General features: G+C 47.3%; 2 protein-coding genes across 2 annotated transcripts; both read right to left on the bottom strand.

The window, feature by feature from the left end:
* Positions 1 to 7,201: 7,201 nt before the first annotated feature.
* Positions 7,202 to 9,262, bottom strand: LOC125759008 (uncharacterized). The gene is made up of 3 exons (XM_049416889.1): positions 9,143 to 9,262; positions 8,116 to 8,452; positions 7,202 to 7,650 (listed from the first exon to the last, which is right to left on the bottom strand). Exons 1-3 carry the CDS (start codon positions 9,255 to 9,257, stop codon positions 7,377 to 7,379), a joined length of 726 nt encoding a protein of 241 aa, XP_049272846.1. The 5' UTR covers positions 9,258 to 9,262; the 3' UTR covers positions 7,202 to 7,376.
* An 18,239-nt stretch (positions 9,263 to 27,501) lies between these two features.
* Positions 27,502 to 53,692, bottom strand: LOC119397440 (transcription factor SOX-8). The gene is made up of 7 exons (XM_049416562.1): positions 53,661 to 53,692; positions 42,007 to 42,077; positions 36,975 to 37,207; positions 34,482 to 34,628; positions 33,746 to 33,869; positions 31,833 to 32,167; positions 27,502 to 27,516 (listed from the first exon to the last, which is right to left on the bottom strand). Exons 1-7 carry the CDS (start codon positions 53,690 to 53,692, stop codon positions 27,502 to 27,504), a joined length of 957 nt encoding a protein of 318 aa, XP_049272519.1.
* Positions 53,693 to 71,898: the final 18,206 nt, after the last annotated feature.

Below are 71,898 nucleotides of genomic sequence, written 5' to 3'. Positions count from 1 at the left end.
CCCGAAACTGCTCAAAAGGGAGACCAGTATCTGCGTGCATAAGTAACCACCCGAGTAATGTAGATCTCTTGAAGCCGTACATGACTGATTTAATGGTAAATGGCAAAGAGTGTAAGGTACTCAGGGACTCCGCGGCCACCATGGACGTAGTCCATCCGAACTACGTAAAATCTGGAGACTACTTATCCGAATGCGCATGGATAAGGCAGGCCATCAGCGAAGATTCCGTGTGCTTACCTATGGCAAAGGTGCAGATTCAGGGACCTTTCGGAGCTATTGAGACAGTGGCAGCAGTCTCTAAGGGGCTACCCGAAGGCTACCCGTATCTTTTCTCGAACAGCTCAGAGTCATTACTGAACGAGAGGGGGTGCACATTTGCTGAAGCCCAGGTCATGGCTTTGACGAGGTCGAAAGCACGCGCATTAGCTCAGCAGCTGCGTTACGACGATGAAGAAAGTGCCAAAGCAAAAGATGAAACAACTGGATCCGGAGTAGTTAAACCGGAGGAGGAAATATTTCCTATTTCTCCTACCAAAAATCCGGGAGTAGGTCAGGCTAAGGAGCCGCCCGTCGGGAAAAAGAAAAACCCTTCGAAAGGAAAAGATCAGAGTTTGCAGGGATCTGTGTTGGCACCGATCTCGCACAGCTACGAGCGCATGCTAGGTGTTGACAGGGAAGAGTTACGGATGTCTCAGAAGAATGACCCTAGTATAGCGGTTCTGAACCATGAAAACAGTGAAGGAGTGTCGTCACGAAACATTTCTTTCGAAGTGAGGAACGGTATCCTGTATCGTAAATACCGAGATAGGCGAGGGCAATCTTATGATCAATTGGTGGTGCCGTCACCGTATCGCAAGGACCTACTCAGTCTTTGTCACGATCACTCGTGGGCAGGACACCTGGGCATAAATAAAACCAAGAAAAGGCTGCTGCAGGAATTCTATTGGCCAGGGTGTTTCAGAGAGGTGCAGAGTTTTGTGAAAACTTGTGACACTTGCCAGAGAGCCGGTAAGTCTAACGACAAATGGAAGGCGCCGATGGTGAAAGTGCCCATTATTTCTGAGCCCTTCCGTAGAGTTGTTGTGGATTTGGTGGGGCCGTTGCCGAAAACAAGTGCGGGAAACAGATACATTCTTACACTATTGTGTCCGGCAACGAAGTTCCCCGAGGCGGTACCCTTAAAAGAGGCAACTTCGGTCGAGGTAGTGGATGCTTTACTTTCTATATTTTCACGCCTCGGTTTCCCGGCCGAAATGCAATCAGATCAGGGAACAGTGTTCACGAGCGCACTCACGACCACGTTTTTCGAGAAGTGTGGCGTTAAGATTCTGCATAGCTCAGTTTACCATCCGCAAAGCAACAGTGTGGAGAGATGGCATGCTACCCTCAAAAAGGTTTTGAGAGCGGTCTGCCACGAAAGGAAGTGTGACTGGGATTGTTGCTTACCTGGCACGCTATTTGCGTTGCGCACAGTGCCACATGAAGGAACCGGGTTCGCACCGGCAGAGCTAGTATATGGCCGAAATCTTCGAGGTCCACTGAGGTTAGTCCGTGAGCTGTGGGAGGATGATCGGGTGCCTAAAAGTGTGATCGAGTATGTGTTGAACCTAATGCAAAGGTTACATAAGTGTCGTGAGATCGTGAAAGGCAACCTAGAGGCAGCGCAAGACGCTTCGAAGCGTTACTATGATAGAAATGCCCGGAAGCGATCATTCAACACTGGAGACAAAGTGATGATCTTGAGGCCGAATCGCCAAAATAAATTGGAAGTCCACTGGGATGGACCTGCCGAGGTTATCAGTCGCCTTTCAGAGGTGAACTACACCGTGAGATTACCGGGACGAAAACGTGAGGACAGGGTCTACCACGTAAATCTAATGAAACCGTTTCTAGAGCGAACAGCAATTGTTAGCATCGCTATGAATGTTTCAGAGGATGTTTCTCTAGAGGTGCCTTGTTTTCGCGGGAAAACAGGCCCTAGTGTGGAAGAGGTGATAGCGTGTGCGGTTAACAAGGAGGAGTTGGGTACAGCTAAAGTGGAGGATTTGAAGAGCCTTATTCAGGAATATCTGGATTGTTTTGGGGAAAGGCTCGGAAGGACTCATTTAATACAGCATGACATCGAGCTGACTACAGAGGTCCCTTTTAGCTCCAAGGCGTACCGCATGTCTCCGCGACAGCTAGACCTAATGAAGGCGGAAGTTAAAAGGATGCTTCGCCTTGGCGTGATCAAGGAAGCGTATAGTGACTATTGCTCCCCTTTAATGTTAGTGGAGGTGCCGGGGAAGGATCCACGACCATGCGTCGATTATCGTAAGTTAAATGCGATTACAAAAGACCAGGTCTACCCCTTGCCTAACATCGAGGAAAGGGTGGAGCTTGTAAGCAGGGCTAGATTCATTTCAACCCTAGATTTAGTAAGGGGATATTGGCAGGTGCCCCTAACAGAACGAGCAAGTCGCTATGCGGCCTTTGTAACTCCTTTCGGGGTTTATCAGCCCGTTACCATGAGCTTTGGCTTGAAAAACGCGCCGTTCTGTTTTTCAAGGTTGATGGATCGGGTACTTGAAGGACTGGAAGAGTTTGCGGTGCCCTATCTCGATGACGTGGCCGTATTTTCTAATGATTGGGAGTCTCATTTGCAGCATACTCGAACGGTTCTTGAAAGGATCAAAGGGGCGGGCCTGACTATCAAAGCCGAGAAGTGTCAGTTCGGTCAAGCCCGGGTCACATATTTAGGACATGAGATAGGACACGGAAGACGGGAACCAATGAAAGCCAAAGTGGCGGCAATAGTTAACTTCCCAAGACCGGTAAACAAAAGGGATGTGCGAGCCTTTCTAGGAATGGCCGGGTATTACCAGCACTATATCCCAAATTACTCGGAGCTCGCCAGCACGTTAACTGACAGTCTCCGAAAACACGAATCGGAAGTGGTCACATGGAGCGCCGAGAGAGAGGAAGCTTTCCAAAAATTGAAAACAGCTTTGTCTTCACGGCCGGTGCTTGTCGCGCCAGACTTCGGCAGAGAATTCATCCTCCAATGTGACGCTAGCAACCGAGGCCTAGGTGTCGTCCTAGCCCAACTTAACGAAGGAGGTGAGGAGCACCCTGTGCTCTATCTCAGTAGGAAGCTGACTCCACGGGAAGAAGCTTTCAGCACCTCCGAGAAAGAATGTTTGTGCATTGTGTGGGCCATTCAAAAGCTAGGATGCTATATTCAAGGCACAAAATTCACGGTCGAGACTGACCATTGTCCTCTTTCATGGCTGAAGCAAATGTCGAGTAAAAACGGGAGGCTGCTCAGATGGAGCCTCATATTGCAGGAATACAACTTCGAGGTCAAGTACAGAAAAGGGAACCAGAATAAGAATGCCGATGGACTGAGTCGCGGATTTTAGAAGTTAAACACAGGTTTTTTTGTTGTTTTTTTTTAATGTGTTCGTATCGCTGACTCAGCGGGGCATTGAGATAACGGTCTTTAATTTGTCTTTTCGAGAGCTGACCACAACTGGAGAGAAAAATAGAGAGCAAGAGAGAGGTAGTATGTGTAAAGTCTTGGGGGAGTTATAGCGTCCGGTGGGCGTGTGTCGCTCGGGCACGCCGACCAGAGTTCGTGTGCTTGTGTTGTGTATCCTAGGGACAAGGCCACAAGCGGCCAAGTATCTTCAGTTAACAGTCCGAGGAGCAACCCCGACTCTTCGGGCGACCTGACAGCTGGCCACCCTTCGGTCGGATCTTCCGGCGGCGGAGGAGTCTGTTGCGTTCCGCTCCCAGGAACTCGGTCGGGACGGGCGCACTCGCGCCCCAGTGGCGGTGTTACGTGACACCAGCTTCGCGGGCTCCGTCCGAGATTTATCGGCGTTTCGGCCCGGGATGCCTGCACGACATTTCCTTGCACCCCGCGAGACTGAGACCGCCGCGTCGGTCGTGAAACTGACGGTGCAGACCACGGCTCTTTCTCCGAATGGTTACGGAGAAGTGTTTGCCTGTCCTCGCGCCTCTTCCTTTCGACCGAGTGCCGCTGTGTTCGGGCCCTTTGATCTCAGGGGCTGGCGCCTGGAAGCCGCGGCCTGGTCACGTGGTCGTCATCGTCTTCGAGGGGGAGAGCGTCGACGAGACGAGGAGAGTCGACCTCCGGCAGCCAAGGAGACAAGCTGCTCGGAAAATCGCTTGTGTACTCAATCGGGCCTGGGGCCCTCTGTTTCAAGTCGCGTAGTTGAATAAAGAACCTTATATAACCTTTAGCGGAGTCCGGAGTCTGATAAATCCCCAACAGCACGTAGCACGTCGGCAGGATAACCAGTGGTCATTAAGGGTAACTGACTGGATTCCAAGAGAGGGCAAACGCGTGAGGGGAAGACAGAAAATTAGGTGGGTAGATGAGATTAAGAAGTTTGTAGGTATAACGTGTCAACAGAAAGCACAGGACCGGGTTGATTGGCGGAACATGGGAGAGGCCTTTGCCCTGCAGTGGGCGTGACAGGATGATGATGATGATGATGATGATGATGACTAGGGACTTCTGTTTCGAAATCTCAAATCTGCAATGGGTTCTTCGCATGAAGGACTTCAATTCTCCCATTTGACATAACCGCCTAACTCCCCTCATTAAAAAGTTAATTGATTTAACTTTCTTAATTATTGTCCCAAATGATGTCTAGCTATCTTAAGATGCCTGCGGCTACAGAAGAAGTAATTGTGAAGGCATCATATATCGAATTTGCCTGATTTTTGAGGATTTTTCGGACACACTTTTAAAACACCCTGCAAGTGAAGCAATCTTGGCGTTGGTTGGTAATGGTACATTTTCTTGTTAGCAGCCTTCAAGCAGGACCCAAGAAGACGACGCGTGCACCTGGTGGTCTTCCCTGTGAAGTTTAGGCCATTTCAACAGAGAAAGGGAGCACCTCTTTTGTGGACTGCTGCACAGGAGTACAAAAACTTACGCACGAGGCATCACACCACGAGAACGGCGTAACGAGTGGGTGGTTGAAAGCTGCCAACCCATTCACAGGGATGCAGTTAAAACCCGATATCACGAAACCCGATTTTACGAAGTTCCCGATCTAACGAAGAAATTCCCATTCCACGGCAAATACCCATATTGGGTTCAGTGTTTTCATTAACCCGAATGAGCTAATTTGCCCACCAAATACAATTTAACGAAGTTTTTCTTGGAATAACCGAGTAAAACGGTGCTAATTTCTTTTTAATTTTGACAGAGGCGAGTTTTCCTTCGAGAGCGCGTCCGAACTCTATCGCGGTAAAACGTCCAGGTGACGTAGTTACAGCCACTTTGACCAGGCTGCACCATGCTCCCACGCACAGGACAGCGGGCTAGACGGTCGGTGGCGCTCTCACGTACCGGGTATTGCTAGAGGCGGCGGTGGTTGCTTTTAACGCGATAGCGTTAAAGAGCTCGTATCGCAGAAATTCCGCCGTCGGCGTCGGCACCCTTGGTTGTGAGCGAAAAATCATCATCTTGTCCGTGACCGAAAAATCGAAAAAGCTGCAAATAAAATAAATAACGAAAATGTTGGGTCCGAGTGAGAATCGAACCTAGGCCGTCTGCGTGGCAAGCTGGTGTTCTACCACACAGCCACGCCTCTGCTTGGAGCTTCACTGAAAGTAACTTTCATGCTTACCAAAAATACGCGTCCTGTATACAGGTGTCAGAGTACGACATGTAATATCGCAGTAATATTGCGTGGTACAAGCGTACATTGCCATCGGGGTCACACCATGTCAATATCCTAACGACTTGGTGGTTTAAAGACAGCCACCCTTTACAAAAGGCACACACATTACTGCGCGTATTCCCTTAAGGCCACGTAGTGGGTGCGTCGCAACTTCGAAAAAATTTCTGGTTTAAAGCATGCTACCCATTACATAAGGCACACACCTTAGTGCGCGCATTCTGTTAAACACTCGTAGCCTTCGAAGTGCGCACTAGGGGCAGGATATCGCTATCGCGTTCAACTCTTAAAGGCGAAGCTTAAGCTGCCCCCAATTTTTGTTATATCATAGCATATGCGACAGATAGCACTGATCATCTCCTCGCAACTTTCTCGTCCGGCCTGCTCGCACCATTCGTTCTCCGCGTCATCGCATATCGGCACCTGTCATAGCTTCACGTGACCGTCTACTTGGCCTGCATCGCCCGGACATGGTGTCCCCCCATGTCTAAGCTAAAGTCAGTCTAGGCCGTCCTCGGGCTGCCCTCGCGGACTTTTCAGGCACGCAGTCGTGGGTTGCCGGCAAAAACAATGCCATGGTAGCTTCCGGATTTCGCCAAGTTACACTTTTACGATTTCGAAGGACCGAGAAATTCCTTTCTCTATTTTACGAAATTCTCGATTGAACGAAATAACTTGAGGGTGGTAATTACTTCGTCTTTTAACCGTGTGTATAACTCATCGTCATCATAACAAAGTGCGCATCTACACATGGTTAAGATGTGGATGCTGATGATAAAATAGTCGCACCGAATAGCTTTCGCCTTCGAGCTTTCTTAAGCGACTGTATATGGGACCATGCGAGTTTTCTCGTATGGTGCAGACTTTCATAATGCTCGGTATGTGTATGTGTATTGTGTGTGCGCTGCAAGACCTGTGTTGTGTATGAACTGAAGCAGCGTTTTGTGGAATCTTTCTCCGGCTTACTGTAGAAGACGGGAGCGTTCCGATTGCACGCGTAGTCATGTGCATATTAGCATTTATCACTGGAGCGGTGCAGCATGGACACGTACTACCTGCAGTGGTAAATGCGACCAGTTCTACGCCGAGGTCTCGGCCGGTGCAAGGGCCAGCCCGGCCTGAAGCCTCGGCACACTGTGCAGTCCGAGATTTCTTGTTCCACCGTCGCTTATCACTAAAAACATGAACAAGGCAGGGGAGTATGAAGGCCTGAAGAGATCAAAAGTCGTCGAGCAAGGAATATCGCTTTCGCCAACGTTTAGCCCAAGGAGACGTTTCAGGGCAGCAAATTATTTCCTTAACGTTTTTATGCACTCTATCTCATGCTCAAAGTGCGTGTGTGTGCGTGTGATAACTAAGCGTACATAAAAACGCTACTGAGGAAAGCAGTTGGTACCCAGACTAAGACGTCTTGTAGAAACGCGGGCTCCAGCGACAGACCTTGTTCGACGACTGCCAAATTGAGAAGACAACTTGAAGGTCACGCCATACTGGAACCACTGGCCTTTTCTGGGCTTTATTTCCAGCACATCGCCGCCCGCATTAACAATCGGCAGATGGAACAGTAAACACTGCGTTGGAACTGTGGGACATCCCTAGAACACATCGCTTACAACCTCCGCAGCTGTGCCATAGATGCCTGGAATGTACTGCGGCGGCCCCTTTTCGGATATGCTGCTACGTCGGACGTCGAAAGTGCTGTGCGTTTCCGGTTGCAGCCGAGTATGTTGGCGTCGATGCGTGCTGCTGCTGTGGTTGAGCTGCCGAACGGCCAATCATCATCTGCATGGCGAGGTCGACGTCCGGACCGAAGGGGCCGCCCCACGATGACTGCTGCCAGCCGGTCAGGTTCAGCTGAGAAAGCTGCGGCTGCTGTCCAACTGTGTGTTGCTGTTGCTGTACGGCTTGCTGCTGCTGCTGCTGCTGCTGCACCATGGGCCGAGGTTGGTACCTGAGAGTTTACAAGGAGGTAGAAGTCAACTAGTACTTCTGTTTCGACAATCGTTGCGGAACGAGGTGCCGGTAAGAAGTGTTACACAAGTGGTTTGTTTAGCTTCGAGAAGTATGAAGGTTTAGGTTTCATCTAGCATACTTTGCGATGATTTAGCAAACAACATGTGCATCGAATGCGAAAACGATGAGATTGCGCGCGTGCTTCGCAGGAATTATAATATAGGTTGTATTTTCTTCTCTTGTATGACGAAGTCAACGAATGTCGTGAGTGCGAAGGGAATTATGTTTCAAACCATTCAAAGGTATAGTTTCATACGCCTAACATTACGCGGTCCTTAACTTCCGAAGCCCCTTTGCTTCCAATGTATTCATTCGTGCTCAATTTGGTGGGAAAGAAAGCAGTGCACGCTTAGAAGCCGCAATCAGGGCGATTTGAATTCAGTATAATGTTAAGAAAACTGACCGCTCAACAGGAGGTCCGCTACGTGGTTGGTTCGAGCCGATGGTTCCGCTCTCAGGGAAGAGTGTTGGCGTGCCCAGCAAGATGGTGCCGCCTCCGTGGCCCGCGGAGGCGCCGAGCAACGCGCTGTAGGGTTGCGCACCCGCGCCCGTGCAGCAAACCTGCGTCGTGTAGGGACAGGGAACGGCGGTGCCTGTCATCTCGTGGGAGGCCGCGAAGGCGCACGGTTGGAAGGGGCCGCCCATGTCCTGGCGCTGCATGGCCTGGCCCGTTGCCGGTGCCCACAGTGTTGCTGCCGCAGCGCTGGAGGCCGCAGCGTGAGCGGGGTTCCGATGTAGCGCTGAAAAGAGGTCAGCATGCGTTACTTGCTATTTGACGCATATGAATCATTTAGCACAAGACGTGGTCTTTAGTGCTGCCCGCTGGGGAAGAACGCGTTTCTTCAGAAACGGTCCTATGGGCGACAAGGCGGTCGCTTAACATGTCAGCAATAGTTGGACCGTTTCAAACGAGCATAACCTGAGCTATAGGGGGTGTGCGTTGACGCCATCGACGCCGCCATTTTGTTATACAGCCGGATTGTTATAAATCTCTTTCTCGATCAGCTTATCCCCAGAAGCACAGTGGAAGTTGCGAGTTGTACAACAAAATGGCCTGCATTGGCGTCACGTGCAGAAACCTTATCGAAGTCACACGTCTGTCTTTTGGAGCGTGAAAGATGCCCCGACCTGCGAAGGAAGATGCGCGGTAAACGACCACTGTTCCACTGTACGACACACCGTGGGTGTACGGCAGAGGCAGGAGGTGCGTTCCTCCTGCCTGTACCGCTATACTGCTATAGGCAGCAGGTGTGTCATCGAGAGATTTGTCAGGATCAGACGTCCTGGCGAAGACAGGTCTTATAGAAGCGGGGGCTCCGGTCACGTTCCTCCTTCGACGACTCCATAGGAAGAAGCGGTGGCCCGTAGAAGCCAAATGAATGATAAAACAAAGAAAAGCCGCGCAACAGCTTATCTCGCTGTTGTCCTACCTGCTGTCTGCTGCTGGCGACTGGCCGTGATCGGCATCGCGGTTCCGGTCGGTGCGCTCCTGGTGGCGTTGGCGGCATTCCTCTGCTGCTCGTGCTGCATAGGAAATGACGACATACGGAAACCTGCGGCACTTGGGGACCGTATAACTCGCCCTTGTAGGACGTCAAGGAAGTCGTTATGCTTTATTACGGCGCAACAAGATGTAACCAGCGATACGGTCGTCAGGAACACGACCTGCATAGCTCACATTATCGCCATAATCATTATCACCATCGTCATTTTATGTCCATTTATGGACGGAGGCCGCAATCGGTGATGTCCGATCACCTGTCTTGCGTCAGTCGATTTCACTCTGTGCTGGCAAATTTCTAAACTTAATCAACTCGTCTATAGTTTTGTCAGAGTCCTGCCGTCGCCTATACTGCAACTTTTTTACCTTGAAATGAGTTCTGCAGCTCTAATGTATCAACAATTACACAATAAAGATCTTGCGAAGCGTTATGTAAAACACATTTCGCACGTAACGCACAGATCTGCCCCATCCGTTATGGCTTGCCCAAAATTTCCACTTAATCTCAAACAGAATGTCAGCTATACCCCCTTTCCTCTCTAACTCTAACCGCTGTGTTGCCGCCTCTAATATACGCAGGTAGTTTTTTCTTCCTTTTTTTTCATCACTCGCAGTGCATTCTTTAGCTTCTGTTAAAGCCTCTTGTTAAACTCGAGGTTTATACCTCGTATGCCTTTATCGGTAAACCCGGTTGGTTAAATGCTGATGCACTTTAAAGGCTACCTACCGGCAAGCTGTCGGCCACGACTCAATAATTCCTACGTTGTAACCCGATCTTTCTTTTGTTTTTTTATCTGTAGGCGTTTCATTACACATTTGATCTCCTCATGCGCCGACACAAGGCATAATCGTGCCCATGAAATTTTCCTTTATCAGCGCTCGCCAGGGAGCGAGTAAGCGACAATCTGCGCAGAACTGTGTTCACCCGCCGTTATGATAGACAGAGATACATTAAGAAAAAAAAAAAAGGTGCAAAGCCTGCCGACGGCACTTTAACTGGCTGGCGTTAACTCCAGCAGCTCAGCACAGAGAACAATCACTCTATTCTGCATGGACACGATCAGATTACGCCATATTGCAAAATACGCGATTCAAGATTGGCCCGAAGCGCCATGATATGAGGGGCGCCGTAGTGGAGGGCTCCGGAAATTTCGACCATCTGGTGTTCTTTAACGTGCACCGACAACGCACAGTACACGGGCCTCTACCATTTAGCCTCCACCGAATTGCGACCGCCGCGGCCAGGATCGAACCCGCGACCTTCGGGTCAGCAGCCGAGCACCGTAAACACTGATCCACCGTGGCGGACAACCTGCTCCTTAAAGTGGATCGCGGTGCTACAACTTGGCGTGCGCTTTGAGCAACCCAGTACAAAATACATGTACTGCCGGACGGGAGGGATCGAATCCCGGCCGCGGCGGTTGCATTTTCGATGGAGGCGAAAATGTTTGAGGCCCGTGTACTTAGATTTAGGTGCACATTAAAGAACCCCAGGTGGTCGAAATTTCCGGAGCCCTCCACTACGGCGTCTCTCATAATCATATCCTTGTTTCGGGACGTTAAGCCCCAGATATTATTATTACTATGCCGGGCGGGACCGCGAGAAGATTGGAATAACGAGATTTTTCTAATGTGATTTAGACGTAACGAGCGGACAAATGCTTTATTTTCGAACACACGCGACCGTGGCACGGAAAACTATGATGTAGAATAGCTTGCCTGCACCATGTTGAAGAACTGCGTCGAGGCAGCTCCAGTTGTAGCGTCCTGCCTGGTGGGTTGCACCTGTGGTCCTGGCAGGGCGAAGGGGTGTCTGGTCACAGCGGGAGCCACGGCCGCGGGCAGCAGAAAGGGCAGTGACGGAGTCAGGGCTGGAGGTCCGGCCGTAGCGATAACCGGCCAGCACAGCACCGCTGCGTCGTGGTGCCCACGGTTTGAAATTACAGCCGCGTGCTTCAACCATGAAGGAGGATAAGCATGCGTGACTGCTACCGGCGTCAAGCAAATAGTGCAGGTTTCTCGATAGGCCCCAACGCACATGAGTGACTTAATGAGTAAACTATGGCCGACGTCGGCAGCACCGCGAACGTGCTTTCCCGTCTCGGAAGACGTGAAAGACTTGTTGTCATGACAATAGGTCTTTCATACTTGTGTGTAACAGATCACTGCCGATCAGCTCAGATCACTGCACTGATGACCCGTCACGGTAGTCTAGTGATTATGTCACTCGACTGCTGACACGAAGGTCGCGGGTTCGAATCCCGGCAGCGGCGGCCGCATTTATGATGGAGGAGAAAATGCTTGAAGCTCGTGTACTTAAATTTAGGTGCACGTTAAAGAACCCCAGGTGGTCGAAATTTCCGGAGCCCTCCACTATGGCGTCTCTCATAATCATATCGGGGTTTTGGGACGTTAAACCCCATCAATTATTATTACACTGGAGTGATGCACCTATCTGTACGATAAACAACCTTCAGTCCAGGCCTCCACTGGTAATTTTTGCGGTCGTTTCAGGACGTAATTCACCAGACTGTTGTTAAGAATTCCGAAGGCCTCCGCGGACCCTCCCGCCGCAAAGACTGCGCGCGCGGCCCAAGCCGTCATTTTCAACAACGCGCTGTTGTATTTTTATTTTGTTTCTATCCGTGCTAGTTGAGCGTGACGTGCACAGTCGACGCTTTCCAGGAAAGAGCCATAACTCCTCGTCTGCCGACATCGAGGGTCTCAGACCGCGCCACCTCCACCGGCATGGCAGGCGCTTGCGGCCTGAATGTCCAACGAGACGGAATGTACAACGAGACTGAATGTCCAATAGTGGACATTCAGTCTCGTTGTACTTTCCGTCTCGTTGGACATTCCGTCTCGGTTGGACATTCAGTCTCGTTGGACATTCCGTCTCGTTGGACATTCCGTCTCGGTTGGACATTCAGTCTCGTTGGACATTCAGTCTCGTTGGACATTCAGTCTCGTTGGACATTCCGTCTCGTTGGACATTCCGTCTCGGTTGGACATTCAGTCTCGTTGGACATTCAGTCTCGTTGGACATTCAGTCTCGGTTGGACATTCCGTCTCGTTGTACATTCCGTCACGGTCGCCGGAATGTACAACGAGACGGAATGTCCAATGGGTCACGTGACCGGCGAGACCGGCGTCGCCAATTTCGCTTTTCCGTTTTCGTTCCACACATCCCAATCTTTGCTGTGAAAATTTTCCGCGTGTGCCCTTACATAGACGCAAAAAGAAGTATTTAAAAATGAGAAATAATATTTAACAAACTCCCTTTTCCACCCGTTTTCTCGTGTTCTTATAACTTGAATTTTCAACAAATCGAGTTCATAGCTTGCGCTTACGCAAGCTATGAAGCTATGAAGATACGGGTGAGATTGCGGGTGCTCAATGATCGTTCGTGAACTCTATGATAAGTGTAGAACTGGTAACACCGTGCATGCATTCCGCTACGGCGCAAGAAAATACACCTTCCATAGGTTTAGAAACGCGTGAAATACACACGTAGAGTTTATTGAACGCATAAAATAGTCAAAAACAGGTTCGTGGTTGCATACGTGCACTGCAAAAAGCTATAAAACAGTAGCCAGACATGCTACGACTCCACAAGAAAAATTCAACACTAACAAATCTGTTACGTTGCTTCTGGCAGCACACCTATGCTCCCAATGATATCAAGATAATTGCAGACGTCTTGATACGTTGGATATTGGGTGCTTACGTAAGCGGCGAAGCGGTCCATTTCGCCTGCTAGTCTGTCGTTCCTTGCTGCAACTCTGCTTGACGAAGGCCTCGCGACAGCGAGCGGGTCCAGTAGTAGGGCCTGGATGCGGTTCTGTGCGGCATACTGGGACGTCTGAAGGAACTGAATGAACTCAGTCAAATCGGGGTGGCGAGTCGACAGCCGACTGTGCAAGCCGTTGTGCCACCCTTCAACCAAGTTCGTCGTCCTCGGGCCTAAATTCCCAAATTGCCCCCAAATGTCTTTTATAGGGGCTTGCGAAAGCCAAAATGATGAGAAGTATCGGGCAAATTGGTCCAATCTAGCGGCATTTAGCGCCGGTTGCTGCGGCTTTGCAGCAATCAAGTCCTTCGAAAAGTCCAACCGAAATTCTTCAGGGACAAAAGGCAGATGTCGGATCCTGAAGAACCATTCCTGCACCTCTGGGTTGTTTTTACAGAGGCTCTTGAGTCCGAGCTGATCTCGTTTGCTGTTCAGAGCTTTCGCAAAATGAAATGCGCAACCTCGAACCTAGAAATAGAGAGATGAGTATGAGCGATCAAAGTTTTCCTCTCGTATAAAATCATTCCGTGCAGCAATACCAGTGATTGGGTTTATTGAATTCCTGTGTGAGAAGATTTCGCTTCAGCATAAAAAAAATATACTTAAATATAGGAACCTATACAAATATCTTTGTTAGGATTGATATCACATAAATGTTTAGTGTTTCTGCATTTCCAAGTAGTTACGCCTTCACTAAACAAAATGCAAGTATTAAAGAACGGCATCAAAAACTACACTTTTAAATAAAACCTGCCGAGATATACTTACCTTGGGGGGCCCTGCAGCAGTTTGAAACACTTTGATGACAGCCTGAATTGCTGCTGACTCATAGTCGAACAACCACGTCACTGCCGATGACAGTCTATCGGTGTCCCCGAATTTGGCTTGCATGGAATCTCTGATGGCACCGAAGACAACTTCGTACGAATGCGCGTCGCACGACTGCATTAAGGCGTACATCAGTGGCTGGGCTTCACCTTTTATAACTGCATGGAGTGTATAAAACTGCCCTGGACTGTGGAATTCACGGGGGTTGTACTTGAAATTCCCATCGCCCAAGATGTAGTCAGTCTTCGCCAGCGCTTCCAAGTCCTTATCGGCATAAAAAAGCAGTAGGCGCTTGCCTTCAGTCTTTACTTCCAGCTGAAGGAACTTTTTTCCATCTTTTGTTACGCGGAGTTGTGGCAGTATATCGTCCAGTGCATTGCCCTTTAGTTTGTGGTGATGGCGGTTGCGCGACAATGCCCGTCTCTTCGACGTGAATCCATATGAGCTGGTCATGTTTGCCTGTATTTCGGTTTGAATTTCTTGGTCGTATTCCTGGAAGCGCTCGTGAACATGCGATATAGCTTCATCATACGCTTCCCGTGGTCTTTTGCTACCGTTTCGCATTTCACTGTAGAGTTCGTACTTAAAGCGGCTGGCGAGAACTTCCGTTGCGTCGGCCTCTTTGACAGGGTCACAAGAATGTGGCGTAGAGGGGTTGTCAGGGTCTGTCGCCAGTACTCCATTGCGAAGTGTTAAATGTGCCACCGGACACTTTTCACCGGGCCCCGCTTTCTGGCTGTGACGGTAGCAGTTGATGCATCGGTAGTACTGGATGCCAGAGTCCTTTTGGTTGGTACTCTTGAAAGAGAACTCAAGAACAGCCGTGGGCCAGCGTTTGCTTCGATACTGAATCACCGGTTTAGCCGACCTCTTGTGGGATGGCACGAAAGTCGGAGCACCCCAGTTTGGAGGGTTCATCCTGAATATGCCGTCAAATCACGTGAAAACCTGCAAAGAACGTCGGGCACACAATAAACAGCGCGAAAACGTTTCTTTCGATCGTGGATGACTCTAAAGGTGAATCCCTGGCTTACAGTAAATGATGACGATGAGGATATGAAGGAAATTGTACCTATAATAATTTCTGAAGCATCACTTGTTATTAGGCAAACCACCAAGAAAATATTCAAGCAAGCTCTGTTAAACCACTAAGCACTTCATAAAGAAACGACAAAAGACGAAAGTAACCAAACGAATACAGCAGACAATTAGGCCAAGGAAAGCTTAGAAGACATTAACTATTGTTTCCAAGTGTAGTGTAGTAATTATGACGTAAATTGAAAAGAAGTGAATTGGACGAAAAAACACCGTTTCCGTCGGTGCGATCCGAACCGACAACCTTAGAATTACTCGTCCGGTGATCTACCACTAGAGCCTCGGGCACATAATTCAAAGGTTGTGGGTTCGGATCGTACCGACGGAAAGGGTGCTTTTTCGTTCACTTTAATTCTTTGCAATTTACGCCATAATTACTACACTATGCTTAAAAAGAACAATTAATGTCACCTATGCTTCTCTTGGCCTAATTGTCGATTGGATTCATTTGGTTGTGTCTAAAAAAAGAAAAAAACTTCTCGGAAAAAATTCGCATTACTACTTAATATATAAAATAGAATTCGCTTAGCTGCCACAAAGTAAACTTACTGACGTACGAAACTATAACGTCAAAGACATAGAGAAGTAGTAAAAAAGGGTGCAGCGTTAAGTAAACTGTATGGGAAGGATCATAATGCATGCAGTCAAATATAAGCCATGCAATATTAGTAACCATTCTAAAGACATAGGGAATCTGGTTCAGGACGTTTGCTCTGAACTGTACAGCACAAATATGAACCATCATAACCTGAGTGAAAGTCGAACATGACAGCGAAGTTCCAAACATTACTATCAATAAGGTTAGAAAGGCTCTACAAGGCATTTACCGCTGAAAAGCAGCTGGAGAAGACGGCATAACAACAGATTTTATGGAAGATCAGGGAGATCTGACATTTAAGAAGCTTGCGACGCTTTACGCATTGTGCCTTAAAATTTCAAATGTACCAGCGATTTTGAAAGACGCCAATAATTTATTAACAGAAGAACGAGGAGACGTCAGACTTGAAGAACTACTGACCGATCAGCTTTCTTTTAACATTATAGAAAATATTCAAGATGATAAGTTCGAGTAGGATAAGAGCTACACTTGACTTCAATTAACCTAGAGAGCAACCTGGATTCACGAAAGGGTTCTCTACCAAGGATTACCTTCGCGCGGTTAATCGAATAACTGACAAATCTGCCGAATACAAGAAACCGTTTATAAGGTACTTACAGGTTACGAAAATGCACTCGAATCTGTAGAAATGTCAGCGGTTCTAGAGGTATTGCTCCGGTAAACAGTACTTGATGTGAATACCATAGCCAACATGGTCAATTTATACAGGGATTACACAGCAACTCTGCTCCTCCTAATGAAAAACAGGAAAATCCCGAAAGAGAAAAGGGTCCGTCAAGGAGATACTATTTCTCCATTGTTATTCACGTGCTTGTCAAGACGATGTATTTAAACGACTAGCTTGGGAAGAAATTAAAAAAAGAAAGATTAAAGCAGAGTACCTTAGCATTTTGCTGTTTGCAGACGAGATCGTACTCATCAATAATGAAAGCGACGAATGGGGAAGAAAACTGAAGACCTAAACTGATAAAGCGTCAAATTGGCTTCGAAGTTGAATATGCAGAAGACAAAGATAATGCTAGGTGGTCTGGCGAAAGAAGGAGCGTTCATGAGAGACAACCCGAGAATCAGCGGAAGACTATATGTTTATCTATAGGTCAATTACCAGCAGGGGAGCCTACTCATGTAAAAGAAACAAACAGAAGAACAGGGATGGGGTGGCGCGAATACGATGGAAAATAACTTTTGCAGCAACATTTTTAAGCAAGATGTTGTTCAGCTGCGCATGCGCTAAACAAAATGGGGAATTTGATTACTTACCTCATGTACGGACTGGGATGGCGTGCCGGGTCGTCGCCAACAAACCAATGATCTATCCTCGCGCTCCGACCAGCCTTGCGTTTGGCAAAAAGACGGAAAAGCTTCGGCTTATAAACACCTATTTCGGAGAAAAAAAAAGCGCTCGTGGTGCCCTGTTCTATCCTCTCTCAATGTTCCTTCGCGCTACAATGACTCCAGAACTATTTCGGAGAGCAGCGACAACATTGTTGCGAATCAGCGTCGCTCTCTGGTACTGCTGTCGCGATGAGCGGAACCTGGAGAGTAACTTCTCCCAGATGTGTGCAAGATCGTCGCCTTTTGTCCCAGCAGGAAGCGAGTGCAGCCAGACGCTTTGCTAATACGTTACGAAGGTTTCTCGGCCTAGGTGCGCCTGTGCCACTGCTCCTCAGTTTCGTGAAGTGTTTCACTCGTTATGCGAAGATCTGCTGCAAAAAAAAGAAAAAAAAAGCGATGGAGATGGTGTTTTTTCGGCTCGCGCCGAAACAAACACGGACCACATGCGCATGCCCATATTGGACATCAAAGGGTACGCCGCCGCGCAAGCGCTCTTCGCCGGGGGCAGAACCGTTCGAGGTGGAGGGGCTACTACAGCGCCTTTTGTCACCCTCCGGAACAGTGCAGAGAATCGCCTAATTGATACCATCTCTGCTCTTTCCCTGTCAGACTTCGGGCAGCGTTTCTGTTGTCGTCCTGTCTTCCTTGCAAAGTTAAAAATTTTTGATTAATCTATGAACCGACTAGCCGAACAACCGCTGTTGCCTTGCTTCATCAATAGGCCATTAAAAAGTAATTTTGTAAAAGTTTACGGGTTTGTAGAAAAAGTGGTATTATGATCTTAAGCATTTCACATTAACAATACAGCTGTCACGTGTACAGATAGTTATATATTATATTACTGATATACATTCGAGCTTCTCAATACTGTGGTAGACGATCTTAATGTCAGTAATCGTAAAAGGAAGGATATGAGCTTTATAATAAAAAAACATTAAGGTAGCTTCGCACTAGTAGTGCCAAACCTGAAGGAAGTGTGAAGCTGGGCGGCTTATTTGTTTCTCTTTATTTTCTCTTTTTAAATGCCAAGCATTTCTTAGCGAACCTCTGGCACTTTGAGCGTTTCTATCTATCTATCTATCTATCTATCTATCTATCTATCTATCTATCTATCTATCTATCTATCTATCTATCTATCTATCTATCTATCTATCTATCTATCTATCTATCTATCTATCTATCTATCTATCTATCTATCTAGCTAGCTAGCTAGCTAGCTAGCTAGCTATAGATCTATCTATCTATCTATCTATCTATCTATCTATCTATCTATCTATCTATCTATCTATCTATCTATCTATCTATCTAGCTAGCTAGCTAGCTAGCTAGCTAGCTAGCTAGCTAGCTCGGGAGGCGATCGGGAGGCGATCGGGAGGCGATCGGGAGGCAGATCGGGAGGCGATCGGGAGCTAGCTAGCTAGCTAGCTAGCTAGCTAGCTAGCTATAGATCTATCTATCTATCTATCTATCTATCTATCTATCTATCTATCTATCTATCTATCTATCTATCTATCTATCTATCTATCTATCTAGCTAGCTAGATAGATAGATAGATAGATAGATAGATAGATAGATAGATAGATAGATAGATAGATAGATAGATAGATAGATAGATAGATAGATAGATAGATAGATAGATAGATAGATAGATAGATAGATAGATAGATAGATAGATAGATAGATAGATAGATAGATAGATAGATAGATAGATAGATAGATACACCAAGTTAAGGAGGCGATCGGGAGAGCACCCAGACGTAGGCAGCTAGCTTAACTTGGTGTAGACCAAAATTGGTATGGGAGGGTAAGGCGATTTGACGAATGTGACTGTCGGGTCAGGACATGAATATTGGAACATCCTGTCGCATACGTCGTCAAACGCTTTCCTTCAGAAACGTGTAGCACATATCCGTTTACCACGGGCCGCGTTGTACGGGTATGCGCCACAGGCGATTGACAGTTTATACCTACCCAGGACGGCGAGAACAGACATCGGTAACTTAAATGCGAGAGCGTTAAGAGAAACCGACATCGGCAACGTTGACCCGATGAATGGAAAAAATAAACATTAGGATCCCAGCAGGAATCGAACCCAAGCATTCTGCGGTGGCAATCAGGTATTCTAACACAGAGCAATGCCACGTCTATAAACTGGTTTGGAAATACAGCCTATGCAGGCGTAATGTCGGAGCAACGTCAATTGTGGTTGTGGGGCTGGCCATCTAATTTTACAAGAAAGCAATAAATACTACAAATGTACTCCTACGATACAGGCGTCATATCAGATTAACGTCTGTGGTTCCAGTGTTGGCTCCGCTTTCAGGGCGGTCTAATAAACATTACATTTGTATTCCTATGATTCAGCAATCTATATTGAAGCATTGCTCGACCCCGGAGGAATGAGTTAATGAAAGTTTGGCATGATATTCAAAAGAATGCACAATAAGGTGCACGTAGTTTCGATAATACTGACGTATGTACTCTAACGTGAGGGCTGATGTTACGTCGTACCATAAGTTACCCTTTAAACGCTAGGGTTGTCGACGTGCCTGGTAAGCCCACGATGTGCACACAGCTACTACACTTACAAAAACACGTCGATCCACCTCGTAACGCTTAACCCAAAAGCACAAAAATTCGCATAGAAGTACTCGGTGACTGCTTCGCATGAAACCGATTCCCAGAACGCGTGGGATCTGCTGTTTTTTTTTTCTTCCTCTCTTTCTATGTTCTTCTCTATCTCTGTATTGCTGTCTTTTTTGTATCTGTTAATTTTTATTTATTTATTTATCTCTTTATGTATTTATTTTCTTTCTCGCTCTTTCTTTCTGTCTATTTCTCTCTCTTTCTTTGTATGCTATGTTTTACGCTCTGCTCTCCTCCATTCTCCACTCCTCACGCTCACTTACATTTCCCACCTCCTTGCTATACTATACTTTGCAAGGCTATGCTGGGCTCTGCTAGCTTGCCTGAATAGCAGAACGGTTGCGACACTGGCCTTGGGATCGCCTGTGCGGGGGTTCGAATGCCGCCTCGCTAATAAATATTTTTCGCCAAGAATTTGTCTCTTTCTCTTTCTGTCTTTTCTCCATCTCTTTCTCTGTACTTGTTCCCTCGCCCATCAGAGTTATTGAATCTCACGCCGAACAAATCGGCGCACCTTCTCTGGGAGCGAAGCAGAAGATAAAGAGGACGAAGGGGAAGAAGAGAACGAAGAGAGCGCGTGCCGGTTCATGATCATAATTTCTGTCGACGACTGACGGCATAATGAAAAGCTTGACAGCTCGGCTGTAAAACTGCGGAAATGAACGTTATTGTTAGCGTGGTTAAAACAACAGAAAATTCAGCCTGTTGGTAGCGACTTATTGTGAACGAAGATAAGGCGTGCAAACAAAGATACTGTGAATTAATACCCGCGCTTTAAATCCGCACTGTCTCGGAACTGATATTGCCGTGGTAAGCTGCTTACTTCTCGCTGCGCGTTAACTATGCAGGGTGGCTTGGACCGCACACGTAGGAGTCCCGAAAGGAGCGATTTGACTCGTATGGATTCGTTTAAAGAGTGCTTATTCAAAAGAACTACAGTTGGGAAGGAACGTGCGAAGTAGAATAACAAAGAAAAAGGATGTCACAGACGTGCCGACTCCGGTGCCGGAAGGAAAGAGCGCAGCTGTAGGCACAGCTGCCACTTTAGGCAATATAGACCGAGCAGGCTTTGTGTGTGGCTGAGTGGCGCCACATGACGTTTTAAACTTCTTTTTTTTTTTTTGGGGGGGGGGGGGGGGGAGGCTTCACGACTGATGTCTTACGTACCTGTTTTCGGCAGCGTCTTTTGAGTGGGAGGTACGCGGCAGAGTTGCCATTTTAGCGATTTTGTCGCTAGATTTAGCGACTTTGTACCCTATTGTTTGCACGGCCACCCGCAGAGGATGGAAGCGAGACTATTTCGACGTGCGGGTCGAAAACCGAAACAACGTTTAAGTGCCTCCATATGCACACTACCTGTGCTTGTAATTAAACGACGTCCCTCCTGGCCGCACCGTACACAGCTCACCAATTTCTTTCCGAAAGCGTGCATGCCTTAGAGGCATACACACATGTTGGAACATTTGTGTAGAAGCGACGCTTATTTCTCTGGCGCTTAGAAGTGTCTGAACATGTGTGGCCACCTGAAGAGGATGGAAGCGAGGTCATTTCGACGCGTGGGTCGAAAACCAAAACAACGTTTAAGTGCTTCCTTATCACACTACTTTGCTTGTAATTATACGACACTCGATGGCCGCACCGTACACAGCTCACCTTTCTAGCCGAAAGCGAGCATACCTTAGGCATGCACACATATTTGAACACTTGTGTAGTGCACAAGCGACGGTTCTTTCTCTAGCGCTTAGAAGTGTTTGAACATGTGTGGCCACCCGGAGAGGTAACTTCCTGCCAGAAAGGCATAAAAAACGGAGACCATTTCGACGAACTGCACAGACCTATCTTGGTAGTTTTCTGTGATCTCTGGCCTCGTGACGCTCACGTTTCCGACGCAGAAATGCCGAAAGTCAAGTACACTCAGATGTTCAGAGATGAATGGCTCAAGGATCCAATGCTATGCAAGTGGCTGGTTTGCAAGACAAAGCAGGATGGGACTAAAGTAGCCGAGTGCAAATATTGCAGATGTGAACTTGGAACCAAGTACTCCGATCTTGGAAAGCACCGACTCACCGAGAAACACAAAGCCGCCGCGACATCCACGGCAGCGACGCAGTCACAGATCACCTTTCCGAGGGCGGCGACCTCTTCATCAAACGTGGCTGAAGGTAGAGTAGCACTTTTCGTTGCCGAACATTGCAGCATTGCCACTGCCGATCATTTGTCCGGTGTGATCAAAAAGTCGTTCTCGGACAGCCATACAGCAAGGAACTACCGCATGAAACGGACTAAGTGCCCGTCGTTGTTAAAGAATGTGCTCTACCCCCATTTCAAGGATGACCTTTCTGCGGACATTGGACGAAGCAAGTTCAGCGTCATCATCGACGAGTCGACTGACGTGAGTGTGAGCAAACTTTTGTCTATCGCCATCATATACTACAGCACAGCGAAAGCGAAAATCGTGACAATTAAGCTTCCTTTCCCTCTGTGTCCTTGAAGCATGCACTGCCGACGGTATAGTTGAAGGCATCAAGCACACTTTAAAGGAGTTCAAGATTGACTTAAATAACATGGTTGGCATTGGAACAGACAATGCAAGTGTTATGACGGGAGTAAATAATGGGGTGCATCAGAAGTTAAAAGCAGAAGTGCAGAATCTGATTCTTCTACGCTGCGTCTGTCACTCCTTACAGTTGGCCATTTCCGCCGCTGTGGCAGACTGCCTCCCTCGAAGCCTTGAGTACCTTGTCAGTGAAACATACAACTGGTTTGCAAGGTCAGCTTCACGGCAGCTTGCCTACAAGAGACTGTATAACTCGCTAAACAACGGAGAAGACCCACTGAAGATTGTACAGACATGCTCTACACGCTGGCTGTCAATCGAACCGGCTGTCGCAAGAATTGTTGACCAGTGGCTGGAGCTGAAAACTCACTTTGAAATTGCGAGATCAAGTGAGAGGTGTTACAACGCCGAAATGCTACATGCAATGTATGCTGATGACGCCAACTTGGCATACCTACTTTTCTTGAAGCCTGTTCTTGCTGAAGTTCAAGCAGTGAACAAGTCATTTGAAGCAAAGGATGCTGACCAGACGAAGCTGCTGCAGGATCTCGAGCGCCTCTTGGTATCTCTGATACAAAAGGTCGTCCTTCCGACAACAAGGATCTCAATTTTAACCACAAATGTAGAAGACCACTTGGATCCCCAGCCTTATCTGGGTTACCTTTTTGAGAATCACGTCAAGGAAATGCGAAAGAAGGGTTTTCTTCCTCAGGATGAAGACGCACTCGGAAAACGGTGCATCAAGTTTGTTGTTTCTCTTGTGCAGCAAATACGCCAAAGGCTACCTGACAACGTAGACACCCTAAGCAAAGTAGCACAGCTGTCAGTTAAGAAGACGTTGTGCGCGGTAAAGCCATCGCTTATTCCACTGCTCGAGTCAATGGGGCTGGATGCTTCTGAGATCCAACAAATCGAGAACCAGTGGAAGGCAATTACAAGTGTGACGTGGTCGAAGACTAATACCACAGAAGATTTATGGAGCGAAGTCAACGCATACCAAGACGCAAGCGGACAAAACCCATTTGGTGATCTACCTAAGTTTGCATTGACAATGCTTGTGATGCCGTACTCGAATGCGGAAGTTGAGCGCTCTTTCAGCGAACTCAACTTGGTGAAGACCAAGCTCCGGAATAGGATGGCTCCCATGATGGCAAATGCAATCATTACAATAAGAGCAGGCCTTAAAAGGCACCAGAAGACATGTTTTGAATATGAACTCCCAGAGGAAGTTGTGCGTCAGATTGGTAGTGTTCAAGTCTACAAAAGCGCCAGCGAACCGACAAGTTCGCTGGCGCTCGACAAGTGTCGAGGAAGATTGTATTTTGGATGAAGCATTTCTGGAGCCAGTTGCTAGCTGTGGCGTTTTTCTGCCATGATTAACATGACAGGTAGCGAGTTCTCATGGCCTTAGACGTCATGATATTTGTACGCACATTCCGTCTATTTTTGAAAAATAACACAATAAAAATGTTTGTTTGCGTGAAGTGTGACGTGTGACTTTGGGATACGTGCTAGGATAAACAGATAACTTGCCGCCCAAGGCAAAAAGAGTGAAGAAAAGGTCAGCTGTACCTTGGCTGCAGCCAAAACTCGGGAACTACCAAGCATTGCATCGATAAGTATGTGATCACGACGCATGCGGATTATACGCGCGAGGTCCAACACGTACGCGTTAACTGTGTGAACCTTAAAAGTTGCCAGAAGGGACTGTCACGGATAAAATAACCGCAGTGTCGCGCACGTGCACGCACTACCGGAAAGATATCGTCTTTATTTTGAGGTTGCGTGAAGCAGAGTTCTTCAATTATACCAGTTGCGAAACTGGATTCAGGAACCCGGACATGCCATCAGCCGAGATTGAGGGAGCCAGCAGATATTTGTGCCATCTGGGAGCGACACGCCGCACGCACGCCGCATGCAACGCTGGCGTCGTTTTGCGTTTGTTAGTTTGTCTTTTTGCCGAGAGAAGACGCCACCATCAGCAAATTCCCATAATTTCGGCCAATGGCGTGTCTGGATTTTGATACATGGAGCCTATGGGGAGTTGGCGTGAAGTGCAGAAGGAAAATTAGCGAGTTAATTTAATTCGGCTAGCACGGCAGGCCACCGAGTACCAGACAAACGCGTAAAACATGAGTAGATCGAATAAAGCATACAACGATGCAGCGTTGGCTACAACTTTTTTTTTTATCAAATTATCATAGTCGTCACAGTTTTGATAACAGATCCTAGTTCTCATCTTAGGGCTCTTAAACACAGTTGGACTTCAAATTGACTTGAAATGTGTTTAACTATAATATAGTTAGAGCTTTTAGAATGTTAGCGATATTTTAGCGACATTTTCGAAAACTCTAGCGACTATTTAGCGATTTTCCGACTTTGGTTTAGCGCCACGTGTAAAAAAAAGATGGCAACACTGGTACGCGGCTACCTTCAGAGGTCTTACCAGGTACAGAAGAAGACAACCACATAACTCAAACGCCGACTACGAGCTCAATGGTCACCACTGTGGCGGAAAATAATATAGGCCCAAAGCCAAGTGTTGTTTTCCTATCAGTCCTGTTACGTCGCTTTTTGCATGACTATAATGTAGTCCTCAATGATCCAAATAGAACGAACATTGAACATTAGCAAAAATTATGTTCTTCGTACACGTCATCAAAAAAAATTCCGACGTTCCGTTTTTCACCCCAATGGTGAGCGTACGTGGTGGCGCAGTTTCATATAATGGCGCTGCCCGGCTTGTCGCAAATATCTTCTGCAGCTACCATATACGATCTTGCGTTAGGCTAAAACTTAAGCGCAAAACGAGCACAGCGGACAAAGAGACAAGCGCTTGTCCTCGTCGTTTCTTTGTCCGCTGTGCTCGTTTTGCGCTAAAGTTTTAGCATTATGGAATACCAACTAGCCCGCTCCCACACCTTGCTTGCGTTAGGCTATATTAACCCAAGTTGTATGAGAAATTTGAAACTAGGGCACGTTCATCTCTTCTAAACTGGACATTCAGTCTCGTTGTACATTCCGTCTCGTTGGACATTCCGTCTCGTTGGACATTCCGTCTCGTTGGACATTCCGTCTCGGTTGGACATTTCGTCTCGTTGGACATTCAGTCTCGTTGGACATTCAGTCTCGGTTGGACATTCCGTCTCGTTGGACATTCAGTCTCGTTGGACATTCAGTCTCGGTTGGACATTCCGTCTCGTTGGACATTCAGTCTCGCCGGTCACGTGACCCATTGGACATTCCGTCTCGTTGTACATTCCGTCTCGTTGGACATTCAGGCTCTGAATCCATGGCCTCGGCGGGGCGCCTTTGACGGCGGTGTTGACTGAGGAGGAGCAGTGCGTCGTTCCGCGAGTGTTGTGCTTGTGGGGGTGGTGTACTGTTACGTCGGGAGGAGGGGACGGACTGCGTGCCTGCAGCCTGCGTGTTTACCAGACGCTCAAAAGACCTACTAGAGAGCGGACGTGTGTCCGAACGTTGAATGTATCGTGCCTTTTCTCTGCTTATATAAGAATACAAGTTTTCCATTTTACAACGTAATGTGAGTTTGTCTTCATTTAATGTCTCACACGCGCAGTGAGAAGTGACGTATACCTGGCGATAGCGATTAGAGTCAGCGAGGAAGTTTAGGGCGCGAGTAATCATCTACAACTGTATTGGCTGCGCTGAATCTAGGTAGTGGTTAGTTCGGCGCGTAGAGAGGCGAGGCAGGAATCAACTATTGAGATTTTTAATCGAAACCGTCTATATAGGAAAAATTGTTTGTTGTCCTATAGCGAAGTTTTTCTTTAGTATGACTCAGTTTTCTTAGCGGTGAGAACGCGCATCTGGCAGATGAACGTTTCGGAGATTTCTAATCCAATGTTACTTCAGTGAATTCTGGTGGATTAAAAATATACTTGGTGGGCACAGACACTGCATGCTAAAGACCGCTTCAACGAAAAAATAATCTGCTGAGTGGGTGCCAACGTTAATTGAGGCAGTTTATGTGATAAAAATATAATAATTATTGGGGTTTAACGTCTCATAACCACGATATGATTATGAGGGTTGCCGTATAGTGGAGGGCTCCGGAAATTTCGACCACCTAGGGTTCTTTCACGTGCACCTACATATAAGTACATGAGCCTCAAGGATTTTCGATGGAGACGAAACTGCATGCGATGAAAAGAAAAATGCGAACCCCCTCCCCCTCCCCCTCACCCCCCCAAAAAAAAAATAAAAAAATCAAATGCGCTTACAGGTTTGAACAAATGTGGAACGTCAGTTTAGCCATCATATTTGCGCCCCGTCTATGTGTTCTTGCTTTTTTTGTTTTTTTTTTTTTGGGGGGGGGGGTGGGGAGGGCGTAATTTGTAGTGTTGTATGCCTCTTATGAGGTAAAGTTTTTAATTATTACAAACGTGATCTTATTCCTCGCTCACTTTTATTTTTATTAAGCGCCACATATTTTGTAATGGGGCTTCGCAATTAAACATTTAGTGGAACCTGGCGAATTGCTGTTATTTCAACGGACTGTTTTCACGAGAAGGAAAGAGAATGAAGGACATGGAGGTTAACCATAGGAGATCTCGAGTTGGCTTCAGGCTATTTATGATGGGAAAAGATGGTATGCAAGAATGAAAGGCCTGCACCGAACACGCAGCACAGTCACGGCAATAGCTGGAAGAACGGCCTTTCTAGAGCTTGTTGTAAACTGTCTTGGGACAACTATTACAAGTACACTTGCAAGGTACCCACTACGCCATAAATCATATTTTTTTGTGAAGTAGGGAAGCACCCGCTACGCCATCATTTGTCTTTCTGCAGATAAGCGAGGTACCCGCTACACATCTGTGTTATGTACTTTGATGCTGCGCCTGATGACGACGAAGAATTATGGTTGAGCACATTGTAGTGGGTGGGAAGCTTTAAACCACGCACTCGTTGCGCACTTCTCATTGTGTGGAGCCTGGTTGTTGTTTTACTCGTCTACCACGCTATATTACATATGCTAACGCAATTCCTTGCCCGACGTGGCGCCATGGAGCAGTTTCAAACACCGGCGTGGCTGTGTGGTAGATTACTCGGCTGCCACGCAGAGGGCTCTGGCTCAAATCCCTCCAATCCGAGATATTTTTCTCATTTTTTTTCTTATTATTTCGCGCGATATTGGTTACGGACACCGGCGGCGGCGGACAACTACAGCACCAAAATCGGCTGTTGTGATCTCATAACAGCTGTCGCTGTAAAAGAGTGAAGGAGGAGAGGGGTAGGTGAAGGCGTCGCAAAGTCGCAGCGTCATAACGCCAGGGCACTCACGTGCCGCGGCTACTCCGACTGTCATGTGAGCAGCGGCGGCCTGCTGGGTGGGGTCGAAGAACCATCCGATTTGCCGGGCGCTCCCATCGGCTGCCTGTGGCAGGCCAGGGCCGTTCACTTGCGGAAGAGCTGCGGAGACACGGAGAAATCCATATTCGAGCTACGCAACTACAGTGTTACTAACACGGCCTCCCATCTATTGGACAACTGTTAACTACCACCGTTACTACCAGAACGTACCACCACCAGTCCTGTCGTTTATTGTCCTTGTTTCTTTGTGCCTACAGGTTTTTATCAGACCATGCACCACCTAGCCCAAGAACGCGTTTTAACCACCACCTACCACATAATAAGCAACAACAAATAAGCATACTAACTACTACGACAACTTGCCTCTGTGTGTTATGCCTGGAAACAATTTCTCTGCGATCCCCGACTGCGCTTTCCTTCTCCTGGCACTCACATTGGTTCCCGCTCGAACTGCAAGCACTTTTATCGGATAGTATAAATACTACGCAAATATAGAGAGAACCAATAAATCATTGAATATCCATCCTACACGTTACATTGCCTGCCCAGCCCAATTTATTTGTCTTGGGTGGGCCCTGAACCACTCTTTCAAATAATCATCGAATGGCTCCAGTATCGGAGTCTGTTGCCTCGCGAATCAATTGCCGTAAAAATTTCTGGAATGCGTCAAGAACGAGCGGAGTTACAGGCATTTGTCCCACGCTGTAAATGATTTCTCTCTTTAGTCCCGACGAGAGCGCTGGAAGCCACAGAGGGAGCGATAGCAGGGGGTAACGAAGTTACGTCAGCGCACGCCATGATCTGGGGCGCGCGTGATGAAACTCGGTTGCTCTCTCCCGCTGTGGTCCGTGTGTACGAGTGTGGCTACTGTGTAATGTCAGCACACTGTGGAGTGCGTCGCCGCCACGCGTTGGCACCCCGTGGCAAGAAGCGAATCCAAACGCCCTTCTTGAGTTATGTCGGCTATTGGCCAATAGCGTGCTATCTTTTGTTTTAGGTCAAACAGCAGGCGCCCCGCCCACCGAAGAGAGCGAGGACGGGCGGCCCTTGCATGAAGAGACAGTGTTTCATGTCAAGAAAAATCGGAATAATTGTTTACCTTCGTCTCCATACTTGAAAACTCCTTGACAAAAGCAATGCAATGATATGCAATTCTACGCAGCGTGGCCGCAACCAATTTCGAGTTCACAGCGAGTGGTCGTGTACTCACGCACGGCGGCGCAGTCTCTGCTGCAAGCAACCAGCGGGCTCGGCTGGCTCAGTGGGTAACTGGCCGGGGACTGGGTGGAGCTCACAGTCCTTGCTCTGGCCACCCCGCGCAGTGACGGCGGCAAAGCACTGGGGAATCGCTCAACCTGACCGCGAAATCAATCAATCAATCAATCAATCAATCAATCAATCAATAAATCAATCAATCAATCAATCAATCAATCAATCAATCAATCAATCAATCAATCAATCAATCAATCAATCAATCAATCAATCAATCAATCAATCAATCAATCAATCAATCAATCAATCAATCGGGGTAAATATAATCAGGCAGTTGGTAAAGTAGGGACAGCTGTATTGGTTGGTGCGGTAACGTTACTTTACTAAAATTGCGTACAGAACTTTTCGCTAGTTGACTAAGTCGTTAAGTACGTACAAGAAAACTCGCATGGTTCCTTATGCATTCGCCTAACACTACTCGAAGACAACAGCCATATTTCTTTCTCAGTCGATGCATTGATCCTCCCCCGCCCCCTGCCGAATGGTCTCTGCAAATGATGAAAGCTGCACCACACATTGGTTGGCACTGCGTCCGGGATCGGCCCACCTTTGACCAATTGAGAAATGTATGCGATGACGGCATCATGTGACGTCACGAATTTCAGCGATCTGTGACGTCATGATGACGTCATATAGTTACGTCACCATGACCCCGTCATATAGTGACGTCATCATGACCCCGTCATGTAGTGATGTCATCATGTAATTATTCTTGCATAACTTGTGTTGACGCCACCGAGGCGGCACGCCGACGCCGACGGTCAATTTTCGCGTTTGATGATGCATCTAAGGCTTTCGCCTTAATGCAATGACGCTTGGATGAATTTGGCCTTCTGCGTAATAAATATGCCGTCATTTAACTTCATTTTGCAGCATAGTGTTGCAATAAGATCACTTTGCTGAATGCACTGCATTGTTCGCCGAGACACTGGACGTGGCGCTTTCCGCAAGCCACGTCGAAAGTATAATTTTTATTTTCTAGAAATGACCATAACCGAAAACAAAATTGTAGTGTATTTCTAGAGCCTGAGTTTTGATTCTATCGATGCAAAAGCAGAACATGAATGACTTCAGTATAAATAGTTATGTAATTGTAATTTACTTGAGACTAACTGCTACAAAAGATCCAAATCAATGTATGACGACATTTTTGATGCAATAGGGTATCGAGTGGCTTGAAATAATGCGTAAGTTTGAAGCCTTTGCGGACAGTTTTTCATAGGTCGCGCCTAAAAGGCTTAAGCGCCAGGAGCGTACACAGAGAAAACGAGGAAACAATAGGACGTTTGGGCTTTGTATTCCGAGTGCGGCCGCGTGGCTGGTGGTGCGCAACACGCGTGTTCTCGTTCTGGACTCTGTAGGATTTCACGCTCGCATTTGTGCGAAGTGTTGCGTGAAAGTGCTGAAAATCGACGCACGCGCGGCTTAGCGTTGCTGAAAGCTGGCTTCTCCGCAATATGATGTTTGCTAAGAAGAAGCCCGCTTCACGAGCTATCCGGTGTCTTTATTCGCAAGAAGCGCCTTAACTTTAACGCTAGAATTGTTGGCAAGAAAAGTGTTCTAGCCAATCTGGATGCTGGGCATATCGGTGTCAAAGCCGGCAAATAACACTTAAGGGAAGCTTTGCGAATTCGGCCACCGATTTTCAGATTTACGCGCGACGTCCATCACTTGGCTGCAGGACGAGGGAACAATAGTGCGTCATTCAGTTTTTCGGGGCGCCGGTAAGCCTCTAGTCAGTTGGAAACCTAGGGGCCATTTTAATAATGAAATCTAGTGAGGCGTCACTATGCATACGGCCTATGTTGGGTGAAGAGCCGACCGATCTGTCTCACTCTACTAGAAGTAGCAGTACTAGTAGTAGTAGCCTCTATTACTACCATCACCAATAATAATAATAATAATAATAATAATAATAATAATAATAATAATAATAATAATAATAATAATAATAATAATAATAATAATAATAATAATAATAATAATAATAATAATAATAATAATAATGATGAAGGTCGTCTTCCTCTGTTTATTTCACCCACATTCTTTAAAGAGGTATGGCAAGATTTGACCAAATTAAACTACCGTACTTAGTCTCGTATTACCAGCATTGTTTAAATTCGCTTAGCGTTGACTAATGCGGACATAGGTTGGCTATCCGTTGTTTAAAACAGCAGTATTGTTTTCATTATATCTTTCCGGTGATCGAGTCGTCACCCAATTTTTTTAACAATCATATATCGCGCATAGGCCGCGCTGCTCCGACCGTGTTTCTGCTTTGTGCTTCGCTTTTAAAACAGTGCTTTTGACTACGACGTTAAACAGGCAGCGGGTACTCCTCTCAATTGACGTAGTTATCCCTTTGCGACAAGGTGTCCTCATTTGGAGGCGCGAATTCCTTTTGCCACTTCTGTGCTTTAGTCGCAAGGAAGAGGCCACAAACACAGAGCTAATGGTAAACTTAAGCATTATAGTTGCCACTTCTGGCTATATCACTTCTGGTTAATATAATTTGACACACGCGATCGCTTTGGTGAAGGCAGTAACGTGTTTAACGAGACATTGGACGTGGGGAGTTTCGGCAGGAATATCGAAACATTTTTTTACGTTTTTTCAGGAATGCTCGCTGCCAGCAGAAAGATATCGTGCGTAATTTGAGTGGGCCGTTGAATTCGGTTTATGAAGAAATGTAGCATGACTGATTGTACGTTGATTAGTTAATTATTTACGTTGCAATTACAGTCAATTCCTTTAAACTGCACTGTAATTTATTCTAACATTTCACTTGCTTTAAATTTGGTCTCCGTAACGCCGACATCAAATTAAATAAATTTCACACATTTACAGACAGTAGACCATAATGCGTGTCGCAAAAGGTTATAATGCTTACGTTGTACCTGCCACGGTGGTCTAGTGGTTATGGCGCTCGACTGCTGACCCGCAGGTCGCGGGATCGAATCCCGGCCTCGGCGGCTGCATTTTCGATGGAGGCGAAAGTGCTTCAGGCCCATGCGCTTAGATTTAGGTGCACGTTAAACACCAGATGGTCAAAATTTCCGGAGCCCTCCACTACGGCGTCTCTCATAATCATATCGTGGTTTTGGGACGCTAAACTGCTTAATTAATTAAAATTAATTGCTTACGTTGTACGGCCGTGCAGCCTGTCGACAGGATGCGGTGGCCGTTACGGCAGCAGTCGGCCTGCCCGTTGGCGTTGACTGACCGTCGGCCGGAGCGCCGGCCCGGCCAGCACCGGTTGCGCGTCGCCGGTTGCGGTGCGGCAGCGGCGGAGGCGATTGCGGAGGATGCGGAGGATGCTGGAATTCCGGCGTGCTCGGACCCTGGGCCGCAGACGTGCTCGGCGTTGGTTCCAGCTCTGGGTCTGCCGACGTGTCCTCCTTCACTTTGCCGGCAATCGCTTTGGCCCTTCGCTCCTGCTCCTTGCGCCGGCGGGCCTCGCGAGGGTTGTAGACGTAGTCTGCGGATTGACAAGCGCCGGGTGTTCTCGCTGTAGACGGTTTCGCTGTTTACAAACACAGACCCTGGACGGCTTCCGGTTTCGTGCACTGGCGTAGCATTGGCGGGGAACAAAAGCCTTGCCGGGTATAGACCGCAGATTTTGAACACTTTTCACCCTGTGCCTAGCCAAATATTTCAAATAAAGATGCTTCTAATCTATACCCAACATTACAAGAGTTAGTCCTTAACTTATGTGCCTTCCTTTTATCTGAAGGCAGAAAAAGGGTCTTTCCTTACTCACATAACTTAAAAACACGATTTCCGCTGCGGTGTTGAAATGAAAAACCGGAAGTTTCTTGGGGTACAACACGTGCTGCTACTACCGCAGTCTTGAAACCGTGTTTATTCACGTCATCGAGCTTCATGCGGCTAGTAAGATGAAAAAAAAAAACAATTAAGGAGAGAAACGGCACGGTGTGCGCTTTCTAGTAATGGGTAACCGACGCCTGTGCTCATGCATACATAACACACACTGCGCTTCAGCAACACGGGAGGTAGAGGTTCGTAGCCTGAGCCGCAAACGCGTGCGTCCCGCTGGCCTCTGTCTCGCAGGCGCTGCTCTCGCTCCACCAAGGCACGACATTCGCCCGTCGAAATCGCGTCCTTTTTGCAACGCATATTGCAGCAGTTTTGTTAGTCGGTGCTCTCGCAATCGAAGCAGTCGGCGGCGGAGAAATCCCGTTGGTGCACGTGGAAGCTGCACTACTCCGATGAGCCGACGCACGCTAACACGAAGCCAAAGGCAAAGAACGTAACTGCGTCAAGGGTGCCTCGGCGACGCCAGCGCGGCCAGTCTACCTCTCTGGTATCGAGACGCTTTAACCATGACCTCCGATATCACGTGCAATCTCGGAGTAAGCGCCAGTAAGTGTCGATGTGAAGCATTACTTCTTTTCACATCTCACAGACGGCGGCACCGCCCCGTTCCGCCTGCCGCGAAAGAGAATGTGTGAAAGATATAAGGCGCGTTCGCGCCGTGTCTAGCATCTCCCGTGTAAGCTTAGGCGGTAGGGCGTCGGGCGCTTGCCGTCGCGGCCGCAACGTCGTGGGTTCGATTCCCAGCGGGGTATCTTTTTCTTGTTTTTTTTCTTTCTCACCCGTTGGCGTCCATTTTATCAACGTCATATCCGTGACGGATGTAAGTGGTGGACCCCGGCATAAAACACTTTCGTGTTAAAAAGAAAACACTGGGCACGCATTTGAAAGAGTTAGTGCTGCACTGAAGCACTTCAGACGGGCTGATACCTGCATGAGGGTGAGTTATTCCACATTTAGCGCGGGACGGTAATATCGCTGCCCGAACGGTACGGTATTACCGCCAATGCTGAAACAAGACGTCCAACGAGATGCTGAAACAAGTTGCATCCTCTGCTCTAGAAGGCTAGACAAGACCAATCCGACCGACCGAATGAATTCTGACGCACCTACAGCTTATTATCCACGTATTCGTCCTTACTGAATGTAACAATATTGTAATTCATGTACCCATCATCATTATTATCACAATCATCAAAGTGCTGCGTGAACAAAAATGTACCTGGGTACCTCCTCCGGTGGACGGCAGCTGCTTCTGCCGCCTTGCGCTGATAAGGTTCTTTATCGGCAGCGCTGAGGGAACGCCACAATTTGCCCAGTCGGCTGCTCACACGCTGGTTGTTTTCCTGCGCAGGATACGCCAACATTAGCCCTTGGGTTTTACGTGCCGAAACCATGATATGAGAATGAAGCACGCCGTGGTGGAGTACTTCGTACTCCACCACGGGCGTGCCATACTATGCCACGATCAAAATATGGCCAAGAATCGAACCCGCGTCCTCGAGCTCAGCAACGCGACGCCCCGGCCTGTAAGCTTCCACGGCGTGAAGAGATAAGCATGGAGCGTTTCATCGTGGCTACACTAGTGAAAAATGGGTTTAATTGGCGTTATGCAATGCAGCTACAGCGTTAAAAGATAGCCCTTCTGTCGAGGGAATCAACAGCAAATTTGTATAATATTCCGCAGGTTCCACCTCCCCGCCTCTCCCAGAAGAATTTCCGCCTCCCCCGGCACAAAAAATTCTGGCGCTGCCACTGGCAAGAAGCGAAATATTGCAACAGGAATTAGCCAAACGATTGAAGAAACGTAATTCTTCAGCAAAGCTTCAATTCTTCGAGCAAAGTTTCACTTGCAGTAAACATGTTTCGAATTCCAAGCTGAACCTCCCGAGTGCGCTAAGGTAAACGCTCACGTTATGCGTGTGGCTCTTTTCAGAGAAAGGAAACGCCGCACGTACATTTGGATTCTCGGCAGCCACCAGTCGCCTCTTCTCCTGCGCAAACAGCATGAATGCGTTTGGGGGCCGCGGGATGCGCCACCGCAGCTGGTAGCCGTGCTGCGCTCCACTGCTCACCGAAGGACCTGCCATGCTGAGGTCGGTGGGCTGCGCGAAACACACATGTAAGCGAAAAATTCCGGCAGATCTCACAAGTTGTGGGAATCGATTTCATGCGAAGCAGTCAGCGAGTACTTCTATGCTGTCTTTTATGGCTTTGAGCCAAGCGTTACGAGGTGGATCGACGTGTTTTTTGTAAGTTTAGCAGCTGTGTGTACATCGTAGACTTACCAGGCACGTCGACAACAATGGCGTTTAAAGAGTACATACGTCAGTATTATCGAAACTAAGTGCACTTCATAGTGCAATCATGTGAATATCATGCATAACTTTCGTTAATGTATTCCTTCGAGGTCTAGCACTGCTTCAATATATAGCTTGCTGAGTCATAGGAATACAAGTGTAATGTTTATGAGACTGCTATAAAAGCGGAACCAACACTGCACCGACAGACGTTAATCTGACATGACGCCTGTATCGTTGGAGTACATATGTAGTGCTTATTGCTTTCTTGTAAAATTAGATAGCCAGCACCACAACTACAATTGACGTTGCACCGACGTTATGCCTGCATAGCTGTTTCTCCATACCAGTTTATAGACCTAGCGTGGCTGTGTGGTAGAATACCTGACTGCCACGCAGAATGCTTGGGTTCGATTCCTGCTGGGATTCTAATCTTTATTCTTTCCATTCGTCGGGCCAACGCTGCCGATGCCGGTTTTTCTTAACACTCTCGCATTTAAATTACCAATGTCTGTTCTCGCCGTTCCTGGGTATATATAAACTGTCAATCACCTGCAGTGCATACCGGTACACCGCGGCCCGTGGTAAACGGTTATGTGCCACACGTGCCTGGAGGAAAGGGTTTGACGACGTACGCGACAGGATTTTCGCGGTATTCATATCATGACCCGACAGTCATATTCGTCAAGTCCTCTTACCCTCCCATGCTAATTTTGGTCTACACCAAGTTAAGGAGGCGATCATAAGAGCACCCAGACGTAGGCGGCTAGACAGATAGATAGATAGATAGATAGATAGATAGATAGATACGTTCAGAGTGCCAAAGGTTCGCTAAGAAATGCTTCGCATTTAAATGTGATCTATCTATCTATCTATCTATCTATCTATCTATCTATCTATCTATCTATCTATCTATCTATCTATCTATCTATCTATCTATCTATCTATCTATCTATCTATCTATCTATCTATCTATCTATCTATCTATCTATCTATCTATCTATCTATCTATCTATCTATCTATCTATCTGGTTCTGTTTATCTTTGCTCTTTCTTCTATATATCAGGACAGGTGCACGCATCCGCTCTGAATCTTGGTATCGCTTTGCGATCTGCAGTCTGCTTTAAATGACTGATTCGTCTTGCTGCCTTTTCGTGCAGTCTGGAATTGGGAACTACAATTTAAATGTTATTGTAAGAAAGTTAGCGGTGCACTTGCCACTTTGCATGATTACGCATGCAAGAAAGTGAGCACTGGCGCAAAGCTCCTCCCCGATGTGCCGCGGCAGTTGCGTGCGGCGTTTAATCTGACAACGGGTCGAAGGCATAGGCAAGGATGATAACGGTTACCCTTTTGCTGCCGGCTGACGATAGCAAGCAATGACTGCTATATCTCGGGGCACAGAAATGCTAGAAGAATTCTTCCAAGTGGAACTGTGTAGAAACGCGAACTTCCTCCAACTTTTCAATACAAAGATGCCCGCTTGCTGCACTCATTAGAGAGTTAATTATTCAATCTTAGCTAATTGAGTGGCTGACAGCGATAATTACTGTCTCACTCTGTGTCCCCCTGGATGCATAACTTATCTGCAAAGGTGGTTTGCACGTTGTTCACAGTGCTGAAATTTAAGAAAACCATAAAGCTCAGCTTTGAACACCCGGTATATCTCAGTTAAGTGACGACGAAGAGTCCTAAGAATGTTCATTGTGGGCAAGGTGCGTAGCTTACGAAAGCGTTCGGCTATATTTCCTGTGTATAACGCTCAGTAAAGGAAGCAAGCTGAACTCCTTGTTTTACTGGAAATGTATATTGCGCAGTTTGCTGGTCTGTTTTTTCAAATTCAAGTCGTGACAGTATCGGTGATAAGAAGGGTGGGGATTTTACACGGTGGTGACCGCCCTTGCCTCCATAATGCGGCTTTTTAAGGCAAAGGAAAGTCAGAAAATAACTTCACATTAACGACTTCTTCGCCACCATTTTTTTTTGCACAAGAAGCAAACAAAGATGTCACTGAACTGAGCTTTGTGTGCTCTCTGGTAAAACTATACGCAACGAGATGTCGCTATAAGTGTTTTTACCGCCGTACACCTGTCCAATAGCAACCTTCACGGGCTAGTGAAAATTCCACACTGCTCTAATATTTCGTGTACCACATCATCCGGTGGTGTCGCCTCTTCTGCTGCTGCCGTCGCGGTCGCTGCGCCATCCGGCGAGAAATGGTGGTCCTCGGCAGCGGCGGAGACGGTGGCTGACGACGATGGCTGACCATCGCCGGGAGCATGGCCCATGGAGTCCAAACTGTCCAGAAAACCATCCTGGTCGAACGGTGAGCTGCCCACCGATGAGTCGTCGTCCTGGTCATCATCGTTGTCCAGGAACGTGGCTGCAGAGGCAGGGTCAATGCACCTCACCCACCACGTTTCACGCACTTCTGAGGTAGAATTTGCATTTTGTCTCGCATAATTAGTAGGATGAAGCAAATGTGTATGCATTTAATCGAGGGAAATGTACGGGAATGCCTAGTTGGTTTCTAATTTGTTCGAAAGGGTGTTTACCCACCATAACCATGGGTGGCACTGGTTAACACTCCGAGGGCTGGGTTTTCGCTCATGTGCACTCAAACACCCAGGAAAAGTGTACACAGTAGTAACGCTGCTATCCGCCGGGTAAACGGCAAAGCTTCTTGCATGCCATGTGGGGAGGGGTTCAGCACCAGCTACCGATGTTGTTTTATTACTTTTTTTTTCATTCGCTGAAGTCCACAAAACTGTTGGACCTTAGAGTCGTTGAGGCCAGTAACGAGTTCAGGAAAAAACAGAACGCAATTTTTTTTTCAGCATTACGACATACGGCGTGCACAGCTTTCAAGAACGACGAACTATGCACGAGTTTCGCATAGCATTTTTACCATTAAAATAATAGTATGATGATCATAAATATCATTATTACCAGTAGCATTACTACCATAAAGGCATATTTGAAAAAAAAATTGCGTTCAAGTTCTTCCTGTGACAATGTGTCCTTTCGTAAACACTACCGAAACACCTTTATTTCTACATTTCAGTTAATCTACAGATAATATTCACGCTTTCTTTGACTTTACCGTCGGTCGATCGAAAGATCAGAATAATTATACGCTCAAGAAAGACGCGTGAGAGGCTTACGTTTTCTGAGCTGCGTGTGTAACGAGGGCATGCCAACGCTATCAATTACTGAGTACGCAATCTTTTCTTATATGTATAGTCGTGCTAAGTGCACCCGTTCGTCGCTATTAACAAATACTCGTCGTTCTTATGTTATGAGTTGCCTTACCCTGACATTACCTCACGCACCGTCACACGTCGGCTACATCCACTGCACGCTATGCAATCTTCTACGACGCGCTATATATCCCGAATTCTGACTAAATACGGCTCGTATTTCTTCTGGACCCCTCTTGCAACGTTTCTGTTTGTATTGCTCAACGGTATGTGTCCCACCAGCGTGTTTCGATGTCCTAAGGAGCGCAATAGCGGAACGGAACGTCCCGGTGGCCTGTCACGTGCGGGAGAGTCACGTGACCTGGGAGAGTCACATGACCTGGGAGAGTCACGTGACTACCGCCAAAATTTGAATGGAAGGGAAAGGTTTCGCCTGCATAAGTATAGCTATTTTGCCAGTGTCGATTCTCCCTTGTCTAAAGGAGGGCGAGTAGCCTAAGCCACGCCGCTTCTTCGCGGCTCTCACTATTTTGCAGGTGTAATCCCTACTCCCATAAACTCGACAACGACGTGCATTTCTATTGATGTAATACGTGACGTTTCCGCTCCGATCACGTGGCACTCCGGCATGCGACGGCTACAGTCGCGGACAACTTTTCTTGGCACTGAAGCGAAAGGCTACAGAGCCAAACTGAGCGAATGCTACCGCTAATGAATGTAGTTCCACAACTGCGTTCGAGTTTTCTACGTGAGAATTAAAGGGAAAAAAAGCATTTTTGACAGGTTCGAAGTGCTTTGAGACAGGACGCGGTGAATACCTGTGGGAAATTTATATTTGTTTTAACTTATTCGCTGTCCTTTCCCGTTTTTTGAATGCGCGGGAAAGTCGCGCCTATTACGTGTACCACAAAGGCTAAATCGCATCTGCGTATTCAGGTGAGCGTCCCTCTCATTCTGACTCTTCCATCGACTCGCCTCAGAAACTTTTTACGTCGCCTAAGCAGACGAGCAGGGTGGCAAATTAGACGGTCTTGTTGACCTTCCTGCCCATTTCGCATCCCCTCTCTCTACTATGCGCAGACCAGCAAAAGCGAATGTAAAACGTGGTTTTAAGCGAAGCTAGACGTATTAAGTAATGCGGCTGCTAAGTCATTTTCCTGCAAGCATAGTCTCCAAGGTCGGTGGCCATGCCTGAAGAGAGGACTACGCATTTTTACGCCGATCAGCAAAAGTGACGGTGAGCGTAGTTTTAACCGAGCCCAGCTGTCTGACGTCATGCGCATTGTTAAGCAATTTTCCCTTCCTCCTTGGGCGCGAATCAGTTGGTCACAGCCGGCGTCCTATTCTGAACAGTGGACACTGCCAAATTCCGCCATATTATGAAATTTCGTTAATGGAGGTATTTTAAGTCAATCACAGAGGCCGCAGCAGCCCTCTGGGCCAATCAGAGTTGACAAGATGGCGGATTTCGACAATATCCGGGCAGTATCCATGGCTGGTCTAGAAATCCACCGAGTCGAACGCCATAGAACCCCTCCAATTTATCTTGCGTACGTCAACTTACGTGTCTGCAGTCCAGATGGCTTCATGGGCGATAGAGAGGCCTCCGGGCAGGTTGCACGTCAGGAACGGTAGGACCCGACCGGAGTCCGGGAGAGAGGACCTCGCTGTTGGCTTGAAGAGGAAGTGATGACTTGCTTGCTTGCTCCTCGGTGGTAGAAGAAGAACCTCGGTAGAACGTCGTCGCCTACGCTTCGGCACGAAGGAACGTTTTCACGCGAGGCGCGTGCATTCGAAACACTACGATGTGCACGCGCGCGCCTTCTTCTTCGTCGTCGTCGCTTTAAGGCTGTTCCTCGGAGAAATGGTTCAACGCACTCTGGTGGATCGGCCATGAGTTGGGCGATACAAAGGCTCAAGAAAAATTATTAAGTAAAGGGAGAAGGTTAATTGAATCAATGCTGTTAGCTGACAATTGAAAAATGCGATATTTACTGGTACAAATGTATACGAAATCTCCTGAGTAGTTTCGGGTGTTACAGTAAACAAATATGTCAATGTAAAAAGAAAAGGAAGAAGTTGGCGTTCAGGTATTGTAGTATCACGCACCAGAAGCGTTCCTGACGCTAAAACCAACGTTTCTAGAACCAAGTTAGCTAAAACCAAGAATGTCTCTAAACATTTGGCTAAAATAGCGCGAGAAAAGGAAGAAAACATATTGAAGGACCACGTGAAAAGTCACATGCATTTCAAGCTTTCCAAAGAGTTATTCCAAAAATATCCTCCATCAAGGCCTTTCAGATGGGCGTGGTGGCTCCCCAGGTCCTACAGATCATTCAAAAAGCCAAATACCTCAAAAATAACTCATTGGTCTGGTTTCATGCGCACCTTAGAAACATCGAGGGTGCCTCGCTTAATCTCAACGAGGAGGCGCACTCGGATGCACGAGGTTTGACTGACGCGTTATCTCCTACGCGACCCGAGCCTCTCTGCTCGTACAACGAAATATGCAAGCACCATTATCTCTCTAGAAGACTACTGCCTCTGCCACACCCCTCGCTATGTCACTCTCAGACTGCTACAAACAAGCACTTACCCGAGCCCTGCGGCACTGCACACAATGTACCCTGAACGGTTCCCAAGCCCGCACTGTCCCTTGTGTGGTGGTTATGCGGACTTCGAGCATGTCCTGTGGGGCTGCGCCTCTGTCGGTCCCCCTTTGACCCAAAAGGAAATCAAGGAACTCATTAAGGCCCAGGACCAGATCTCTCAAATCCTGGCCGTCCAGAGGGCCCGCGTGGGGGCCATAAGATTTAACCTGATGGTCCCCAAGTGGGCCTATAGCCAGGTGGCGTTGAGTTTACTCGCGTCCATTGCGGACCTAATAAAGTCGTTTCACTCACTCACTCACTCACTCACTCACTCACTCACTCACTCACTCACTCACTCACTCACTCACTCACTCACTCACTCACTCACTCACTCACTCACTCACTCACTCACTCACTCACTCACTCACTCACTCACTCACTCACTCACTCACTCACTCACTCACTCACTCACTCACTCACTCACTCACTCACTCACTCACTCACTCACTCACTCACTCACTCACTCACTCACTCACTCACTCACTCACTCACTCACTCACTTTGAACAAAACATGGCGGCACGCTGAAAAGGAATGTCCAACAGATCAACCCTGCCTGCAGAAAGGACGTACAAGTGACGTGAGCTATGGAATACAGCTGTGAACCCAAAGCTCGAGATTGTGGAACTGGGAACGTGCAGATCAGAACGCTACCTCCTTCAAACTTTCTAGTGAAGTATTAGCTATATTTTTACGCAAAATATGCTTGAGTCCGTTGGGTGTTTTTGAAACAGTGCAAGAAGTTTCAAATAAGATTCGCATGTAAATTTTGTTGAGGGTGTGTTTTACAAATTCAAATGTCAGTAGCACTGCCGCATCGCTATTCGTTTCGTTCTCGTGTATGCTTATTTCGCACCAACCCTTTCTTTTATTGATAATATAATTTTTTATTGAAGAAAGGCAGTTTACTAATACAACTGAAGTTTATCTGATGTATTTATCTTTAGTGTCCTTTAAGGCTCGTTCACACCGGCGACTAGCAACGGTCGCGCGACCATTTGCGACTGGAAGTTAAAAAGCGACTCAAAGCGACCTGCGTGCCAATTATAACCGTCACCATACAGAATTCACGTCTGCTCGCATTCTGGCTCGTATTGCCATTGCCCCGTAAAATAAGGTGACGTCCTGTTCCTGCGCATGTGATTGGCTCAGAGGTTTGCGACTACAGTCGCGCGACTGAAAAATCGAGCAGCGAGCGACTGAGCGACAGCAGTCGCTTTGCGACCAAAAGGGCCATTTGCGGCCATTTGCGACTAACTTAGTGGCGCGACCGTTGCTAGTCGCCGGTGTGAACGAGCCTTTAGAGCATTAGAGCACGGGGGCTTTGGTTACTCGTGTCTTCACGAATGGTTCCCATGGCAACGTTGGCCTTCTCCGTCTTCCTCGCACTCGGTGAGATTCGCCTACAGAAAAAAAACCAAAAACAAAAAACACTCTTACTTGCTGTGCCGAGTTCGAATACGGTCATCCAGAGTGACCGGCTGGATTTCTCCCGCAATTAATGTATGACGCGTTTGCCAATTTCAAGCGACACGCAACATGGATGGACAAACGGTTGACAAACGGTTTTTAGGCAAACAGTTCATGGGGAAGTATCCAAGCAAGCGATTTTTAGACAAACGGTCTGTAGGCAAGCGGTTTACAAGCACACGTATAGACGCTTGTTGCTGGCGCGTCGTGTACTGCATCCATTAATTTATCTCGCCTTATCTTGGTGTGAGTCTGATGGCAGATTACATCGGAACATTGCAGCTCGATTTTTTGTTTCCATTTATTTTTTCGAAGCCGAAGCGCAACGGAAACATCGAGCTGAGGGGTAACATAAGCGGTACACAACATATACATGACTCCACACGCAAACGAAACATACACGGAAGCATACAAATGGAACAGCAATGGAAACGCAAGTGAACACCCAGCGCTGCTTCGCATTCCCACATGGTTCCCTTTAGTGGGAGATAGTGTAACTTTTTTTGTTTCAGAGCAAAAGGTCTACGCCTCCATGTCTCTCAAGGTTATTCATCGCATCGCAATGACCTTGAGCAGCGGGAGCGCAAGTGTGGCAGGACAGATGTCACGCCACGGGATCCCCTGCGGAGAGGCGTCGCAGCTGCCCTTGCTCGGAGCCTCGTCGCTGCGGTACCACGTGACCAGGCGTATGTTTAAATGGCCCCTAAATCACCCAGAGGTCGAACTGTAGTTGTGACGTTGCAGTTATTCACGAGTCTACAGCTAACGCTAGCGTAGTTACGCGCGCTTGATAATCAAAACGCGGCCCGTGCGCGTTTCGCTCTTTCCTTCGCTTGGCTCCGTTCGTCGGCTCGTCTCCCCACCTCTCCGAGTGCTCATGCTTAACTTTCGAGAAGAGGGAGCAGGGAGCAAGCGCACTTTTTCTGGCTACGCCCCCGTCATAAAGCACCGGTGCAGGAACATCATGGCGGCGCCGGCAGCCGGCCCTTTTGGTTCTTCGTCTTTTCTACAACTTAGGAAGCGTACACTCTCATATGCCCGCAATCTCTGTCCGCATCTTTTCGTACATTAGTTCCCTCGAGACGATAAGCCAAGTCTCTGTCAAGTTCAGCTAAATCTAGGTTACCTAACGCGGGTGCGATACATCAGCCTATACAGACACCCCTTTTTTGCAACAACACAGTTTTGTTCCAATGCATGAAAGTCGAGGTCAAGTAAAATTTCAACGGGCAAAGGAAATCGTCAACTGAGATGCCAGCTTTGGAAGAAAACTTGAGCCCAGCCGTACTCATCTATGCTATTTTCAAGATATTTTAGCAGTAGAGAATGCGCGAGGCATGTTTCTTCTTACCACCACGTGGTCTGCGTTCACTGTTGCGTTTGTGGTATACATAGGGTCGTCAGCTCCGAAAAAATAAAGATTGCTGTTGCTAGTAGCGTTGCGTGTGTATATTCTTCGTGCCTTCTTTTGTCCTTGTGTCGAGTTTGCGATGCAACCAGTTGCTTCTAATGATCTACCATCAAGCCCACTTTGCGACTCTCGTTCAAAGAACATTCCTTTGACGTGGGTTCCGCTAGGCAATGCAACTTACTTTTGCGAATATGTCTCACTCAGCGGTTGCATCTTTTTAGAACAGGATTAGGATGATCCATTTTCTCAGTGCAACGTATGTGGGATACTATTAAGAGTGAAGTTAGGGCACTAATAAGCAAGTTTAAGAACATTCGCTGTATATGGCTTCCAGTTAGCGAGCGGCACATTTCTGCAAAAATGATCAACTTTCTTTCATTCAAGCTTTACTCAAGACAATTTACAATTGCCTTAGTAGACGCAGCAAAAGGCCCGAAAGGTGCCTGACTAGGCTACGTCACCCAGGCAGCAGCTGCAGCAGTGCGATATCCGTCATTCACAATTTACATAACTGCAAGAACACAGAAGAACCATGAGGAAAACTACTCTTTTCGCTTTGAGAGGACAAAATAACAGAAAAATGCAAAGCAACAAACAGATGTTCACATGTGGCAGTATCTGTTTAAAAAGGTTGTACGATATACATTATACAATATTTTGCAACACATCAATACATAGCTTAGCACAAAAACCTAAGACTCAGGCAATATTAATTCTTTTAGTTGCTTTTTAAATTGTGTTGGGGAGATTCTATTTTGCAGTAGGTTTGTTATTCCTGGGTATTCGTTTAAGATGTCTGGTATTTATGTTCTGGTATTATGCTTGTTTTTGGAGCAATATCAGTGGAAGAAGATAAGCATAGTGAAAGTTAAGTGGAAATATGTTAGGAGTGATATCAAAACTGTATTATTGATAGTTATAAGAGGATGTGCCGAAAGAGGAGGACATTCGTTCGACATGTGCTCCAATTAGCGCGCGGAACCATTTTTTCCAATATTGTTCCGCTTAATAAAACATACATTGAGCATACATATTTCAATGAACTCAGTAGAATGTCCGCTTTTAAAACGTTTTTCTACGAAAGCAGCAGTTCTAGCTCTGTGTTGGCACCTGCGACGTGGAAATATGTGTTAGAATAACGAGCCTGGGCTTGCGGATAGAAGAGATGGCGACGCCCCGTCGGGGACCGCGAGAACGGCTCGGCGCTGCTAAACGATCTGGACGCAATCGGAGAGCGCGCAGCTGTAGGATCGTTGTGAAGCACACTAGGCCAGCGGGCCGCGCGATGCTCGCTGGTGCGGGTGTGAGGTGTCGCCGTTCCGGCGCCATTCTATATGGCAGAAAATCGGCCTCCGTGCTCGTGACTCCGCCGGCATCCTGCAACCGACACCGCGGTGCATGGCGCATGGACCGGCGAGGCGCGACGCTTGCCGCTGTCACGGAACACGCGCGTGATATGGCCATGGGAAAGAGCCTGCCTTTCTTGTTTTCGTGTCCGGGTTATGCTCATTTCCTGCGTGTGTAGTGATAACGTGACAGCACTCTCTTGCCGCGACGTGAATCCGAAACGAGGCGCAGTCATCTATCTATCTATCTATCTATCTATCTATCTATCTATCTATCTATCTATCTATCTATCTATCTATCTATCTATCTATCTATCTATCTATCTATCTATCTATCTATCTATCTATCTATCTATCTATCTATCTATCTATCTATCTATCTATCTATCTATCTATCTATCTATCTATCTATCTATCTATCTATCTATCTATCTATCTATCTATCTATCTATCTATCTATCTATCTATCTATCTATCTATCTATCTATCTATCTATCTATCTATCTATCTATCTATCTATCTATCTATCTGGTGGCCGCGGCGCGACAGATCATGTTGTGGTTGTCCGGTATATGTTTTTCGTGATGGGAGTTACCCCAAGTCACATGCAGTAGAGAACATTACGAAATAAATGGACATCAACCAAACACATGAAGATGCAGGTAAACTGCAACAATTAATGTGCGCGCATTTGTTGTCCCTTGTCCAGGGTCTGGTTCCCTTGGAACACAAGGCTTAAGTTTGGCTTCATCTGAGAAACCTGCGTCTAATCTCTCGATTACCAAGACGCACGGCTTGGTGATATGCACGTTATTATATACTCACTTTCTTGGAACCAGGGGTGTTCGATTTCTCACAAGAATTACCGTAACGCAGCTGCTTAAGATTAAGAGGTTGGTGGGCTCGCGAGATGGGGGTTCTCTCTGATCCCTGCAAGAGACCAAAGGTTTCTTCATAGAGACTCAGGAAAAAAGAAAAAAAAAAGAACTTCAGCTTCCAAGCAATGTCACCCAATTGTGCGGATATGCGTTGTTCAAATTAGGCAAATGGAGCTATTAGAGCCCGCGCGCGAGTGCAACCCGAAACTTGCACCGGTCGGGTGCAATGCTACACCTCGGCGGCGTCGGGACGAAAGCTCGCCACAATGGAAGGGATGCCATTCCCTCTAATGAGCCGAGAGTCATATAGATGCGCACATCGCCCGTCCGCCCACACACATATTGGCAAGCTGCGAAACCGGATATCCATTCGATGGAGCGCGTTCTGCGTTACACAGCTCTGGATAACGCAGGTGAAGCACATTGTTCCGTAAGGTACTTCGTTATCATTTTACGTGTAGCTTATAGTGACGAGAGAAAAGCGAGTGGCTATTGCTACGAAGAAGTATTCTCGCGTGCTATGCGAGACATGTCCGGTGAGAGCACGCCGGGAATCTATTAATCATGGCTGAAACGCAGGAAATCCCGTAAGCTCGTGCTGCGTGTCTCCGGTGTTCGGTGTCTCGAAGCACGCCTTTGCTTTCTACGCGTCTGTATGTCTAAAGAAGATGGTAAGCCTTTAATATCTCGTGATTAATATGCTCCGAGGGATCGAATGTAAATTAGAAAGCCGCACGGGATCTTCTGAAAAAAGAAAACAAAAATATGTGAGAGTTTGCTTGCCATGTTTTTCGTCGGATTGGTTGCCTGCTTGAGAAGTCTGTAGTTGAACGCCTCTATAACGAAGAGACCTGTATAACGAAGGATACCGTACAGTGGCATAGCCGGGGGGAAGTGAGGGGGGGGGGGTGAGCTTTCCACCCCCCACCCCCCCCCCCTAAAATTTTTACGTTTTGCTTCGTTGTAACGGCACATACTCGTACGCCTTAACGTCCTGGCTACACAGCGAACGCTAATTCGTACGCATACGTACCTTTACAACGAAGTGATCATTCATAACGTTATAACGAATTAAGTCGAAGTTCCCTATAGCACTTCGTTGTGAGAGTGTTTATTTGGTCTCAATAACTCCCTGAGTGGCATTGCCCCTCAGGGCAGGGGTTGCGCCAAGAAAGGGGGCACAGTCCGGCCCCCTCCCCCCAACTTCATATAATTCATCGCACATCTTGTATTCTGGGAGCAATATAGGGATTTTCTTTTGATCATAAAAAGACATCGAGGTGGAGGCAGATGAGCTAGTCGTCTGCAAACATTTTTCGCGGTAGCTGATGGCGTCAAAACAGACCTAAGTAACAATGACTAAATTACTGCAGAAGCGTGCCTTGAAGCTCACAGCTGTTCGTCAGCGCTTATGTTGTTTGTTCCTTCGACTTAGTGCCATTTTCGTGCCGTTTCATCGCAGAGTAAATTGCTGAATGTCTTTTTCAATTAATGACCTGAGGTTGCAAGTTTCAGTCACCAAACTGAAGCCAGGCGGTGCCCCAGGCTTGGCAATCTAGCTCAAATCCGGAGAAACGTACACTTGTTTCAAGGTACCCATACGTTCACAAAATTTGGGGATGAATGCGCCAGTTTTTCCCGCCCTGTTTGAACCTGAAGCACCCTCGGAAAATATGTTCACTTGATTTCTTTCGGCTGGCTTTCACCAGTTGGTCTCCAGCCTCAGCCTTCATTGTTTGGCGCGGCGTAGTTCGTCGCTATACAGGCTCGAGGTCGAATCGCGGTTGATAATTATCGGTGCACCATCGTACAGCAATGGGAATCGAGTTAGATGGGCTTCAACAAACCAGGCGTCCACCGACCGACTCCATATACCAATGGACAATTTCAGCTACAGTTTGCTTTTGCTGAGTTGTTGTGTTGAACCCGCCACATTAATCTCGCCTTCAACCCCCCCCCCCCCCAAAAAAAAAAAAAAACGAGCGAAAAAATCTCGCCATCATGGTCTCCCCAGTTTCTGTTTTCCACACGATCGTGCTGACGATTTTCATTTGCATCTCGTTTGAATTTCTTTCTTTCTTTCTTTCTTTCTTTCTTTCTTTCTTTCTTTCTTTCTTTCTTTCTTTCTTTCTTTCTTTCTTTCTTTCTTTCTTTCTTTCTTTCTTTCTTTCTTTCTTTCTTTCTTTCTATTTTCGATGACCGAGTAGTCTTCGGTATTGCAGCACAGGATCGTATTTATTTATTTATTTATTTATTTATTTATTTATTTATTTATTTATTTATTTATTTATTTATTTATTTATTTATTTATTTGCTTTTCTGTTTTCATACACACCTCTATCTCTATTATGTCACCCGCGACTGCAGCGACTCCGGTTCCATGAATCGCCTCCGTTCCCTCTTCTTCTTCGTCTTTTCTTTTTCTTTTTTTTTCTCACCAATATTCTAAATTAAGCTGCTTATGTAAACAGCTCGCCAATGAACACTTCCACTCGCTTTGAAAGCGAGAGCCTCTGAAAGGTGGTCGCCTTCCAGGGCTGAGCATGAATGGGCGAATATCCTGGCATTCCATTACGATGCTTTGAGCAGTTCCTGGATTTTAGCTGCTGCATATACACATGGGTCATCCTATGAATATTTGTACCCGTATTGCACTTTTGTTTTAAATAGAGTTACTGTATATGCTACCTTTAGGTAGCAGAGTTGCGCATCTGTCTTTCAAACGCCGCTAGCAGCCATGCATTGCAGAGAAGCTGACGCTCGGGCCAATTTGTGTATTTCTCGACGCCGCCACTGCAGCGAACTTAACACTAGCCATCGACAGCCAATGTTTATCGCTGGTCTTCGACACGCCAGACAGGTTAATCGGCGACACGGTAAGCATGTCGCCTGCAAAAATGGAATGCGACTTCACCGCATAGCTGTGGTTGCTAGCCGGACCTATGCGCAATTCTGCTACCTAAAGGTAGCATATACAGCAACTCTAGTTTTAAATAGAGTCACTGTATATGCTACTTTTAGGTAGCAGAGTTGCGCATAGGTCCGGCTAGCAACCACAGCTATGCGGTGAAGTCGCACTCCGTTTTTGCAGGAGACATGCGTACCGTGTCGCCGATAAACATGTCTGGCATGTCGACGGCCGGCGATAAACATTGGCTGTCGATGACTAGTGTTAATTCAATTCGCTGCAGCGGTGGCGTCGAGAAATAAAAAATTGGCCCGAGCGTCAGTTTCTCCGCAATGCATGGTTGCTTGCGGCTCTGGAAGACAGATGCGCAACTCTGCTACCTAAAGGTAGCATATACAGTAACTCTAGTTTTAAATAGCCAAAAGCGCCCCCTGTCTTGTATGATACGGATTGCCCTTTCCGAAGTCCCGGAGTGTCCAGGCCCATCGAGCCCGGCTAACTTTCGTAAACAAAACTGATTTGGCCTCGCGTTTGTAGACATTTTTCTGTGTTACCAATTACTTTTGTCCCCGTCTATGTTATTTGTTTTACTTTTCTCATTTCTTTCCTCTTTCATTTATCCTAACTTCCTTTCCTTTATCTCTTCTCTCCTCCCGAAAGAATAGGCAGGCGTTGTATCAAGTGTGTGTGTGTGGGGGGGGGGGGGGGGGGCACAAGTTGTCAGCTTGTTCCCTTCCTATTTCTCCTGTGTACCTTTGTGTATGCAAATCCAATAATAATAATAATAATAATAATAATAATAATAATAATAATAATAATAATAATAATAATAATAATAATAATAATAATAATAATAATAATAATAATAATAATAATAATTTATTTTTGTCACCTTTGTAAGTATTCGTGTTTTTTTTTCTTTTTTTTCCCCATCCGCTGCAATTGCCCTGTACCTTGTTGCCAACATTGCTTATCTTTTCCCCCCTTCCGCGTCCATAATATTTCTTGTTTTGTTTTTATGTACCGGTATTTGTGCGCTCTAGTTAGGGTTACCGTAGGTGTTACTTTGCGCCAAATAGGCTACTTTACGACCCCGTCCTGTGACTAAAGTTTTAGGTTGGCTCCGTGGCTTCTTTCCGGCTACTTTAAACTTCTATTTTGATTCATTTAGTAGCCAACTTCCACCCGCCACGATTGTCTATAGTCGTTATGGTGCTCCACTGCAGACCCGAAGTTTGCGGGATCGAATCCCGGCCGCGGCGGCCACATTTTCGATGGCGGCGAAAATGATATAGATGCCCGTTACTTAGATTTAGGTGCACGTTGAAGAACAACAGATGGTCAAAATTTCCGGAGCCCGGGCGTCCCTCATAATCATATAGTGATTTCGGGGCGTTAAACCCCAACAATTATTATTATAAAATGATAACTAAACAGACAATAATGCCAAAGAAAGTATAGGAGATGTTATTAGTTGTAATTAGGATAAAGTGTGAAGAAAGTAAAGTGGACGAAAAGATAACTTGCCGCCGGCAGGGGCCGAACCTGCGACCTTCGAATAACGCGTCCGATGCTCTACCACTGAGCTAGGGCGGCGATCATCCTCCCGTCCACTTTATGGGGTGTATATGAGCATTTAAACCTAGGAGTGTTAGTCAGCGCCTGTCGCGGCCATGGCGGCGAGTGTGGAACACTCTTTTTCTGCCTTGTGGCGTCACGTAGCACGTGATCTTTTTACGAGCTGGCAGCTGACCAATAATCCCTCGGCAGGGACCAATGGTCCCTGCCGGCGGCAAGTTATCTTTTCGTCCACTTTACTTTCTTCACACTTTATCCTAATTACAACGAACAACATCCCCTATACTTTCTTTGGCATTATTGTCTGTTAGTTCTCATTTAATATTGTGTCTAACTAAGAAACGAGCCCTTAAAAGTCATCATCGTCTTTCCAACAATTATTATTATTAGTAGTAGTAGCCAATTCTCTTACTTTATGCCGATACAATAGCAAGAAACTCCTAAGACTACCCAATGTTATCTAGCTTTTGTGTCGTGTTGTCTGACGCGCGATGTCCCCCGACCAGCGGGCTGGTGTGCATCGAGGCGGCGCGACTGCAAAAATGGAGTGACAATTGCAAGTTAGACATCACGAAGTATACGACGACACAAGAAAGCACGCACACACAAGAACCGATCTTGTGTCTTCATATTTTGTGCTGTTTAACTTGAAGACGTCGCACAAACTCGCCCAAATCAAAGCACTCTTATACAGAGTGACAGAATTGCACGCATTTGGCCAAACGCGCTTCTATACCACGCTTATCACGTTGCTCGCCATTGAGTTTCTTAAGGTTATTGTGAGAAACTCTGTGCAGCCTTCCACTTGTGCTCACGCAAGTTTCTAATGCTGCTGCGCAATGAGCGTTCTCGTGTGAACTTGACAGAAACAGAGATCCGCAACGAAATCTAGTTGTACTGTTCATTATTCGCCAGATTTCACTACTTGACGCCGGAAAGGTATTATGGCAGCTCTATTAATCAAATGTTCAATGTTACTATGGCAAGAGCAATATCTACTATCGACAGCCAATGTGCAGGAGCTCTGATATGGTATTAATGAATTTATTCATCGGCGACTCATTTGTGGCTTCGATATCAAGGGAGATGAAGAAATAACTGAGATCCTTATTGGGTTTTCTTGCTAATTCAAAAGCATGGTGTGTTCAATAACACAAAGCATATTTCACAGATATCGCTTTCGTTCTATTTGTTTACAAAATTTAGCGCTAAGATTAAGTGGCATGGCTATTTTTGGCTACTTCTAGCTTGTGCTTTGTCTCCTTTTCAATTGTGCCCAACGGAGATCCTGACCCTAGTCGCCCATTTCGTTTGATCTCTATTCTAAAGTCTCATTTGAAACCTTCTCATTTGAAACCTAACTTCCTTCTTCGTTTCTCTCACTTTTACGTATGTACAACCTCCAGGGCTATATAGCATAAATGATTCATTCGTTTTGAGAAACGCTATATATTGTCACGGGGTCGTGACGTCGACGAAGGCAGCAGTCAGCAGGCCCGAGATGAAACTCTTTATTTGGTCGAACTTGTGGCCGGGAAACTGAAAGTCAAACTACAGCAATACACTGATAGCGGGGAACGGAGCGTCGACCGTCGATCAACTCACAAGCGGTGAAGCGCGTCGACATTTATACATGTGCCGTCGAATATTCCAGCGTTATCGCTGGTTGTCGCGCATGCTCTAAAATAAGCTCGAGTGTTCACGTCTTGCGCGCAATCTTAATTAACAAAACGATCTACAATAATCGCGAAGCTTCTCGAACAATGAGGCGCGGTTTGCGCTGAGCGTTGCTGACAGTCTTTTTGGGCGAAAACCGAATACAGCAAAAGTGATAATAAGAAACGCACGTGGCAATATTCAAACATATTACACGTACACGCATGAAATATATATGAAAAGAACCACCAACTCACCAAGTTTATACACCTTGTACGAATGTTCAATATGTGCCCCTTTGGTGACTCATCCAGACGATAATCGAGCTAATTCCATACATTTTGTAGCGTAGTCCTGTCAGTTGTCTGCATTTCAGCTCTGATGCGTTCTTTGAGCTAGACTAAGGACTGCGGTAGTGGGGCTACGTGGACAAGGTACTTAAGGTAACCCCACAGGAAGAAGTCGCAGGACGTTCAATCAGGGGAGGTCAGGGGAACCATAGGCCATTCTCGCCAATACGCCCAATCCAGTGATGCGGAAGTTCATCGTTTAAAATGTCACGAACTGGGCTGTGGGAACTTGGTGGTTCTTTTCATATGTCTTTCAGGTGTGTACGTGTAATAATTTTGAAAATATAGCCTTTTTCAAAACAAATGAATCATTTTGTATAGATATGCAAAATTTAAAAATTTAGATGATAGAAAAAGTCGAACACCATCTTCCCCTTGGCTATACCAATAAGGGAATCCTTGCTTCAGTCCTCGCGACGTGTTCCCGCAAATCCTTTGCATTTTGCAGCTTTCTCAAGCAAATTTCATCTCGGTCATTTTCATGCACCTCCTCGCCCCACAAATTGTCGCAGGTTAGAGCAGCGCCGCCGCGCCTTCGTGACGTCACACTCTGCAGCTCATCCATGCTACATAAAGGGTAATTCAAAGGGATCAACGAGGCTTTCGCTTGAACATCCCGTTTTAACCACTCCACCACGCGTTGAAGGCAAGCGGAATGACGAAGCGAGAGAACTAGCGCTGACACACTAGTTAGCTTGGGTGCGCGCGCTTCGTTGGAAACGCTTTGGCGAAGGGAATGGGGGATCGCGCGCCTGTAGGCAACGAAAAGAAATAGTGAGACAGAGAGAGAGAGAGAGGTGCGGCGACAGGGAAAGAGCAAGATAGAAGCACCGCCAGAGGAGGTCATGTTTCCCTGCATATGCGCCGGAGACTACATGACACCATGCAACGCGTAACGCGAGATACAGCTTCAAAAAAACACGCCCACCCACGACTATAACCGCCATTACCTCCTTGCTTTGCTCCGGACGAACAAGCGTAAAAGCAAGTATTTTGTCTTTTCTTTAGTTTTCATCTGGTATCCCGTCGTCTCTCTCTCTCCCCCCGCGAGTACTTTTGCGATATATATTTGTCTCAACTTGTGTAATGTTGGTTCGTGGTACGCGTTTTTTTTTTCTTTTTTGACGCAATGTCGTTGGCCTTTGATTTGTTTCCGCCGCCCGAGGGGAAAAAAAACAAACAAAAAGCTATAAGATAACGAAATGAATTAGGGGACGTAACAACAAAACAAAATAAATATTCCTCGCGAAACGCGACACGGACGCACGCGCTTATGGGCGGACAGAATGAGGAGAAGGCGGTGCCCCGTCCCAGACAGTGGTGAAACGCAAGTTCGGAAATTAAAAGGACCTTCTCGGATTTCCCGGGCGACCATGCCTCGTCGGCTACTGCTGCTGCTGTTGCTGCTGCTGCAGCGACATGTGTTCCACTCCAGCATTCCCTCCGTCACTGTGCTCTAATTAAAGGCGAAAAGAGAAAAAAAGAAAGAAATCGGCGTTAATGTCGACGGGAACTAACAAAGAAACCGAAGAAGGCGGTCTGTCGAGGAAGCATAAAAAGATGAGCGAACTTGGGTAAAGCGAAGCAAGAAATCGCTTTTCTTTTCAGCGTTCCCCTCCACCCCCCCCCTTTTTTTTTAAATTCTATTCCGCCTCATTTTGAACCCGAGAATGCCTCCGTCACTGGACACCAGAGGGCGCTTGCGGCGCTGAGGTTTCACAGCCCCCTCCCCCGCACACCACTACTCAATGTGCTTCGTTCGCTCTACATTTCTCTATGCAATCATTTCTCAAAACAGAAATTGCGAAGTTTAGGGTGTTGTCTCTTCTCTCTTTCTCTCTCTTTTTTTCTTTCAATAGTCGTTATTCCATTCGCTATCACAGAACAATGATGAAGAAACAATGGGTCTCTGACGTCATTCGGGGAGGGTTTACTCGAGAAGAGCCTGAATTTCACAGGTCGTTAATAAGGGACTAGTCTACGATAGTATGACAAGACTCCATGTTACCTTTGAATAACTTGCGCCATTTCGAAAAGAGAAAATCCTAAATGTCTTAACTATGAAAACGCCGAGAAGTAACGAGACTGAAAGTACAGGAAAATATTTGTGGTCGTGCGCTAAGGGTTGATGAGCCATCATTATGGAACCTCGTGATCTACAACAATCTCACGCGACTTGCGTGCCGCTCCTGGATGTCTTTAAGGGACAAAACGAAGTGAGCAGAGATATATTCGCACTGAGACGGTCGACAATGGATATCGTGACCAGAAACGTCAGCTTCAGTTCACGTTGACAGATCATGATTTAGTTTACCCCCGCGACCTCGTCGTCCAGTTTCTGACATGGAAACGCGGCGTTTAATTTCTCTGCTTGAGAGTGGCAGTTGTCTCCCCTGACCGATATCGCCGTTTGTTACATGCACTTACGTGTGCATTCGCATGTGCACATGATTACTCTTCTCCAGCATTCCATTAGAGCATTTCTCTCACTCTCCCTCTCTCATTGGAAGAATTGAACGCACCTTCCGCTAAAATAACCGTACATTAAACGCAATGTGTATATTCCACGTAAACGGATATAATAGCCGATATATATATATATATATATATATATATATATATACTAGAGGGGGGCGGGGGTGCACACACGTCAGACAGGTGAAAATGCTCGGGAAGCCGTGCACCCCTTGGCGCCGCCGCTTCAGCCAAGCGAAGGACCTGTATGCGAGTGCTAAGTCTCGGATCTAAATGGATACAAAACCCGCGCGTTTCTTTGCGACGCGGAATTGTGGTGACGAAGGTCTCCGAGGCCTTGCCGCTTTGCCGGTAGATTCAACGCCCCGCCACAACGCGGCGCCACCAATTATTCTCTTCTCACCGGAAGTTGTAGCAGACGACGCCGAATGGGGCGACCGTAGCGCCCTCGTGAAGCACGTTTACATCCGGTCCCGAGGGCTCGGCGTCGTCTGCCGCGCGTCGTGCGCGCTTCGAGGAGCGGCAGCGCTAAAATCGAGCGCGCCGTCCTTCGCGATGGTGGACAGCACCGCGTTCCGTCGCCGTGCGCGTGTGGTCGCCCCGTGTGTGCCGAGCCGCCTCGTGTCACGAGTCTCGTAAAAAAAAGGGGTGTCTTCTCTTCATCGGCGCGGACGCGCGACCGAGGAAGCAACGCGCCGCGTCCGTCCCCGGTGAAATGAGTGCCGGCGCCGTGGGCGACAGCAAATCGTCACCGTCGTCCAAGCGACGCCCCAAGCACCGCCGTCCGCCGCCGCAGCCACCGCCGTCGACGACGACATCGACGGTTAGAGTGAAACCGGAACCCGTGGACGACATCAAGGTAGGCATTCACGCTGCCGCGAGCATCCGGCCTCCCGCTCCCCGTGTCATTTATTTTCTGCTTGGCGCAGTTTCGAGCGTAAGACGATACTGGGACTCCGCGCATCGGATGCGGACACGTCGGGTTCGTGCCACTCTATGTCGTATATAGCCCACGTGCGTTTCTGAACAGCCCTCTCACCCTCTTCCGCTGGCGCGCGTAGGTCTCTTCTGGTGAAGCGCATCCGGTTGCCTGTCATACATAACGTTATTCTTTCGTTGGCGGTATTAATGACACGAGATGGCGGTGCGAACACTTGAGATTACGAGAGTTTCCCGATTGTAAATAAGAGATTAGGCTTTCGTTTACATTTTGTTTAAATCATTTTTTTTAGCTTTTTTGTTTGTGTAAAGCCTGAAACCGCGTTGAAGCCAGGATCTAGGCCAAGCGGCACAATGCCCAACAAATCACACCTGTGTCACACGACCACTTCGGATCGTGATCGGTCCGAGTGTAATTTGTTGATCGCGATTGACTCACCGTTTGCGCAAGCTGCGGAAGGGAGTGGTAGAGAAATTCGATCCCGGTCATCAGGCTCGATCTCCAAACGAAAGTGCGCCACGTGGCACCGGTATTACGTTACACATCATTTTGCACAACACAATAAAAAAGTAAAATAATAAAAGACACACAGGAAAAGGTAAGAAGGAGACAGACAGAGCATTTAAGGAAGCGCCAACTCTCCCCCAAGAGAAAGTCACTGGGAAATTACTTTTTGTGGGTTTCTGTTGTACTTCTTCCTAGACCTTCTCTGATGACCGCAACGAAGATGCCGATCCAGGAAGCATTGTAATTGCACCGCCTTAATAAACGCACTGCGTTCTTCGACACGAATGCGTTCGGGAATATGGAGGGCCCTTCGCGAGGAATTACTATCTCAGTCAATGTGAAGCTATACGTTTATGATGCTATTATATGGCGCCCAGGGGCGTAGCCAAAATTTTTTTAAGGGGGTGGGGGGAAGGGGGCGTTCAACCATACTCTATGTATTTTCGTGCATACGTTTGTATGTCTGCGTGTAACTATACGCAAGCAAACTTGCAAATTTGGGGGGGGGGGCGGGTTGAACCCCCCCTTGGCTAGGCCCCTGATGGCGCCTATGGAATACGCATTCTTTATATCTGGGATGGCGCCGGGATTTTTTCACGGAGGGCACCCACGACAAATGTCTTATTTCAAGGGGGGTTGGGAGGCAGGGAGCTCATGCGTTGTGTTTTGAATATGTTTGCTCTTGGATTGGGTAGACGGGGGGGGGGGGGGGGGGGGGGGGAGGGGACAGGTGAAAATATCGAGGAGGGGGGGGGAGGACCCTTCGGAGGCCACCCCTGCCTTCTATGCAAATACATTGATCTCTAGAGTGCCCGCTAGTTTATCCATTGTCTACACATTCCATCAGCCGTTCTTTACAGAATGTCTCTAGATTAAGCTTCAAAAAAAGAAAAAAAAATAGATAAAATATGTGAAAATGGTGGTATAGTTCACAATAGTTCGAAACACATACTGTGGGTTGCCAAAATGCATTTTTTAAAGTTTCGCTTTGTCTTCACCACAGGCACAGTGAATGTAGATCAACGGGCAGGTCCGTTGTAAAGATGGCGGCGCTTATCGCGTAGTGTTAAAGTGGTCTGTTAGTTTGAGAACCTGCATTAGTATCGATGTGGATGTTCAGTGCTTCACATTCTAGTGTAGCGAGTGAGCTGCGCCAGAGTCCGTACGCCTGTGATCTCGGCCTGCAGTTGACCACGTGGTGTTGAGTGACTGCATTACAACCTCGGCATCTTCAGCACCACTGCTCGTATTTTGAGGTCGATTATATCCTTTTTTTTTTTACACGAGGCAACTGGCCACCTCGTCACAGCACATTTCGAATGCTACCAAAGCGAGCACGCCTCAGCGCTGAATGTGAAGGAAGACTCGCCCTTACTGCGCAACCAGCAGGAAAGAAGAAGGGATACAGGAAAGAGCGCAGTCTTTCCTGTCTCCCTTCTTCTTTCCTGCTGTTTGCGCAGTAAGGGCGAGTTTACAAGTATGAACCAACTAGTCTGCAAAAAAGTTTTGGTGAAGGAAGACTTAAGTTCACAGCAAGGAGGTGTGATACACACATACATGACTGAAAGAACACATCCAGAACACTAAAGGCTAACTTACAACCGAGAACACGAAAGAAAAGCTTCCGCCCCCGCAAAGACGGGCGCAATCGCTCTCAACGTCAAGAGGGGGCTTGACAATTCAACGGGCCTCGAGCAAGGGGCGTAGCCACAGGGGGGGGGTTCAACCCCCCCCCCCGGAAATTTTCAGTTTTGCTTGCGCATATATACACGCGCACATACAAACGCACGCACGAACATAAAGTATGGTCGAACAACCCCCCCCGCCCCCCCCCGCCCCCCCCCCGGAAAGAAATTCTGGCTACGCCCCTGCCTCGAGCACTTTCACCTCATCGAAAATGATGCCCCCGCGGCCGGGATTCGATCCCGCGACCTTCGGGTCAGCAGTTGAGCACCATGACTGCTAGACCACCGTAGCGGTTTGAAAGACAATAGGCCTAACCTATCAGGGGCGTAGCCAGAAATTTTTTTCGGGGGGGGTTCAACCATACTTTATGTATGTTCGTGCGTGCGTTTGTATGTGTGCGTGCCTATATACGCAAGCAAAACTGAAAAATTTCGGGGGGGGTTTGAACCCCCCCAACCCCCCCCTTGGCTACGCCCCTGTAACCTATATATATATATATATATATATATATATATATATATATATATATATATATATATATATATACTTCACCGAAATCACCAAGTGATTGCCTTTTATTTAAGCGTACCATATTTTTTTTCTCTCTCTCTCTTTACGACAAAATACTCGGACCACGTGCATGTTAGTAATACAAGCAGTGGTATGCCATACGAAAAAAGCTAGCCTAAAGCCCTAACCGCACGTACGCGTTGCAACGCGTACGTGTGGTTAGGGCTTAAAGGGACACTAAAGAGAAACAATGAATCGGTTCTGAAATGTGCTCTGAGAAATGAAATTGTGCTCTGTGAACTCTAACGTTAATTTTGCCATCATAGGTTTATTAATAGAAGAGAAAATCAAGAAGCTTAATTTTTAAATTTCGCGCCGAAATCTTCGAGCGTGACCTCACGTATTTCAGTGTGTATTTATTGTATTTTGGCGCCATTGGCTCAACAAAATTACCCCAAACTTGGTGTGTTAAGTCTATGGCCCCCTCAGAGGACAATGTACTTCATTTTCACCGATTAGGAACTACGTAGTCCCTATAATAGGCGCCGTCAAAACATTTGACGTCACGGCGAATGGTGCGGAAACTTGAGTGTGGCGTCGGCACCCGGCACGTTTTGTTTTTGCGCGTTTTCTCACTTACTAAGCATCTTCTCGCGGCAAGCGTGGTGTTTTTGGTATCGTGAAAGAGTACTTTACTAATATGAGAAAAAATCGTTTCGCTCTTTAGTGTCCCTTAAATACTTATCGGTGCGTCGTCATCGTCATCATCGTCAGTGCTCCACACTGTTACTTCCAGTGCAAGAAACCAACAGACACTGAAGCCAAAGAACGTATCTGGGGCATCATTCTTCAGTCCTTTAACTGCAGTTGTGTAAGGAAATTAAAGCGAACGAAAAGACAACTTGCCGCCGGCAGGGACCGAACCCGCAACCTACGAATAACGCGTCCGATGCATGGCTGCGAGCGACGCCGGCTAGCACTCCCGGGTTTATGCACGCACGGTAAGACCGACGGGAGGACCAATCGCCGATGTAGCGCAAATGGTTGAACACCCGACCCGTTATCCGAAGGTTGCAGGTTCGATCCCTATGCCGGCGGCAAGCTGTCTTTTCGTCCACTTTAATTTCATTACGTTTACGTCATAATTACCGTACTATTCGAAAGACTACAAATAACGTCCCATACACCTTCCTTGGCTGCATAGTCTGTTGGATTTCATTGTGTTGTTGTCTAACGAAGGAAACGAGCTTTTGATTCATGCCCCTTGTTTCGTTCCACTGCAGGTAGAAGGTTAGAAAGAGACACCTAACACTGTTCCGCAATGCCACATGAACACACACACAGCACGTTACTGGTTACGTTGTTACACACTGGTTATTGGTTACGCATGTGTGATGTACAGAGTACCTGGTCGTCTAACTGATGCTGGCACGAGCGTAGCCAGAAATTTTTTTCTGGGAGGGGGGTTGACACCCCCCCCCCCCCTGTCTACGTCAATGCATTCTGGCAACCCTCCTTTAGGCACACAAGCGCATGCGCACTACGCGCATCTCCTCATATGGAGCTTCGGCACGTTAAACTGGACTCTACGATTTGACCTTTTTTTTTCGTCACAAACACCATTTGTAGAAAGTGGGCATAGAGTATGCGGGGAGCTGTGAATGTGTGGAAAGCAACAGTGGGCGAAATAGTTCTCAAAACCGGCAATCCAAGAGCATGCGAAAAGGATGTATTTAGGGGCGTGGGCTGATGGTTTCAATGCGAGATTTGCACTAAACAAGTTTTGCTGACCTCGCTCCGGCGCTCGTCCCAAATACATGCTCAAGCTTCCAAGTTACGCTAACTTTAACTCTAGGGTCTCACCAAGCTAGCTGACGACACAGAGGAAGCAAAAACGTGGAGCAGAAAGACTAGCTTGCACTAATTTGCAAAGACCGCCCACGCGATGACTCAGCTTAAAACAAACTTTTTAGAAATGGCGAACGCGTGCACATGATACCCAACATATCCAGCATTAATGCTTTCTACCGTATATACAGTTTCCAGAGCAGAGTGAAAAAATAATATAAATAATAAAAGAGAGAGAAAAGCAGGCTAGCTGCTCGCATTCCGTTCACCACGTTACGCCGACCGTCGCAGTTAGAGGCTTAAACTAATGTTGATAGTTGTGTGAAGATCCTATATTAGCGTCAGCAATTGCCTATCAGGTATCATCTAATGCACAGGTAATGTATAATGTCAGCGCGTACCTCTCAGTGTAGGCTGTCTAAGCTAGGTAAGTTAACATAGATGTTCTCAAATCAAAACACGCGGTATGAAAAGACACAAAATTCTCGGCCGCGATTGGAAAATACCTCACTCTTAAAATAAGGAAAGTTAGTAAACAGTTAGTGGTCACATGTATTTACTAGTTTCGGGCGTATTTGACTACCTTCGTGACATCCCTTTACTAACCAACAGCTAGCGAAGCTTGTAGAGAGAGAGAGAAAGAGTAGAGGAAGGCAGGGAGGTTAACCAGAAATTTGTATCCGGTATGCTACCCTGCACTGGGGTTGGGGAATAGGGGGTTGAAAGCGAGAGAGAGAAAATAAATAATAAGAGAAAAAAAACAATCACAACCACACACACACACAAAAGCGTTCCGCTCAGAGGCGCTCTGACAGGCCAGTGGATCGCAGGAAGGCTAGTAGTGCTTGTAAAGCCTTCTTCTGCGACGTTATGTCTGGACGATGGCGTAAAAGTCTTTCTTCAGATAGAGGCTGGTCGTCTATCTTGTCGAGAGCATGGCATAGAGATTGTCTCTGTGTGCTACACTTCGGACAGTCACACAGAACATGCCGAATTGTTTCTTCGTTGCCGCAGTGTTCACAGGCGGTGGTGTCGGCCATCCCTATGCGGAATGCATATCTGTCTGTCCTAGAAAGAGGTATCGACAGGTCGCGGTCCTCTGTATGGGCTGAACGGGCAGCTTGCAGGGGCGTAGCCAGAAATTTTTTCGGGGGGGGTTCAACCATACTTTATGTATGTTCGTGCGTGCGTTTGTATGTGTGCGTGCCTATATACGCAAGCAAAACTGAAAAATTTCGGGGGGGGGGGGGTTTGAACCCCCCCAACCCCCCCCCCCCTTGGCTACGCCCCTGGCAGCTTGATCGGCCCGTTCATTGCCGATGATCCCACAGTGACTTGGTAGCCATTGAAAAGTAATGCAGTGTCCTTTCTCGGTGAGGTGGTGGAACATCTCGGCAGTCTCAAATACCAACTGTTCGGCGAATCTCTACCAACTGGCTTCACACCGGCGGCGAGACCTTCGGTTCCTCCATGGTGCCTGAAACAACCAATCATCAACCTGACAATACCAGGCGTACAGAAAAAACAAGATCTGTCAGCCCCAGCTCTTAAACAGCTCGCTTTACTTCTATTGTACGAGAAGTATCACGACTCGACTCACATCTACACAGACGGCTCCGTCCTACCGAGCAGTTCAACAGCGGCGGTCGTGATTCCAACGATCGCCACAACTATCAAGTTCAGGACGGCTCACCCAACAACATCGACGGCAGCAGAGCTCACAGCGCTTCGCGCCGCGCTGCTTTTCATTAACGATCAAATGATAAAAGGGTGGACTATTTTCTGCGACTCCAAGGCGGCACTGCAGTCTCTACTGTCGACTTTACGCCGCGGTCCGCACGAGCGAAGCTTGTAAATTTTCCAATTACTAACCAGGATGGCTTCGTTAGTGCTTTTAACTAGGTAGCCACCTATGTTGCCAGATGCTTCGTAGATGCTGCAGTACATTATGCCGCAGTCGCGACAGTCTCATGTAAAATTTAGACAAGGTTTATTTTTCTTCATCACGTTGGAATAACAGCTTGGTGCTACGTGAACGCACACATATATCCAAACAGAAGTGCACAAGATAATGGGCTGAAAACAGCAATTATTCTTCTAAATTCTATGGCAGCGAACCGGTACACGGCGTGCTATCCCAAAGTAGGAGCATAAATAGCCTTCAAGCTGCGGTTAGAACCAGTGTCGGGTACGAAGTCTTGATATTCTTTGTGTGCGTTTGTGTGTGTGTTCTCTTTTGTGGTCCGCTCATATGCCTTTATGTACGTTGTTGTGATGTGTACTTACCATGGTAATTATTTGAAGTAATTAGTCGTGTAATTAATTAGTATACGAAGGTAATGGGGTTTAGGTTTTTAAAACTTCCTCTCATATATATGCTTTTGTGATAGAAACAACTCGATATGGCGATGCACACGCATATATAAACAAAATATGCGTAAACCTATATGTTCGGCTAATGGTCGACCGCTATATTTTGTACGGTTACTAAGCTGCTAGTCCAGTTACTAACAATTTAGTAACGAACTAACCATTCCAGTTAGGGCTATTCACTTACTAACCAGGTAGCGAATCTCGCTATCCCGCATTTTACTGCCTTCACTTGCGAGGTTAGTGCTTTTTGTGACTAGCAAATGATCAATATTTAGTTAGCGAATATGCCGTCCTTTTTTTTTGCAGCCAAGCCGTATATCTCTGGTTGGTACGGAAATTTCGTGACGTAAACACAAAACGCCCCGACGAACGCAACGTAGCGAAGGAAAGAGCGAAACGAGCAAACGCGTGTGACTCCGCTAGCGTTCGCTGTAGACTCGTGCACAAGTGCAGCGCCACCGCTAAATTTCCATCTCTGGGTGGTTTAGGGGCGCTTTAACAATTGAAGGCAAACGGAATATCTTGATTTGCAGTCAGACAAACAGCACAGAGCTCAGTATTCGTTTCAGTAAAGATAGCCACGAAACAAGCATCAAAGCTGCATGCCGGATGATAAGGCGCCTGTGAACAATGGGGACACCCTCCCACGCGTTCCCTGTAAAATATTAGGTTGCAGCTGCTTTGCACTTCACACGAGGGCCTCGAATGACGTCAAACAGCCCTTCCTTCTCCTCACGTGTGTTTCCCGCTTTCATATATAAAAGGGAGACCTGTCTAGCAACTCATTCAGTTTATTCTAATACTGCCATGGGTAGAACACGGAAATTAAAGACACCAGAATAACAGCGTGAATACAATGCTCGACGAAAGGAACAGATTCGTCTGGCTGAAAATGGTCGCGGAACCAATCACGGTCTACCACAGTGACAACGAAGCGATTGTCGCTACCACTACTCTAAAGTAATATATTATGACCAGTCCCTATTGGTCAGATGGATCGTTATGCATTCCACAGGCGTTTAGCTTACTGGTACTGTACGCTGTTGTGTTGTATAGTCCACTGGCCGACGCCAAGGGATGTGCCGTATTTTGAGCGGTCTCCGGGGATACACTACAGGTATAACTGTTATCGCTGTAGAAATCAGGGGAAAAAAAAGCATACTGTTAACTGTTAAATCGCCCCCCCCCCCCCGCCCCCCTGCCCTCCGCGCCGCTCCTGGCTGTTCGCTCCATCCAACACGGTGTTCGGCGAATCGTCGTCCTTCGGACAAAAAGCGTTTCTGAAGAATAAAGCATTTCGCTTTGCTTATCTCGATGAAAGCCGGGTTTTAACAAAAGAAAAAAACGCAACAAAGCGCCAACAGAAGCCCTTAACCCACTTTTTTCACCCTCTGGTTTCAAACAGCACGTCTTCCGAACTTCGCTCCACAGAGATCGGCTATCCTTATCGCGGTTTTCCGGGTGTGCGCTATTAATAAGGCCGCGTGACTATTACGGGAGCCTGTCTTTTTGTGTATTTTTGTTGTTTTTGACAGCTTACAGCGGACACTTTTTCGCGAGACTAAGGCGTCTTACAAGTGAGGCATGCGTAATAACAGCCTTCACTTCCTACCGATCTCCTATACCCACTCCTCTTTTATTTTCTTGTTTTACCGCCATTCTGATCGTGTCGTTCTTTTATGTGGCTCTGGGAAGCGGCTTCTTCAGGTGCGCTCTTCGAGCTTCGGGAGCAAATAGATACGGTCGAAAGCGATGGGCATGCAACTGAACCACTGGCTGTAGACATGGGGTCGGAGTAGACAGGGATAGCGTTAAGCTTCGTTTGGCGGAGCTCGTCGTTCGCAGAGCTTTTGACGAAGCTTTTGACGCTTCGATAACGTCCTTTTTTTGTATGTTTCGCCTTATTCCGCTGATGCGGTAAAACCTTTGATGTCACGGATTTCTGGAGATATCGAAAATTATTCGTTATCACCCGATATCGGTATTATCCTTTGCGAAACGCAAATCACACGCACCAACTATAAACACGTGAGGAGGTTATACATATTGTAAGCACATTTATCGTACTTCATCGTTCTCACTTGTACATAACCATCATCATCGCCATTGGGTTGGTTGGTTGCTGTTCTGAGCCGAGGCAGACATCGCGGAATAAACGCTGCTGCTGGCCCTGCCTGGTGAAGTCTTCCTGCGTCTTTCAATATTTTTTGCTTATTATTGGTGATCGCTTTCGTCCGAGTTAGTCATTTGTCGTCGAGTTAGCGTAGAGTACGGAATTCGTGGACATGAGGCATATCTTGCAGATATGGGGACCTGAAGTATAGCGACGATAGCGACGATTATGATTTTAAGGTAACAGGAGGCAATTTGAAGCAAGAGGAGTGATCAAAGACTGTGAACACCCAGGAAAGCTTCGGGATCGATTTGCCTATACAGCACCTGTCGACGTGGTTTCAGACGCTAAGGTATTCTTGTGCTAAATGCGATCGATGTTAAGAGTTTGACTCCTGCTGGAACGATGGCCTTGTAAACTTTTCTCAGAAAGTAGATAGCAAAGACAGTTATGTAGTTAGGTTTAGATGCGCACCAGAACCCCAGGTGTAGCCTTGCGCTACGGCCTCCCTCACCAATCAATCAATCAATCAATCAATCAATCAATCAATCAATCAATCAATCAATCAATCAATCAATCAATCAATCAATCAATCAATCAATCAATCAATCAATCAATCAATCTTTACTGAAAGAAGGAGTCTTGTCTAACGTGCTCCTTGGGTGAATGAATTAGCAGTGAGTGAATGAACGCCCCGGCTCATGCGCCCCTGAACGCGTGCTGCTTGCGCAGCTGTAGAGGAACGGAGGTTTTTTCCCCGTCTGGGACGAGCGCCAGGGAATCTTGGACCTCGGCCTTCTCTCTCTTTCACGCACCGGCACTTCCGTTTGGCCTTATTTTAACCATCTGTTTCATTCACGACGTGCAACCACACTGCGAAGGCCGTGCTCTTCTCACCGAGGAAGAGAGGACTTTTATATTTCCAAGTATCGGATGGTTAGGGCTTGGAGCGTTTCAGTCGAGATTGCGAGAACACACCGTAGATGTAGAGGTGATGTTTAAGAGAAGCACATGGACGTTGACAGGCCATGCGTAATACCGGTGGACTGATATGGTTCTCGAACCGAGACGGTCGCATAGGTACAATCGACATCGTAGGATGAAGGCATCGGCACTCTGCACCTTTCCGGGACTTTCTGTGGCTGTCACCGCTACAGAGCCGGAATAATGTTCATAATTTCAGGAATGGGACTCTCCCTCTCTGTCTAGATTAGTTTGGTCTGTGCGTTTCCCTTTAACTTTGCATTGATTGATTGATTGATTGATTGATTGATTGATTGATTGATTGATTGATTGATTGATTGATTGATTGATTGATTGATTGATCGAGCGAGCGAGTGAGTGAGTGAGTGAGTGAGTGAGTGAGTGAGTGAGTGAGTGAGTGAGTGAGTGAGTGAGTGAGTGAGTGAGTGAGTGAGTGAGTGAGTGAGTGAGTGAGTGAGAACGCAAACGCGCAGAAATCTGAAAGCGACGCATCAAACTAGCAAGTGCACAAAGTGAACTGGAATGTATATATGCGCACGGAATATGCATAGCAGCTTTATGGCCAGCGAAATTCGAAGCCACTCGCGGCGAAATATATATATGGACACCACCGGGCACCGCTGACTGCGCGGCCGTCCAGCAACAGGGAGGCGTGGACGCGCCGTTCCGCATACAGTCACGCGTGCAGCGTGTCATACGCCGTACATCACCCATAAAACTCAAGCTATGCACGCCTTGCACGCAGGCGTAACGTGGGCACCGCTATGCATGCAAATGGTGCAACACCACCCCTACACTTTACTGCTGGAACGCTTCCTCGCGCGGCTGCCACTCCCTCCGCTGGCACAGTGCCGGTCGGATGTGAATAGGTAGAGGCTCTTCCTCAGTGACACGGGAATGTCGACTGCGAATGTATAGAAGTGTCGACGCTTCTTCGAATGAGCGGAAAGAACAGTCGTTCTTCCGGTGGGAGAGTCTCGGCCTGAGTGACACCTGTCTTATCGTGATATATTTAAGTACACGCGCACTAAATCTTCGACAGCGACGCCTCGTCTCAGCTGCGTTTGTGTCCGGAAAAAATTGAGCGGTTTGATCGACGTCTCTGTCTTTATCTCTCTCTCTCTTGCCACGTTTAGGTCGCGAATAAGCTCGGTGAAGAGATTTCATGCCCTCAGGAGAGCTGGTTTGTCGCAGGCTAACACCTTTATCGACAAAAATAGAGTAAGTATTGTAGGCGGCATCGAGCTCGAACAACAGCTGCGTATAGAGAAATCGTAGCCGAAAACTACGCGCTAATTCCCAATACCAGGTGCGAATTGTTTCTATGAGGTTTAGCAAAACCCCGCCCTGGCTGCTCCTGCGGAAAGGGGCAGGATTAACATAAGCAGCGGTGGCGGCCTAACTCAAGACTTTCACAGGTGCCGAATTTTCCGCGCACTAACAAGAAGGATTATTGCATTAGGCGAGACCACTCTTTATTCGTCCGTGTGTCACGCTGGTATCATGTCTTCGCCCGACACAAACAAGCCGGGGGGGGGGGGGGGGGTGGAGGAGGCAGGTAGTGCCCCCCCCCCTTCCCTCCTAGCCCACTCGCGTGCGTTATCCCGGTGCTTCCGTAGAGCGGGCGAAAACTGTTTAGCGGAAGGAACTCGCTTATTATTATTATTATTCGAAATGACTTTCGCGTTATGCAAGCCCGCTGTAAGTGCGCAGCGTTGGAAAGAGGTGGCGGCCAGCGACCGGAGCCCCCTGGAGCCCAACCAGCGCCCAACCGATTTAGCCAAGCTGCGGGTGCTCGCGACTCGCCGAGCTCTATGAATAGGACGCACGCACATACAGACACATCCGCCTCCTCCTCGCCTTCAATCCGCTCCTGGTGTTCCTTACAACGCACGCCTGTGCAGAGAGTGGTGCGCGGGCTTGGACGGCTTTGGCAGGCGTCGTCGATTGAAGTGGAAAAGCAGGGCATCACTTCACACAAACGGGGGGCCTTTTTCCATCACATTCCCGCGTCGCCAGTAATGCTCCGGTCGCATTTTGCTACTCTCTTTTCTGGCCATGTCAAACGTACGTTAAGCTGGGTGCATGCACTCTATCAGGACCTATTGAAGTAAAAAACGAAGTCGAAGGAAGGGAATCAGGGGCGTAGCCAGAAGTTTTTTTCGGGGGGGGGGGGTTCAAACCACCATCGCTACGCCCCTGAAGGGAACAGCTAAAAAAGCTAAACAATGCATGCATGAATGAATGGTACGCGCTTAAAGGGATACTAAAGGCAAATATTAAGTCGACGTTGATTGTTGAAATAGCGGTCCAGAAACCTCGTAGTGCTACTTTTATGCCAATGAAGTGCTTATTTTGAAATAAAATCACCAGGGGCGTAGCCAGAAATTTTTTTCGGGGGGGGTTCAACCATACTTTATGTATGTTCGTGCGTGCGTTTGTATGTGTGCGTGCCTATATACGCAAGCAAAACTGAAAAATTTCGGGGGGGCTTTGAACCCCCCCAACCCCCCCCCTTGGCTACGCCCCTGAAAATCACGTTTCCGTGGTCCGCATCGCGTTTAGCGCACTTCAAATCACTCGCCTGAAATCAGTCTTTCTCACGTCACTGCTGCCGTGCCCAACGTTGCCCGCCGTTACCTCGCGGCGGCGTGCACCATTCGGGCATCCGGGAACATCACATGCATGCGGCATTTTGTACAACTTTCTGCTAGAGCGACTTTCAAGAGCGCAAAACACACGCGGCAGTACGCGATACCGAAACTACCACTGAGACGCGACCGCGTGAGCGAAGCAGGGCGCTGGGCGAAGCGCAGTTCGGCGAAAACGGAACCTTTGAACCACGCGCGCCGTTTCCCATGGCAACGCCAAAGAGGTTCTTTTTTCCATGAATCAAACAGAAACGAACAAACAGCATTTTATTACGTCTCTTGATGCACGGAAGGTTCTTTTTTTATTGCTGCTAGTTTGATTACTAGTGATTAATTGTAGGCAGACTCTCATACGTCATCGGGATCATTTTGAAAATGTGCCGCTCGTGGCGCTCATCGTGTGATACATTTAGCTTAATTTCTCGGTAAGTAGAGTACTGCTGTTGATAATATTGCCGTTTTAGACGTTGTCATACATTGAGCTTTCACTCTGACATAAATTGTTATTTGCCTTTAGTGTCCCTTTAACGTTGGACACGCTAGTAATTTTATGCACTGAATAACTAGAAGTGGTCAAAGCGGTCAGCGGACTTAGAAGAACAGCCGTCTTCTGTGTCTTCCGTGGGCGTCCGTATTTGTCACTATACATACATTAGCGCTGAGCTCAGATGCATCAGTGTTTTGTCAATGTTATCACGTACTTAAAATCTAAGTTAACCCATTGGTCGAACTTCATTACGGCTGTCGATGCTCTTTCAATAGAATACGCAACTTGCATCCAACGTAATGAGTTAGAAAACTGTCGATTTGACTGGTTTATTTCAGGCCATTGTATATCGTCAGCCGCATGCTCTTTTCCTAATCACTGACGCTACCGTATATTAGTTCTCTCTCTCTCTCTCTCTCTCTCTCTCTCTCTCCCTCCCTCTTTTCCTATCTCAGCGGCTCTTCAACCACCCTGCAGTAGCGGGGTGCAGTAGCGGTCAGCAGTGTCATTTCGAATACAATCAGCGACCGAGAAATGCGCAAGCCCGATCCTGTTTCTCAGCACCGTGGAAGAAACTCCAGACCTGTGCGAAATACGCAGCAGTCACAGCATAAGCTGGAGGAACGGTCATCTCAGAGCCCGTTGTAAACGCTCTTAGGGCGCCTGACTGCAAGTACTGTTGCGAAGTACCCACTACGCCATCATTCATCATCACGTTTGCGAAGTAGCGAAGTACCACTACACGTCTGTATAAGGCAATATGTGTGCCTATACGTAGCTGCTCACTTCGTTGATGCTGTGGCTGAACCCTTGTTTTAATGGTTGAGCAGCTTTAAACCATCCGTTAGTTACGCAATTCACATGGTGGGACGCAACATTTGAAAAGCTGCCCACTTTCCTTCTCGCCTGAATATGGCCCCTCATTAGGGCCTCCTTCTGAAGCAGCTACAGGTACTGGCGTGGCTCTGTGGTACTTGACTGCCACGAGGAATGCCAGGAATCGATTCCGACTCGAACCCTGCTTTTTTCTTTCTTTTATTATGCGCGACGGTTGCGACAGATACCGACGGCGGCAGCGCAAAACATCGCCCTCAAATTCAGTTGTTGTGAGCTCACAACGGCTTACTGTGCAGAAAAAAAGCAGGAACAAAATCGCCCTGCATTACCGTCCGGCGTGAGACAGCGGATCATCCGATGTAAGCATCCCTTATCTCTGAAGCGACACCGCATGCCGGACGTTTGAGCTTTTCCATGATGGCATCCTGAATCCAGCACAGACGTAGGTGTCTCCTCCACAATAATATTTAGTTTGCATGTATATATGCACACGCATACTCATGCAGAGGACGTTCGGACACTCCCCTGATCCCCCGTTCCCAAATATGGCTCCGTCCCTGATAACCAGCATCTTCCACCCTCTCACATAGTCGGCAGAAACTCTCGCACGCACTCGAACGCGCCAGGCGCAAACAAACAAACAAACCACTTCACTCGCGCGCAACTCGAGTATGCAGCCAGCCCTCTTGGCTTATCGCGTACGACTATCCCTGTACACTGAGCAGCCAGCGGCGTAACCGACAGGGCTGTAGCTTCGCGCTTGCGTGGCTTTTTACGCCGCTGCGTGGCGTCTCCATGCAGACTCTGGCGCAAGCCTCGGCTCTCCGAACTTGGCTTCTATGTCGTGCGTGCCAGAATGGACTATCTCCGTCCACAGCAGGTCTTCGTAGAATGCGTGCGGCACGCTCGCTGGCTCCTACGCAACTGCCACGCCCCCGCCACTCGAGCAGGTTTGTTTTCTGTCTCTCGTCGACGGCTCACGGAGCCAGGGGCCGGATGGCGAGGGTTCGTACCTGGACTATGTTACTCGGCCTCCCGGTCACCCTGGAAGAGAGGACGCCTGGTGGGTCGCTGGTGAAACGCCAAGCAGGCCTCGGCACACTTTTCTTCCTCGAGGAGATTGAGGTTGAAGCGAAGAGCACAAGAATTTTGCTAGAAGGATTTTTGTTTGGCTTTACGTTGTATAAGTTGTGCCTGTGAACCGCTTTTCGGGCAGTGTTCCGTGATTAAGAAAGAAAAGGACAAGCTGACTCGTGAAGTGATAGAAGCTAACGAAATCGATCGTGGAAAAGAGTATTGCGTGAGCGTTCCTTCCGTGACGCTCTCAAAAAAAAAAAAAAAAGAAAGAGAAAAAGAGAGAGAGAAAGAAAGAAGAATAATTATTTGAACGCTGATATGCAATAGGCAGAGTGCAAAATGATGAGTGTCATACTCTTATACTTGTATTTTTCGTCGGTGCTTCGATTTGAGAGCGTTATGACTGGCTGGTTCAGCGTATATATGTTTTGCTCCTTCAAAATAAATTATCAGTTGTTGTTCAGCGCTGTCTTGTCTCTTCTTCTTCTGTTCCCGTCTGTGTGAGCTGTAACGTTTCTAAGGTGCGATACCAACTAGCCCACCAAGCCATTCTCGTGAACGAATAAGCGAGCACAAAATAGGAGTCTCCGTGCTAAAGCTCATACACTTTGTCTTCAGGTCACAAAGGAGCTTTTCTACGTGCCTCAAAGTGTCGCAGCTAAGGTTAGCGCAAGGCGTAGTTTGTTTCGTCTATTTGGTTGCTTACATCTGCTTAGCCGAGACACTGGTGTCGTCTGAAAGTGAGACCGCTACAGAAGCTGAATTCCCGGAAGCTATGACAATACGACCAGAATGCTTGACCTTCCACGCATCTGGTGCCACAGCTCTCCTGCGTTCAAACACAACGCGATTTTCGCAGCCTCTCTGTATACGTCATGTTTCACAGCTACACCGTGATGCCCTGCGACAAAACTCCCAGCTTTTACGTGAAGCACCGGACTTGCGGTGACGCCGGTAATACACAATTTGCAGTTATTGCCGTTTATCTCATTCCCCCGGAATACCATCCTGCAAATTACGCAGAATGAAAATTTGTGTTTCTTCTGGTGTGCATTCGTATCAGTGAGACAAGTCTCCTCACGAGCCCTGATTTTTATCTCTCATTTTCAACCATAACTTTATTGCTTGCGTAGCATTAC

Source organism: Rhipicephalus sanguineus, chromosome 6, assembly GCF_013339695.2.
Source record: "Rhipicephalus sanguineus isolate Rsan-2018 chromosome 6, BIME_Rsan_1.4, whole genome shotgun sequence".
Taxonomy (NCBI): Eukaryota; Metazoa; Arthropoda; class Arachnida; order Ixodida; family Ixodidae; genus Rhipicephalus; species Rhipicephalus sanguineus.
This window is presented reverse-complemented; position numbering and strand designations above follow the sequence as displayed.

What these genes read in the sequence shown, in the direction of transcription:
- LOC125759008 (XM_049416889.1), bottom strand. Translation starts at nt 9,257, where the DNA reads ATGTCGTCATTTCCTATGCAGCACGAGCAGCAGAGGAATGCCGCCAAC. An exon ending in TCGCCAGCAGCAGACAGCAG is followed by an intron (nt 8,453 to 9,142) that starts GTAGGACAACAG and finishes ACCTCTTTTCAG; the next exon opens with CGCTACATCGGAACCCCGCT. An exon ending in AGCGGACCTCCTGTTGAGCG is followed by an intron (nt 7,651 to 8,115) that starts GTCAGTTTTCTT and finishes GTAAACTCTCAG; the next exon opens with GTACCAACCTCGGCCCATGG.
- LOC119397440 (XM_049416562.1), bottom strand. Translation starts at nt 53,692, where the DNA reads ATGTCGCTGCAGCAGCAGCAACAGCAGCAGCA. An exon ending in AACCATTCGTGAAGACACGA is followed by an intron (nt 37,208 to 42,006) that starts GTAACCAAAGCC and finishes CTGCCTCTGCAG; the next exon opens with CCACGTTCCTGGACAACGAT. An exon ending in CGACACCACCGGATGATGTG is followed by an intron (nt 34,629 to 36,974) that starts GTACACGAAATA and finishes TGTTTCGCGCAG; the next exon opens with CCCACCGACCTCAGCATGGC.